At 44.0% G+C, this 64,132-nt stretch overlaps 1 protein-coding gene across 1 annotated transcript; it reads right to left on the reverse strand.

Annotated features, from left to right (window-relative positions):
* Window positions 1-26,968: 26,968 nt before the first annotated feature.
* Window positions 26,969-60,319, reverse strand: LOC106603546 (uncharacterized). Its single transcript, XM_045717106.2, has 19 exons — window positions 59,160-60,319; window positions 47,281-47,544; window positions 46,675-46,905; window positions 45,242-45,331; window positions 44,705-44,983; window positions 44,374-44,504; window positions 43,925-44,129; window positions 43,429-43,674; window positions 43,009-43,143; window positions 42,342-42,583; window positions 40,716-40,854; window positions 38,410-38,494; window positions 36,651-36,880; window positions 34,822-36,434; window positions 34,546-34,609; window positions 34,165-34,412; window positions 33,778-33,948; window positions 33,584-33,626; window positions 26,969-33,237 (listed from the first exon to the last, which is right to left on the reverse strand). The coding sequence occupies exons 1-19, from the start codon at window positions 59,286-59,288 to the stop codon at window positions 32,908-32,910; spliced, it is 4,875 nt and encodes a 1,624-aa protein (XP_045573062.2). The 5' UTR covers window positions 59,289-60,319; the 3' UTR covers window positions 26,969-32,907.
* Window positions 60,320-64,132: the final 3,813 nt, after the last annotated feature.

Genomic DNA, 64,132 nt, shown 5'->3' on the forward strand with positions numbered 1-64,132 from the left:
GCAGCTTCATTAAATAGTCCCGGAAAAAAATCTGTCTCAACGTCAACAGTGAAGAGGTGACTCCGGGATGCTGGCCTTCTAGGCATTCCAGAGTTTTTCTTTATTTTACTATTTTCGACATTGTAGAATAATAGTGAAGACATCAAAACAATTAAATAACACATATAGAATCATGTAGTAACCAAAAAAAGTGTTAAACAAATCAAAATATATGTTATATTTAAGGTTCTTCAAAGTAGCCACCCTTTGCCTTGATGACAGCTTTGCACACTCTTGGCATTCTCTCAACCAGCTTTATGAGGTAGTCACCTGGAATGCATTTTAATTAACAGGTGTGCCTTGTTAAAAGTTCATTTGTGCAATTTCTTTCCTTCTTAATGCATTTGAGCCAATTAGTTGTTTTGTGAAAAGGTAGAGGTGGTATACAGAACATAGCCCTATTTGGTAAAAGACCAAGTCTATATTTTGGCAAGAACAGCTCAAATAAGCAAAGAGAAACGACAGTCCATCATTACTTTAAGGCATGAAGGTCAGTCAATCAGGAAAATGTCAAGAACTTTGAAAGTTTCCTCAAGTGCAGTCTCAAAAACCATCAAGCGCTATGATGAAACTGGCTCTCATGAGGACTGCCACAGGAATTGCTGAGAAGAAACCACTACTAAAGGATACCAATAAGAAGAAGAGACTTGCTTGGGCCAAGAAATACGAGCAATGGACATTAGACCGGTGGAAATCTGTCCTTTGGTCTTGATGAGTCCAAATTTTAGATTTTTGGTTCCAACCGCTGTGTCTTTGTGAGATGCAGAGTTGGTGAATGGATGATCTCCGCATTTGTGGTTCCCACCATGAAGGATGGAGGAGGAGGCAGTGTGATGGTGTGGGGGTGCTTTGCTGGTGACACTGTCTGTGATTTACGTACAATTTGTGGGACTTATTGGGACTATCATTTGTTTTCAACAGGACAACGACCCAACACACTTCCAGGCTGTGTAAGGGCTATTTGACCAAGAAGGAGAGTGATGGAGTGCTGCATCAGATGACCTGGCCTCCACAATCACCCAACTTCAACCCAATTGAGATGGTTTGGGATGAGTTAGACCGCAGAGGGAAGGAAAAGCAGGAAACAAGTGCTTAGCATATTTGGGAACACCTTCAAGACTGTTGGAAAAGCATTCCAGGTGAAGCTGGTTAAGAGAATGCCAAGAGTGTGCAAAGCTGCCATCAAGGTAAAGGGTGGCTACTTTGAAGAATCTCCAATATAAAATATATTTTGATTTGTTTAACACTTGTTTTGTTACTTCATGATTCCATATGTGAAAATAGTAAAAAAAAAAAAGAGAGAGAAACCCTTGAATGAGTAGGTGTTTCCAAATGTTTGACTCCAAATGTTTGACTGTTTCTGTATATTTACCCCCCAAAATATATGGGGTATTGGAAATTATGCAGACAATTAATTTGATGGAAGCCACAGTCTATCTGAAATATTAAAACTGATCCACCCCCAATTTTTTTTAAATAAAAAATAATAAAAAGCCATCTATATATATATGCATACTCATCTCCGTTTCAGCACCAATTGGTAGACTTAAAAAGACAACATCCTGATACTTAAAAATATTTTAATCGTGTATATTACTTAGGTTTAGGAAAATATTTATGAATCATAAAAACTGGTTTGGAGTGCCTTTATGCATGAAAGAAAGAAAGAAAATGGTGGTTTGTGTCACGTCCTGGCCAGTATAAGGTTAATTGTTTTTGTAGTTTGGTCAGGACGTGGCAGAGGGTATTTGTTTTATGTGGTTCGGGGTGGTGTGTTTGTGTAAAGGGTGTTTGATTTAGTATTTCCGGGTTTTTGGTTGATGGTCTATGTGTTTGTATTCTATGGTTAGTCTGGTGTGTGTGCTTCTATGTTTGGTTAATTGGGGTTGGGACTCTCAGTTGAAGGCAGGTGTTGTCTATCTGCCTTTGATTGAGAGTCCCATATATTAGGGTGTGTTTGTGTGTGTGTGATTGGTGGGTGATTGTTCTGTGTTGAGCCTATGCTTTGCAGACTGTCAGTTTATCGTTCGTTTTCTTGTTTGTTGTTTTTGTATTCGTGTTGATTTAATTAAATGTTCAAAATGAACAACTGCACACCTGCTGCGTATTGGTCTACCTTTTCTGATGACGATTTCGCATTATCGTCAGAAGACGAAGATACTTGTGACAGAATCACCCACCACTCAAGGACCAAGCAGCAGAAGAAGGAGCAGAGGGAATTCGAGTTGGACTGGCGGGAGAAGTGGACCTGGGAGGAAGTTCTGGACGGGGCCGGACCTTGGCACCAGGCTGAGGATTATCGCCGCCCGCAGTGGGAAATTGAGGCAGCCAAGGCAGAGAGGCGGAGGTACGAGGCCAAGTACGCGCTGAGGGAGAAGCACGAGAGGCACCCCCAATAATTTTTTTGGGGGGGGCACACGGGTAGTTTGGCTAGGCGTAAGAAGAGCCGGAAGCCAGCTACCCAGCTACCCGTTATATGGAGGAGCGTATGGGGTGGAGAGCGCTATGTTTCGCTGAGGAGCGCACCATTTCACCCATACGCACGCACAGTCCGGTGCGCGTTATTCCAGCCCCTCGCAGGTGCCGTGCTAGAGCGGGCATCCAGCCTGGTAGGAGGATGCCTGCGCAGCGCATCTGGTCGCCGGTACGCCTCCGAGGACCAGGCTACCCAACTCCCGCTCTACGCACGGCTACCATCAGGCCCCTGCACAGCCCAGTCTGCCCTGTACGAGCACCCCGCTCGTACAGGGCTACTAGTTCCATCCAGCCAAGACGGGTTGTGCAGGAGGTAAGATCGAGACCGACTGTGCGCCTCCATAGCCCTGGGTTTCCAGCTCCTGTCTCTCGTGCGGACCCGGAAGTGCGTCAACCCAGTCCGACTCGTCCTGTTCCCGCTCCCCGCACTAGCCTGGAGGTGCGTGTACATAATCTGGTAAGCCCAGTACCAGCACCACGCACCAGGCTACAAGTGCGTCAACCCAGCCACGCCAGTCAACAGTCGTCACCAGAGCTGCCCGCCAGTCAACAGTCGTCACCAGAGCTGCCCGCCAGTCAACGGTCGTCACCAGAGCTGCCCGCCAGTCAACGGTCGTCACCAGAGCTGCCCGCCAGTCAACGGTCGTCACCAGAGCTGCCCGCCAGTCAACGGTCGTCACCAGAGCTGCCCGCCAGTCAACGGTCGTCACCAGAGCTGCCCGCCAGTCAACGGTCGTCACCAGAGCTGCCCGCCAGTCAACGGTCGTCACCAGAGCTGCCCGCCAGTCAACAGTCGTCACCAGAGCTGCCCGCCAGTCAACAGTCGTCACCAGAGCTGCCCGCCAGTCAACAGTCGTCACCAGAGCTGCCCGCCAGTCAACAGTCGTCACCAGAGCTGCCCGCCAGTCAACAGTCGTCACCAGAGCTGCCCACCAGTCAACAGTCGTCACCAGAGCTGCCCGCCAGTCAACAGCCGTCACCAGAGCTGCCCGCCAGTCAACAGCCGTCACCAGAGCTGCCCGCCAGTCAACAGCCGTCACCAGAGCTGCCCGCCAGTCAACAGCCGTCACCAGAGCTGCCCGCCAGTCAACAGCCGTCACCAGAGCTGCCCGCCAGTCAACAGCCGTCACCAGAGCTGCCCGCCAGTCAACAGTCGTCAGAGCTGCCCGCCAGTCAACAGTCGTCAGAGCGGCCAGACTGCGCTGAACTGCCCCGAGTGGCCAGACTGCGCTGAACTGCCCCGAGTGGCCAGACTGCCCAGACTGTCCCGAGTGGCCAGACTGCCCAGACTGTCCCGAGTGGCCAGACTGCCCAGACTGTCCCGAGTGCCCAGACTGCCCAGACTGTCCCGAGTGGCCAGACTGCCCAGACTGTCCCGAGTGGCCAGACTGCCCAGACTGTCCCGAGTGGCCAGACTGCCCAGACTGTCCCGAGTGGCCAGACTGCCCAGACTGTCCCGACTGCCCAGACTGTCCCGACTGCCCAGACTGTCCCGAGTGGCCAGACTGCCCAGACTGTCCCGAGTGGCCAGACTGCCCAGACTGTCCCGAGTGGCCAGACTGCCCAGACTGTCCCGAGTGGCCAGACTGCCCAGACTGTCCCGAGTGGCCAGACTGCCCAGACTGTCCCGAGTGGCCAGACTGCCCAGACTGTCCCGAGTGGCCAGACTGTCCCAAGTGGCCAGACTGTCCCGAGTGGCCAGACTGCCCAGACTGTCCCGAGTGGCCAGACTGCCCAGACTGCCCCGAGTGGCCAGACTGCCCCGAGTGGCCAGACTGCCCCGAGTTGTCAGACTGTCCCGAGCTGCCAGACTGCCCAGACTGTCCCGAGCTGCCAGACTGCCCAGACTGTCCCGAGCTGCCAGACTGCCCAGACTGTCCCGAGCTGCCAGACTGCCCAGACTGTCCCGAGCTGCCAGACTGCCCAGACTGTCCCGAGCTGCCAGACTGCCCCGACAGCCTGGAACGGCCTGAGCCGGAGCCACCTCCAGAAATAGGTGGGTTGGGGAGGGGGGGTGTAGCACAGTGCCGTCGTTGACGGCAGCCACCCTCCCTTCCCTCCCTTTAGAAAAGGGGAATTTTTTTTGGTGTTGCTTGGGGTTATTTTTTGTTAAGGTGCTTCTGGGGTAGCACCTTTAAGGGGGGGGGGTACTGTCACGCCCTGGCCAGTATAAGGTTAATTGTTTTTGTAGTTTGGTCAGGACGTGGCAGAGGGTATTTGTTTTATGTGGTTCGGGGTGGTGTGTTTGTGTAAAGGGTGTTTGATTTAGTATTTCCGGGTTTTTGGTTGATGGTCTATGTGTTTGTATTCTATGGTTAGTCTGGTGTGTGTGCTTCTATGTTTGGTTAATTGGGGTTGGGACTCTCAGTTGAAGGCAGGTGTTGTCTATCTGCCTTTGATTGAGAGTCCCATATATTAGGGTGTGTTTGTGTGTGATTGTTCTGTGTTGAGCCTATGCTTTGCAGACTGTGTTGAGCCTATGCTTTGCAGACTGTCAGTTTATCGTTCGTTTTCTTGTTTGTTGTTTTTGTATTCGTGTTGATTTAATTAAATGTTCAAAATGAACAACTGCACACCTGCTGCGTATTGGTCTACCTTTTCTGATGACGATTTCGCATTATCGTCAGAAGACGAAGATACTTGTGACAGTTTGATTCATTCTGAAAATTGACACATTCAGTTCTTCAACCCATGGTAATGTTGTAAGATTAGTGTACATATAATTATTATAGGAAAAATTGTGTACAATAGTAGGCTATATCCTCGTCTATTGCCTGCACTAACCATGGAACTGTGTGATGGCAAGGCCAAGTATTGCGCCCCGTGTTGGGTTCAAACTGTTACAGCTTGATGTACGCTCTGCTCCACAACAATTTAATTAGCCTACATGTCTTTTAAAAATAGATTAACTGTTACTAATGATCCTCAGCAACAACAACAACCAAATGAAGGTCAAATTAAACAATATAATTAAACGGAAGGATAATGTAGGCTATACCAACTGAAGGGAACTAACAGTAAATTGGGTAGCCTATAATTAAGACATTCGAGAGTGCCCATCCCTGCAAGTTAAAAGGCGGTACAATTTAAATTCTGCATAATGGCACAGCATTTCATAAACTTTACTGTGGGAAAGTTGATGTATTAATATGCTTTAGCTTGCTGCCATAGTTTCACATTTGTCTCCAGCGATTATTAGGTAAAATAGATCTAAAACAAGTGTCCTTTATATTTACAATTCCCTTATCCAAACGGATTACTCATTTACCTAGCTCTTATCAATATCTCTTATCAAGTTGTAAATTACAGTGCATGGAGAAGGGTGTTATTTCTATAAAAAAATATATAGTCGATGCTTTTTCCACTTGGAACCGGTAGGTTCGCTAGACCTTATTCATGGTGCAAAGGTGGTGGTATTATTAGAGAATTAAGTCAAGGTCAGAATATGGTGTATCTGTAGACACACCTCTGCCACATTTGATCTCCACCCCTATTCTCATGTGAAATGGCTAGTTAGTTAGCGGTGGTGCGCGCTAATAGCGTTTCAATCAGTGATGTCACTCGCTCTGAGACTTGAAGTAGGGTTTCCCCTTGCGTTGTAAGGGCCGTGGCTTTCGTGGCGCGATGGGTAACGATGCTTCGTGGGGTGTCAGTTGTTAATGTGTGCAGTGGTCCCTGGTTCAAGCCCAGGTTGGGGCGAAGAGAGGGACGGAACCTACACTGTTACACATGCTTAAATTCAAGTTCCGAATACACATAGAGAGAAAAGTGAATAAAAAGAGAATTATGTTCAATTTACTTAAATCGGGTCGGAATCGGCCCCCATATGAATAGAGGATATTAGCTGAAGACTAACTCCAAAGGCAGCAGTATCATGGTGCATTCCTTGTGAGGACTACTCAGTAATTATGCTGGGTTGTCATTAAGGAGTCCATTTGGAGTGTTAGAACCAGTGGTCAAGGTTAAGTGTCTGTAGGGTAATTCCCAGTTCACACACATCACGGTTTGTGGGGGCTGAGGCTGCCCCTAACCAATAGGTTATAACCAGCGGTCGGAACCAAAATTATTTATGGGTGGTTTAGAATTCCCATTGTTAGAGTCTAACCTGTCCATGATACTGTATACTAGGCAACAAACACATGGCCACATTCATAAAAAGTGTGATCGTTTACATCCTTTACTACTACTACTACTACTACTACTACTACTACTACTACTACTACTACTACTACTACTACTACTACTACTACTACTACTACTACTACTACTACTACTACTACTACTACTACTACTACTACTACTACTACTACTACTACTACTACTACTACTACTACTACTACTACTACTACTACTACTACTACTACTACTACTACTACTACGACGACCATGGTGTTTGCAATGCCAGCATGGTGTGTGCAACGCCAGGGTTGTGGGTTCGATTCCCACAGGGGCCAGTACAAAAAAAATGTATGCATTCACTACTGTAAGTCGCTCTGGATGAGAGCGTCTGTTAAATGACTAAAATGTCATGTATTACTACTACTTTTACAGATCCACTGTCTCATCTGTCCAGCCATGCAACTTAAAAAACTTGATGTCCTCTGTAAAAAGGATCTTGATATTATCTCCAACATTTGCAACAATATTGAAATTCGATCTTCACTGTGTCCTATAATAATGAATGTGTCGGGACGAGACAGACAAGCAGCTTTTCTCAGCCAGTCGAAATCATGAATCAGCCAATTTTTTTGTGGATACATACAAAGAAATGTCAATCGATGTCAACAGGTCAAATTAAACAAAATGCAGCTGGTTTGCTGGCTTTGCAGCTTCAGTCGGAAGTGATTGTGTTAGCTGTGTAGTTGGCTAGCTAGCAAGGGGGGAGAGCCTCCATAGAAACCATTTTTGTTTACCATAGTAACCTGTAAAGTTCTGGAACTATCAACCAGTGCTTGACAACCAGTTTGGGAAAGAACCTTGCTTTTTAATGCAGGTAATCCTTTGTATAAAAGCAATAATACACTCGAGAACATGTGTTATGACATTTTTATAATTTTTATAATTTTATCATTTATCGTACACATTTTTATCATAAAAATGTCATAACACATGGCCTCATGTATTATTTCTTAAATAATTTTGTTCTTATTAGAACCATATATTATTTTGTTCTGTTACACTGTTCCAACCAGCAAAGTTCTGAAATGGTTTGAACCAGAAAAAGTTACGGTTTATATTTTTCCTTTCTGAACTTCTGACCAGAGCTAGCTAGCTAGCTAATAAGCTTGTGTGTGCAGAGCAGCACCAGAATTAAAATAAAAACATAGCTTACCTTTTTGCAGTTAATAAATCCAATGTGAAACGTGATAACTATTGTATCCATTATTAGCATTTTAAAATGTTCATCCAATCTTCTCTAATTAAAATCTGTCTCCCTAATTTCTTAATCATTCTTGTAACGTCAGTAGGCTACAGTTGCATATGTTTCGGGGCGGGGGGGGGGGGGGGGTTAGTAGCCTACACATGCACAAACACTGGCAAAGATTTTCAGCTGACAGGCGGACACTGGAATATGTTTCTGAAGGACAGAGTAAAGGCTTTGCATAGGGACAATAATTACACAGTTGTTAAGTTCATGCAGTGTCACAAGTCTTGTCTATGGAGCAATTTTAGTACCAACAGAAAAAGTATTTGAATTCCATAATTTAGAATTTAGAATAGGATATAGAATTCGAATGTAATATTTTTTTATTTGTAATGCACAAATTGAATCATTGAATTCATACATTTAACTTGTGTTTCATAATTTGAAACTACATTTAATGAATATTGCATTCAGTTCTAAAATAAAAGTGTAATTGAATATTCAAATTCAATATTTACAGTATATATTCAGTTTCAATATGGTAGATATTGCAAAATATCATTTTACAAAATATCATTTCAAGTTTATTAAAGTTTCAAATATTCAACTTCTCAGATGCATTCAGATTCCGTTTAAAATGTCAGTTCTCCAAATTCAGATTCAAAACGAGAGACAGCGTCCTGATACTTTGCCAGCCAGGAAAGGTAGAGGAGAACAGATAGAGTCAAATGTTCTCTGTGGTAAACAGAAGCTTCTGGCGGTCTCTGAAGCCAATGTGGAATTTTCCTATGAAAATTGCAGCATTTGAACTGTTTGGTCTATAAGCTATTATGGTGCCATTCCTAAGATTCTGGAACATGGACGTCCCTTCTATTCCCTTCTTTGACAATCACAGGCCACACAGGACACGTTAGAAGGGAGTGTGATAAAAAAAAAAACATTTGGCCCCCAATAAGAATACTGAATGCAATGTAAGGTGTTGGTCCCATGTTTCATGAGCTGAAATAAAAGATCCTACAAATTTTCCAAACGCACAAAAAGCTTCATTCTATCAAATTTGGTGGACAAATTTGTTTGCATCCCTGTTAGTGAGCATTTCTCCTGACAAGTGTGGCATATCAAGAAGCTGATTAAACAGCATGATCTTACACAGGTGCACCTTCTGCTGGGGACAATAAAAAGCCACTCTAAAATGTGCAATTTTGTCACACAACACAATGCCACAAATGTCTCAAGTTTTGAGGGAGCATGCAACTGCATGCTGATTGCGGCAATGTCCACCATAGCTGTTGCCAGAAAATGTAATGTTAATTTCTCTACCATAAACTGCCTCCAACGTAGTTTTAGAGAATTTGGCAATATGTCCAACTGGCCTCATAATCGCAGACCATGTGCAACCACGCCAGCCCAGGACTTCCACATCTGGCTTCTTCACCTGCGGGATGGTCTGAGACCAGCCACCCAGACAGCTGATGAAACTGTGGGTTTGCACAACCAGATCATTTCTGCATAAACTGTCAGAAACCATCTCAGGGAAGCTCATCTGCATACTCGCCGTCCTCACCAGGGTCTTGACCTGAATGCAATTCGACGTCGTAACTGACTTCAGGGGGCAAATGCTCATCTTCGATGGCCACTGCCATGCTGGAAAAGTGTGCTCTTCATGGATGAATCCCGGTTTCAACTGTACTGTGCAGATGGCAGACAGCCGTGGCTTCGTGTGGGTGAGCGATTTGCTTTTGCCAACGTTGTGAACAGAGTGGCAAATAGTGGCGGTGGGGTTATGGTATGGTTAGGCATAAGCTACGGCCAACGAATACAATTGCATTTTTGAATGCACAGATATACTCTGACGACATCATGAGGCCCATTGCCGTGCCATTAATTCGCCGCTATCACCTCATGTTTCAGAATGATAATGCACGGCCCCATGTTGCAAGGATCTGTACATAATTCCTGTAAGCTGAACATTTCCCAATTTTTCCATGGCCTGCATACTCACCAGACATGTTTGTGATGCTCTGGATCGAAGTGTACGGTAGCGTGTTCCAGTTCCCGCCAAAATCCAGCAATTTCACACAGCCATTGAAGAGTGGGACAACATTCCACAGGCCATAATCAACAGCTTGATCAACTCAATGAAAATAGTCGGGGGGCCATTTTATTAATTGTTCAGCAGTCTTATGGTTTGTGGGTAGAAGCTGTTAAGGAACCATTTGGACCTAGACTTGGCACTCCGGTACCTTGCCGTGTGGTAGCAGTGAGAACAGTCTATGACTTGAGTAACTGGAGTCTTTGACAATTGTTGGGGCCTTCCTCTGACATCGCCTATTGATAGGTCCTGGATGGCTGGAAACTTGACCCCAGTGATGTGCTGGGCCATGCACACGACCCTATGTAGCGCCTTACGGTCGGATGTTGAGCAATTGCCATACCAGGCGGTGATGCAACCGGCCAGGATGCTCTCGATGGTGCAGCTGTAGAACCTTTTGATGATCTGGGGACCCATGCCAAATTTTTTCAGTCTTCTGAGGGGGAAAGGTGTTGTTGTGCCCTCTTCCCGACAGTCTTGGTGTGATTGGACCATGATAGCTTGTTGGTGATGTGGACACCAAGGAACTTGAAACTCTCGACCTGCTTCACTACAGCCCCATCAATGTTAATGGGGGCGTGTTCGGCCCTCCTTTTCCTGTAGTCCACAATCAGCTCCTTTGTCTTGCTCACATTGAGGGAGAGGTTGTTGTCCTGGCACCACACTGTTGTCGTTGTCTGTGATCAGGCCTACCACTGTTGTGTCATCAGCAAACTTAATGATGGTGTTGGAGTCATGCCTGGCCACGCAATCGTGGGTGAACAAGGAGTACAGGAGGGGACTAAGCACACACCCCTGAGGGGCCCCCGGGTTGAGGATCAGCATGGCAGATGTGTTGTTGCCTACCCTTACCACCTGGGGGCAGCCCATTAGGAAGTCAAGGACTCAGTTGCAGAGGGAGGTGTTTAGTCCCAGGGTCCTTAGCTTAGTGATGAGCTTTGTGGGCACTATGGTGTTGAATGCTGAGCTGTAGTCAATGAACAGCATTCTCATATAGGTGTTCCTTTTGTCCAGGTGGGAAAGGGCACTGTGGAGTGTGATTGCGATTGCATCATCTGTGGATCTGTTCGGGCGGTATGCAAAGAGGAGTGGGTCTAGGATTTCCGGGATGATGGAATCGATGTGAGCCATGACCAGCCTTTCAAAGCACTTCATGGCTACAGACGTGAGTGCTACAGGGCGGTAGTAATTTAGGCAGGTTACCTTCGCTTTCTTGGGCACAGGGACTATGGTGGTCTGCTTGAAACATGTAGGTATTACAGACTCGGTCAGGGAGAGGTTGAAAATATCAGTGAAGACACTTGTCAGTTGGTCCACGCATGCTTTGAGTACCCGTCCTTGTAATCCGCAGCCTTGTGAATGTTGACCTGTTTAAAGGTCTTGCTCACATTGGCTATGGAGAGCATGATCACACAGTCATCCGGAACAGCTGATGCTCTCATGCATGCTTCAGTGTTGCTTGCCTCGAAGCGAGCATAAAATGCCATCTGGTAGGCTTGCATCACTGGTCAGCTCGCGGCTGGGTTTCCCTTTGTAGTCCGTAATAGTTTGCAAGCCTTGCCACATCCGACAAACAAAGAGCTGGTGTAGTAGGATTCAATCTTAGTCCTGTACTGACGCTTTGCCTGTTTGATGGTTTGTCTAAGGGCATAGTGGGATTTATTATAAGCGTCCAGATTAGTGTCCTGCTCCTTGAAAGCGGCAGCTCTAGCCTTTAACTCGGTGTGGATGTTGCCTGTAATCTATGGCTTCTGGTTGGGATATGTACGTACGGTCACTGTGGGGACGTCGTCATTGATTCAGTTATTGATGAAGCCGGTTACTGAGGTGGTATACTCCTCAATGCCATTGGATGAATCCCAGAACATATTCCAGTCTGTGCTAGCAAAACAGTTCTGTAGCATAGCATCCGCGTCATCTGACCACTTCCATATTGAGCGAGTCACTGGTACTTCCTGCTTTAGTTTTAGCTTGAAAGCAGGAATCATGAGGATAGAATTATGGTCAGATTTTCCAAATGGAGGGTGAGTGAGAGTTTTGTATGCGTCTCTGTGTGTGGAGCAAAGGTGGTCTAGAGGTTTTTTTCCCTCTGGTTGCACATGTGACATGTAGATTGCCTGAGTTAGATTGTCTGGATTAAAGTCCCCGGCCACTAGGAGCGCCACTTCTGGAGGGGCATTTTCTTATTTTCTTTTGGCCTTATATGGCTCGTTGAGTGCAGTCTTAGTGCCAGCATCGGTTTGTGGTGGTAAATAGACGGCTACGAATAATATAGATGAGAACTCTCTTGGTAGATTGTGTGGTCTACAGCTTATCGTGAGGTAATCTACCTTAGGCGAGCAATACCTCAAGACTTCTTTCATTTTAGACATCGCGCACCAGCTGTTATAGACAAATAGACACACACCCCCACCCCTTGTATTACCAGACATTGCTGCTCTGTCCTGCCAATGCACGGAAAACCCAGCCAGCAAGTATATTATCCGTATCTGTCACGCTCTGACCTAGGAGAGCTGTGTTTTCTCTGTTTAGTTAGGTCAGGGTGTGATAGGTGGGTGGGTATTCTATGTTTTGTGTTCTATGTTTTGGCCGGGTATGGTTTCCAATCAGAGGCAGCTGTCATTCGTTGTCTCTGATTGGAAGCCATACTTAGGCAGCCTGTTTTCCCTGTGTTTTTGTGGGATCTTGTTTTTGTGCAGCTGTGTTTGAGCAGCCCCAGAACGTCACGTTTGTTTCAGTTTCACCTGTTTCTTGTTTTGTTTCGAGTTCACAAATAAAATATGTGGAACTACCGGCACGCTGCGCCTTAGCTGATTTATGACAGGAAATTCGAAGACAGCACCCGTGACAGTATCGTTGTTCAGCCACGACTCGGTGAAACATAAGATATTACAGTTTTTAATGTCCCGTTGGTAGGATAGTCTTGATCGTAGATCATACAGTTTATTTTCCAGTGATTGCACGTTGGCCAATAGTACGGATGGTAGAGGCAGTTTACCCACTCACCGACGAAATCTCACAATGCATCCTAACCTCCGCCCCCTGTATTTCCTTATTTTCTTCTCGTGAATGACGCGATTTGGGCCAGGTCTCGGGGAAGGACTATATCCTTCGCATCGGACTCATCAAAGAAAAAATCTACGGCCAGTTCACGGTGAGTAATCGCTGTTCTGATGTCCAGAAGCTGTTTTTGGTCATAAGAGAGGGTAGCAGCAACATTATGTACAAAACAAGTTACAAACAATGTGAAAAAAATTACAAAATAGCACAGTTGGTTAGGTGCCCGTAAAACATCAGCCATTCCCTCCGGCGCCGTTATATCCAAACAAAAATTCCTGTACTGCAGAACAAGGCAGTTTGACATCAAAATAAAAAAAACTGCTTGCGACAACACTTATACAGTGTCATTTTGATTATACCTGCTCTGCGTGGTACAGTGGTCTGACTACAAAACTGAAGAACAAGATGCAGCTTGTGCAAAACAACCTCATTAGGTATCTGCTTAATGTATGTAGGATTTTAATTTGAGCCAGTTTGATAGAGCAGGAAAATAATTCTGCAGCAAAAGAAAATGTGAATTATTATGTGGATTATAATTAATAGACATTTTTGTAGGGGTTGATCAATTTTTTTGTTAGGGCAAATCAAGTCTGAAATGTCAAAGTGGAAATTACAAACTTTTAAAGCCTTTTTAAAACTCAAATGCAATACAGGTTTGCATTTCCTGCACAAGAAAAGAGTGATCAAATTAAGATCCTATATTTGAACCCAATCAGAACACATGTCGGAGGAAATAAATTTCAAGCAGTGGGTCTGTTGCCTACAGCTCACAATGGAACAGCTGAAGCTTAACTACATGTACAACATCATTAGTGGTACTGCCCCTAACTACTTAGGCTCAAAGATAGCTATGGTTCATACTCAACATGGCCATAATGTGACTCGTGATTTTTTAGTTATACTATTTAGATTTTGAATACAGCACTGTTGGGAAGGGCTTGTAAGTTAAGCACTTCACTGTACTTGTGCATGTGACAAATAAAACTTGAAACTCAACACAAGCCACTGTTTGCAGTGACAAGAATAAATAGTGTGGCGCGGAGCTTGTTCTTCTACACCGGCATTCTTTTGTGGAATAGTCTTCCACTGCCTATTAAACTGTCCCAGTCCAGGGGTGTTTTCAAAGGACAGGTCAGAGCTCATCTTAGGAGAAGGTTCAGTGTCACTTAGCGTCACTGACAGGTATTTATGCCCCTGTTACATCAGAAATGTGAAGGCAGAGGTCTGGCCCAGAAGTCATCTTAGCTGCCATCTAAGTACTATTCATAACGATATAGATTTATTGATGTATAAAGTATTTAGACTCCAGGAGGACAAATTATGATATTAGGAGAGGTTGATGGTATATGTTCTTTTTTATTTATATATTCTATGCTGTGTGATACAGTTTTTACTTTAGCGATTACTGTTGTTTTTGTGTATCTTGTCTGTATTGTGTGTATTCCATCAGGGACCATGTTGGAAACGGGTTATCCTCTGAGTTGTACTCAGTGCATATTTTTTCACAATCAATCATGAATCATAGCCTCTTTCTGACATCTAAACCACAGCTTCTCTCTTCTGACAGCCAACTCTGCATATAGTGCCTTCAGAAAGAGCAGAAACTATATCAAGATCTCCAAGGAACTGTCCGTAGATCACCATTATATACACTGCTCCAAAAAATAAAGGGAACACTTAAACAACACAATGTAACTCCAAGTCAATCACACTTCTGTGAAATCAAACTGTCCACTTAGGAAGCAACACTGATTGACAATAAATTTCACATGCTGTTGTGCAAATGGAATAGACAACAGGTGGAAATTATAGGCAATAAGCAAGACACCCCCAATAAAGGAGTGGTTCTGCAGGTGGAGACCACAGACCACTTCTCAGTTCCTATGCTTCCTGGCTGATGTTTTGGTCACTTTTGAATGCTGGCGGTGCTTTCACTCTAGTGGTAGCATGAGACGGAGTCTACAACCCACACAAGTGGCTCAGGTAGTGCAGCTCATCCAGGATGGCACGTCAATGTGAGCTGTGGCAAGAAGGTTTGCTGTGTCTGTCAGCGTAGTGTCCAGAGCATGGAGGCGCTACCAGGAGACAGGCCAGTACATCAGGAGATGTGGAGGAGGCCGTAGGAGGGCAACAACCCAGCAGCAGGACCGCTACCTCCGCCTTTGTGCAAGGAGGAGCAGGAGGAGCACTGCCAGAGCCCTGAAAAATGACCTCCAGCAGGCCACAAATTTGCATGTGCATGCTCAAATGGTCAGAAACAGACTCCATGAGGGTGGTATGAGGGCCCGATGTCCACAGGTGGGGGTTGTGCTTACAGCCCAACACCATGCAGGACGTTTGGCATTTGCCAGAGAACACCAAGATTGGCAAATTCGCCACTGGTGCCCTGTGCTCTTCACAGATGAAAGCAGGTTCACACTGAGCACATGTGACAGACGTGACAGAGTCTGGAGACGCCGTGGAGAACGTTCTGCTGCCTGCAACATCCTCCAGCATGACCGGTTTGGCGGTGGGTCAGTCATGGTGTGGGGTGGCATTTCTTTGGGGGGCCGCACAGCCCTCCATGTGCTCGCCAGAGGTAGCCTGACTGCCATTAGGTACCGAGATGAGATCCTCAGACCCCTTGTGAGACCATATGCTGGTGCGGTTGGCCCTGGGTTCCTCCTAATGCAAGACAATGCTAGACCTCATGTGGCTGGAGTGTGTCAGCAGTTCCTGCAAGAGGAAGGCATTGATGCTATGGACTGGCCCGCCCGTTCCCCAGACCTGAATCCAATTGAGCACATCTGGGACATCATGTCTCGCTCAATCCACCAACGCCACGTTGCACCACAGACTGTCCAGGAGTTGGCGGATGCTTTAGTCCAGGTCTGGGAGGAGATCCCTCAGGAGACCATCCACCACCTCATCAGGAGCATGCCCAGGTGTTGTAGGGAGGTCATACAGGCACGTGGAGGCCACACACACTACTGAGCCTCATTTTGACTTGTTTTAATGACATTACATCAAAGTTGGATCAGCCTGTAGTGTGGTTTTCCACTTTAATTTTGCGCGTGACTCCAAATCCAGACCTCCATGGGTTGATAAATTGGATTTCCATTGATTATTTTTGTGTGATTTTGTTGTCAGCACATTCATAAAATATTTTTTTATTTGTAATGCACAAATTGAATCATTGAATTCATACATTTAACTTGTGTTTCATAATTTGAAACTACATTTAATGAATATTGCATTCAGTTCTAAAATAAAAGTGTAATTGAATATTCAAATTCAATATTTACAGTATATATTCAGTTTCAATATGGTAGATATTGCAAAATATCATTTTACAAAATATCATTTCAAGTTTATTAAAGTTTCAAATATTCAACTTCTCAGATGCATTCAGATTCCGTTTAAAATGTCAGTTCTCCAAATTCAGATTCAAAACGAGAGACAGCGTCCTGATACTTTGCCAGCCAGGAAAGGTAGAGGAGAACAGATAGAGTCAAATGTTCTCTGTGGTAAACAGAAGCTTCTGGCGGTCTCTGAAGCCAATGTGGAATTTTCCTATGAAAATTGCAGCATTTGAACTGTTTGGTCTATAAGCTATTATGGTGCCATTCCTAAGATTCTGGAACATGGACGTCCCTTCTATTCCCTTCTTTGACAATCACAGGCCACACAGGACACGTTAGAAGGGAGTGTGATAAAAAAAAAAACATTTGGCCCCCAATAAGAATACTGAATGCAATGTAAGGTGTTGGTCCCATGTTTCATGAGCTGAAATAAAAGATCCTACAAATTTTCCAAACGCACAAAAAGCTTCATTCTATCAAATTTGGTGGACAAATTTGTTTGCATCCCTGTTAGTGAGCATTTCTCCTGACAAGTGTGGCATATCAAGAAGCTGATTAAACAGCATGATCTTACACAGGTGCACCTTCTGCTGGGGACAATAAAAAGCCACTCTAAAATGTGCAATTTTGTCACACAACACAATGCCACAAATGTCTCAAGTTTTGAGGGAGCATGCAACTGCATGCTGATTGCGGCAATGTCCACCATAGCTGTTGCCAGAAAATGTAATGTTAATTTCTCTACCATAAACTGCCTCCAACGTAGTTTTAGAGAATTTGGCAATATGTCCAACTGGCCTCATAATCGCAGACCATGTGCAACCACGCCAGCCCAGGACTTCCACATCTGGCTTCTTCACCTGCGGGATGGTCTGAGACCAGCCACCCAGACAGCTGATGAAACTGTGGGTTTGCACAACCAGATCATTTCTGCATAAACTGTCAGAAACCATCTCAGGGAAGCTCATCTGCATACTCGCCGTCCTCACCAGGGTCTTGACCTGAATGCAATTCGACGTCGTAACTGACTTCAGGGGGCAAATGCTCATCTTCGATGGCCACTGCCATGCTGGAAAAGTGTGCTCTTCATGGATGAATCCCGGTTTCAACTGTACTGTGCAGATGGCAGACAGCCGTGGCTTCGTGTGGGTGAGCGATTTGCTTTTGCCAACGTTGTGAACAGAGTGGCAAATAGTGGCGGTGGGGTTATGGTATGGTTAGGCATAAGCTACGGCCAACGAATACAATTGCATTTTTGAATGCACAGATATACTCTGACGACATCATGAGGCCCATTGCCGTGCCATTAATTCGCCGCTATCACCTCATGTTTCAGAATGATAATGCACGGCCCCATGTTGCAAGGATCTGTACATAATTCCTGTAAGCTGAACATTTCCCAATTTTTCCATGGCCTGCATACTCACCAGACATGTTTGTGATGCTCTGGATCGAAGTGTACGGTAGCGTGTTCCAGTTCCCGCCAAAATCCAGCAATTTCACACAGCCATTGAAGAGTGGGACAACATTCCACAGGCCATAATCAACAGCTTGATCAACTCAATGAAAATAGTCGGGGGGCCATTTTATTAATTGTTCAGCAGTCTTATGGTTTGTGGGTAGAAGCTGTTAAGGAACCATTTGGACCTAGACTTGGCACTCCGGTACCTTGCCGTGTGGTAGCAGTGAGAACAGTCTATGACTTGAGTAACTGGAGTCTTTGACAATTGTTGGGGCCTTCCTCTGACATCGCCTATTGATAGGTCCTGGATGGCTGGAAACTTGACCCCAGTGATGTGCTGGGCCATGCACACGACCCTATGTAGCGCCTTACGGTCGGATGTTGAGCAATTGCCATACCAGGCGGTGATGCAACCGGCCAGGATGCTCTCGATGGTGCAGCTGTAGAACCTTTTGATGATCTGGGGACCCATGCCAAATTTTTTCAGTCTTCTGAGGGGGAAAGGTGTTGTTGTGCCCTCTTCCCGACAGTCTTGGTGTGATTGGACCATGATAGCTTGTTGGTGATGTGGACACCAAGGAACTTGAAACTCTCGACCTGCTTCACTACAGCCCCATCAATGTTAATGGGGGCGTGTTCGGCCCTCCTTTTCCTGTAGTCCACAATCAGCTCCTTTGTCTTGCTCACATTGAGGGAGAGGTTGTTGTCCTGGCACCACACTGTTGTCGTTGTCTGTGATCAGGCCTACCACTGTTGTGTCATCAGCAAACTTAATGATGGTGTTGGAGTCATGCCTGGCCACGCAATCGTGGGTGAACAAGGAGTACAGGAGGGGACTAAGCACACACCCCTGAGGGGCCCCCGGGTTGAGGATCAGCATGGCAGATGTGTTGTTGCCTACCCTTACCACCTGGGGGCAGCCCATTAGGAAGTCAAGGACTCAGTTGCAGAGGGAGGTGTTTAGTCCCAGGGTCCTTAGCTTAGTGATGAGCTTTGTGGGCACTATGGTGTTGAATGCTGAGCTGTAGTCAATGAACAGCATTCTCATATAGGTGTTCCTTTTGTCCAGGTGGGAAAGGGCACTGTGGAGTGTGATTGCGATTGCATCATCTGTGGATCTGTTCGGGCGGTATGCAAAGAGGAGTGGGTCTAGGATTTCCGGGATGATGGAATCGATGTGAGCCATGACCAGCCTTTCAAAGCACTTCATGGCTACAGACGTGAGTGCTACAGGGCGGTAGTAATTTAGGCAGGTTACCTTCGCTTTCTTGGGCACAGGGACTATGGTGGTCTGCTTGAAACATGTAGGTATTACAGACTCGGTCAGGGAGAGGTTGAAAATATCAGTGAAGACACTTGTCAGTTGGTCCACGCATGCTTTGAGTACCCGTCCTTGTAATCCGCAGCCTTGTGAATGTTGACCTGTTTAAAGGTCTTGCTCACATTGGCTATGGAGAGCATGATCACACAGTCATCCGGAACAGCTGATGCTCTCATGCATGCTTCAGTGTTGCTTGCCTCGAAGCGAGCATAAAATGCCATCTGGTAGGCTTGCATCACTGGTCAGCTCGCGGCTGGGTTTCCCTTTGTAGTCCGTAATAGTTTGCAAGCCTTGCCACATCCGACAAACAAAGAGCTGGTGTAGTAGGATTCAATCTTAGTCCTGTACTGACGCTTTGCCTGTTTGATGGTTTGTCTAAGGGCATAGTGGGATTTATTATAAGCGTCCAGATTAGTGTCCTGCTCCTTGAAAGCGGCAGCTCTAGCCTTTAACTCGGTGTGGATGTTGCCTGTAATCTATGGCTTCTGGTTGGGATATGTACGTACGGTCACTGTGGGGACGTCGTCATTGATTCAGTTATTGATGAAGCCGGTTACTGAGGTGGTATACTCCTCAATGCCATTGGATGAATCCCAGAACATATTCCAGTCTGTGCTAGCAAAACAGTTCTGTAGCATAGCATCCGCGTCATCTGACCACTTCCATATTGAGCGAGTCACTGGTACTTCCTGCTTTAGTTTTAGCTTGAAAGCAGGAATCATGAGGATAGAATTATGGTCAGATTTTCCAAATGGAGGGTGAGTGAGAGTTTTGTATGCGTCTCTGTGTGTGGAGCAAAGGTGGTCTAGAGGTTTTTTTCCCTCTGGTTGCACATGTGACATGTAGATTGCCTGAGTTAGATTGTCTGGATTAAAGTCCCCGGCCACTAGGAGCGCCACTTCTGGAGGGGCATTTTCTTATTTTCTTTTGGCCTTATATGGCTCGTTGAGTGCAGTCTTAGTGCCAGCATCGGTTTGTGGTGGTAAATAGACGGCTACGAATAATATAGATGAGAACTCTCTTGGTAGATTGTGTGGTCTACAGCTTATCGTGAGGTAATCTACCTTAGGCGAGCAATACCTCAAGACTTCTTTCATTTTAGACATCGCGCACCAGCTGTTATAGACAAATAGACACACACCCCCACCCCTTGTATTACCAGACATTGCTGCTCTGTCCTGCCAATGCACGGAAAACCCAGCCAGCAAGTATATTATCCGTATCTGTCACGCTCTGACCTAGGAGAGCTGTGTTTTCTCTGTTTAGTTAGGTCAGGGTGTGATAGGTGGGTGGGTATTCTATGTTTTGTGTTCTATGTTTTGGCCGGGTATGGTTTCCAATCAGAGGCAGCTGTCATTCGTTGTCTCTGATTGGAAGCCATACTTAGGCAGCCTGTTTTCCCTGTGTTTTTGTGGGATCTTGTTTTTGTGCAGCTGTGTTTGAGCAGCCCCAGAACGTCACGTTTGTTTCAGTTTCACCTGTTTCTTGTTTTGTTTCGAGTTCACAAATAAAATATGTGGAACTACCGGCACGCTGCGCCTTAGCTGATTTATGACAGGAAATTCGAAGACAGCACCCGTGACAGTATCGTTGTTCAGCCACGACTCGGTGAAACATAAGATATTACAGTTTTTAATGTCCCGTTGGTAGGATAGTCTTGATCGTAGATCATACAGTTTATTTTCCAGTGATTGCACGTTGGCCAATAGTACGGATGGTAGAGGCAGTTTACCCACTCACCGACGAAATCTCACAATGCATCCTAACCTCCGCCCCCTGTATTTCCTTATTTTCTTCTCGTGAATGACGCGATTTGGGCCAGGTCTCGGGGAAGGACTATATCCTTCGCATCGGACTCATCAAAGAAAAAATCTACGGCCAGTTCACGGTGAGTAATCGCTGTTCTGATGTCCAGAAGCTGTTTTTGGTCATAAGAGAGGGTAGCAGCAACATTATGTACAAAACAAGTTACAAACAATGTGAAAAAAATTACAAAATAGCACAGTTGGTTAGGTGCCCGTAAAACATCAGCCATTCCCTCCGGCGCCGTTATATCCAAACAAAAATTCCTGTACTGCAGAACAAGGCAGTTTGACATCAAAATAAAAAAAACTGCTTGCGACAACACTTATACAGTGTCATTTTGATTATACCTGCTCTGCGTGGTACAGTGGTCTGACTACAAAACTGAAGAACAAGATGCAGCTTGTGCAAAACAACCTCATTAGGTATCTGCTTAATGTATGTAGGATTTTAATTTGAGCCAGTTTGATAGAGCAGGAAAATAATTCTGCAGCAAAAGAAAATGTGAATTATTATGTGGATTATAATTAATAGACATTTTTGTAGGGGTTGATCAATTTTTTTGTTAGGGCAAATCAAGTCTGAAATGTCAAAGTGGAAATTACAAACTTTTAAAGCCTTTTTAAAACTCAAATGCAATACAGGTTTGCATTTCCTGCACAAGAAAAGAGTGATCAAATTAAGATCCTATATTTGAACCCAATCAGAACACATGTCGGAGGAAATAAATTTCAAGCAGTGGGTCTGTTGCCTACAGCTCACAATGGAACAGCTGAAGCTTAACTACATGTACAACATCATTAGTGGTACTGCCCCTAACTACTTAGGCTCAAAGATAGCTATGGTTCATACTCAACATGGCCATAATGTGACTCGTGATTTTTTAGTTATACTATTTAGATTTTGAATACAGCACTGTTGGGAAGGGCTTGTAAGTTAAGCACTTCACTGTACTTGTGCATGTGACAAATAAAACTTGAAACTCAACACAAGCCACTGTTTGCAGTGACAAGAATAAATAGTGTGGCGCGGAGCTTGTTCTTCTACACCGGCATTCTTTTGTGGAATAGTCTTCCACTGCCTATTAAACTGTCCCAGTCCAGGGGTGTTTTCAAAGGACAGGTCAGAGCTCATCTTAGGAGAAGGTTCAGTGTCACTTAGCGTCACTGACAGGTATTTATGCCCCTGTTACATCAGAAATGTGAAGGCAGAGGTCTGGCCCAGAAGTCATCTTAGCTGCCATCTAAGTACTATTCATAACGATATAGATTTATTGATGTATAAAGTATTTAGACTCCAGGAGGACAAATTATGATATTAGGAGAGGTTGATGGTATATGTTCTTTTTTATTTATATATTCTATGCTGTGTGATACAGTTTTTACTTTAGCGATTACTGTTGTTTTTGTGTATCTTGTCTGTATTGTGTGTATTCCATCAGGGACCATGTTGGAAACGGGTTATCCTCTGAGTTGTACTCAGTGCATATTTTTTCACAATCAATCATGAATCATAGCCTCTTTCTGACATCTAAACCACAGCTTCTCTCTTCTGACAGCCAACTCTGCATATAGTGCCTTCAGAAAGAGCAGAAACTATATCAAGATCTCCAAGGAACTGTCCGTAGATCACCATTATATACACTGCTCCAAAAAATAAAGGGAACACTTAAACAACACAATGTAACTCCAAGTCAATCACACTTCTGTGAAATCAAACTGTCCACTTAGGAAGCAACACTGATTGACAATAAATTTCACATGCTGTTGTGCAAATGGAATAGACAACAGGTGGAAATTATAGGCAATAAGCAAGACACCCCCAATAAAGGAGTGGTTCTGCAGGTGGAGACCACAGACCACTTCTCAGTTCCTATGCTTCCTGGCTGATGTTTTGGTCACTTTTGAATGCTGGCGGTGCTTTCACTCTAGTGGTAGCATGAGACGGAGTCTACAACCCACACAAGTGGCTCAGGTAGTGCAGCTCATCCAGGATGGCACGTCAATGTGAGCTGTGGCAAGAAGGTTTGCTGTGTCTGTCAGCGTAGTGTCCAGAGCATGGAGGCGCTACCAGGAGACAGGCCAGTACATCAGGAGATGTGGAGGAGGCCGTAGGAGGGCAACAACCCAGCAGCAGGACCGCTACCTCCGCCTTTGTGCAAGGAGGAGCAGGAGGAGCACTGCCAGAGCCCTGAAAAATGACCTCCAGCAGGCCACAAATTTGCATGTGCATGCTCAAATGGTCAGAAACAGACTCCATGAGGGTGGTATGAGGGCCCGATGTCCACAGGTGGGGGTTGTGCTTACAGCCCAACACCATGCAGGACGTTTGGCATTTGCCAGAGAACACCAAGATTGGCAAATTCGCCACTGGTGCCCTGTGCTCTTCACAGATGAAAGCAGGTTCACACTGAGCACATGTGACAGACGTGACAGAGTCTGGAGACGCCGTGGAGAACGTTCTGCTGCCTGCAACATCCTCCAGCATGACCGGTTTGGCGGTGGGTCAGTCATGGTGTGGGGTGGCATTTCTTTGGGGGGCCGCACAGCCCTCCATGTGCTCGCCAGAGGTAGCCTGACTGCCATTAGGTACCGAGATGAGATCCTCAGACCCCTTGTGAGACCATATGCTGGTGCGGTTGGCCCTGGGTTCCTCCTAATGCAAGACAATGCTAGACCTCATGTGGCTGGAGTGTGTCAGCAGTTCCTGCAAGAGGAAGGCATTGATGCTATGGACTGGCCCGCCCGTTCCCCAGACCTGAATCCAATTGAGCACATCTGGGACATCATGTCTCGCTCAATCCACCAACGCCACGTTGCACCACAGACTGTCCAGGAGTTGGCGGATGCTTTAGTCCAGGTCTGGGAGGAGATCCCTCAGGAGACCATCCACCACCTCATCAGGAGCATGCCCAGGTGTTGTAGGGAGGTCATACAGGCACGTGGAGGCCACACACACTACTGAGCCTCATTTTGACTTGTTTTAATGACATTACATCAAAGTTGGATCAGCCTGTAGTGTGGTTTTCCACTTTAATTTTGCGCGTGACTCCAAATCCAGACCTCCATGGGTTGATAAATTGGATTTCCATTGATTATTTTTGTGTGATTTTGTTGTCAGCACATTCAACTATGTAAAGAAAAAAGTATTTAATAAGATTATTTCTTTCATTCAGATTTACATTTTTACATTTTAGTCATTTAGCAGACGCTCTTATCCAGAGCGACTTACAGTAGTGAATACATTTCATACATTTTTTTTCCCCCGTACAGATCTAGGATGTGTTGTTTAAGTGTTCCCTTTATTTTTTTGAGCAGTGTATTTTTCTGCCAATTTGCTAGGAGTTTATCAATGGATTCCAAAATAAGAGATACTGGATTGGTCTGACTGACAAAGTTAAGGAATTGGCCACGAAATGGTTGGACGGCACACCTTTCACCATAGGGTAACACAATTATTTTAGTGTTACATTTGCCTACTGAAGAACACGTGCAAAAATCTATGAATGGACATTGACAATCTGAGTGTATTGTGTGTTTATAGGTTCTTGTGAGACTAGTAATGAGGACTACAGAGATGGAAACTGCTTTCTCTGGTGGTCCGTTAAAGAGATGGAATGATGCATCTGAGTAATCTCCTGGATCTGTGAGAAAGTAGATTGCCTGTAAGCCTAACTCAAACACCAAACCCACAAGAAGTCATTAATAAAAAATATAAAAAATCGTTATAAATTAATGATATACAGTGCCTTCGGAAAATATTCAGATCCCTTGACGTTTTCCACGTTTTGCTAGGTTAAAGCCTTATTCTAAAATGTATTAAATCCTTTTTTTCCCTCATCAATCTACACACAATAGAAATATTAGCTAATTTATTAAAAATAAAACACTGAAATATTACATTTACGTAAGTATTCAGACCCTTTACTCAGTTAAGTGCTTAGGGTCGTTGTCTTGTTGGAAAGTGAACCTTGGCCCCAGTCTGTGGTCCTGGGCGCTCTGGAGTAGGATTTTGATCCTGACTAGTCTTCCAGTCCCTGCCTCTGAAAAACATCCCCATGATACTGCCACCACCATGCTTCACCGTAGGGATGGTGCCAGGTTTCCTCCAGATGTGACGATTGGCATTCAGGCCAAATAGTTCAATCTTGGTTTCATCAGACCAGAGAATCTTGTTTCTCATGGTCTGAGAGTCTTTAAGTGCCTTTTGTCAAACTCCAAGCTGGCTGTCATGTGCCTTTTAATGAGGAGTAGCTTCCATCTGGCCACTCTACCATAAAGGCCTGATTGGTGGAGTGCTGCAGAGATGGTTGTCCTTCTGGAAGGTTATCCCATCTCCACAGAGGAACTCTGGAGCTCTGTCAGAGTGACAATCGGTTTCTTGGTCCCCTCCCTGACCAAGGCCCTGATTGCTCAGTTTGGCTGGGCGGCCAGATCTAGGAAGCGTCTTGGTGGTTCCAAACTTCTTACATTTAAGAATGATGGAGGCCACTGTGTTCTTGTAGACCTTCAATGCTGCAGAATGTTTTTGGTACCCTTCCCCAGATCTGTGCCTCGACACAATCCTGTCTACGGACAATTCCTTCGACCTCATGGCTAGGTTTTTGCTCTGACTAGCACTGTCAGCTGTGGGACCTTACATAGACAGGTGTGTGCCTTTCCAAATCATGTCCAATCAATTGAATTTACCACAGGTGGACTCCAATCAAGTTGTAGAAACATCTCAAGGATGATCAGTGGAAACAGGATGCACCTGAGCTCAATGAGCCAAGTAAAACCCCCGCGGCCAAACCTTTCCTTAACCCGGACGACGCTGGACCAATTGTGCGCCGCCCTATGGGACTCCCGGTCACGGCCGGTTGTGACACAGCCTGGGATCGAACCCGCAACACTGCGATGCAATAACTTCGACCACTGCGCCACTCGGCAGGCCTGCAGATTAACCTTGAATTGCTTAATTGCTTTCTTCAGCTCAAAGCAGACTAACCAGTAGCCTGAATGCTACACTCTTAGAAAAAAGGTGCTATCTAGAACCTAAAAGGGTTCTTCGGCTGTCCCCATAGGAGAACCCTTTGAAAAACCCTTTTTGGTTCCAAGTATAACCATTTTGAGTTCCATGTAGAACCCTTTCCATGGAGATGGAACCCCAACAAGTTCTACCTGGAACCAAAAAGGGTTCTCCTATGGAGACAGCCGAAGAACCCTTTTGGAACCCTTTTCCTACGAGTATACTGAATGCTAACACAGCATATTATGGCCTGACACATTTACTAACAGTTTATATGCTAATAATGATATTTCCCACTAACTATCATGTATGCATTTCTTACAAATGCCATTTAATGTTGAATGAGCTATTACTATTATCTCTTACTGACAAATATAACAGCAGATTCACTTTTCTTTCAGTATACTTTCCTGTTGTGCTTTTATCATGAACCATATTTACAGTATATATCGAATTCACTGTCACACCTCATTATCAAGTAGAACGTCTTAACCATTTGTTGTTTCATGGCTTGCAGAAGACTTGAAATAGATAAAGATATCCTTTTCATTTGAGTTCACTAATTGGTAGTCTCCTTCACTACCTGTGTGTCTGAAGCCTGGCATGTGGCGATAACAAACTGGTGGTGCATGGGCATACATTTGGACTCAACCGACTTCTTGAAAGGACAGTTCCATGTCTACCAGTGTCCATGTCTAAAACAGAGATGTAGTGATAGAGATCTGCAGGTTGGTGCAGCACAAAGACCAACATACACCTAAAGTATTATTGCAGAGAACACGTCTCAGTAAATAATTTTACACAGTATCATATCATATAGAAGCTATACAGAATTTATCTGCTTATATTATTGGAAATGGGCCAATGATCAGAGCCAATAATTAGATTTGAGGTTCTTGTGCATTGTGAAATAAATGTACATGAAAATCACATTTACATGTGATTTTCATGTAAATGGGTGCCAGTCAAGTTATATACAGTATTAAAAACGACAGTGCCCAGATTAAGGGATGAACAGAGTTTATGAGACAATACCATATTTCAACAGACAGATATTGGCAGATGTTGCTCCAGTCTATTAATAAACAAATCAGAATTAAAATGTACATTCTTAAAAGACATACATTGAGTTGTGCAGACTTTGTGCAATACCGTATACATGTATATTTCTTATAGACCCTGCGTCGCCACTAGCGTTTTACACTGTGCACATCATCAATTAATGTTTCCACTTGCGTCTCTCTTGAAACCTGCGAGTAGCTCTGATGTGTTTCAGCCTTTCACTGATCTGCTATAAGAGGGCTACAGAATACAGCATAAAAATGTTTTATTGTGTACCAACATACTGTACATAAGCAAAGATTTCAAGCTTACTGATCTGAAGCGTTATTACCTCAAAACAGAAAACACAGTTGTTTTTTAAAAGACCAGCCCTTCATTTGACATCTATGACTGATTTATTCACTTAGGTTGTCAGAGCTATGTGGTTCAGTTACTATCCCCAGGTGACTTTATGACACTGACAGTTTTTCTTCTTCTTACAAAACAATTAACAAATGACTTGGTTAAATACAGGGAATACTTTAGTTGAAGGCGTATACATAACTGTGTCATTATGCCTACATAAGTGTGTCATCATGACACTTGACATTACCAGTCATGACACTCCATGTGTTAAATGCACAAAGGCATTAAGAAGTGGAGATTGGAGCATTAAGTACATAGCTGGTCATATGGATTAAGTCCATGAATTCTAATAAATGTTTGCCAATGCTAATTGGTGATTACGTCATGAGGTGTTATAATGACAGTATGTTTACCCCCTCAAAATGAAGAGAATTGACCTTTGTGTACACCTGTCTCAAGAACAGTACACTCTGGCAAGGTTTACTAATTTGCCAAATTCATTTTTTAAAATGTTTTATTCTACTTCAGAGTGAAATCTCTAACACAGGAATCTGTTAAATTTCTCTACTCAATCAAGCAAATTTACTTTGATTTTTAAACATTGAGTGGCTGCAACATCAGGAATTTCTTATTCTCTCCCACTACTATATAGAATGCATTATGTATCTACTGATCTGTGGAGGATGGTTGATGATTACTTTTTCAAAAACTCTTGGCTTAACATCTCTGTGTCAAGCATACACCAATGTTCACGTAAATTTTGCATCAGCAAGTAAGGAGGTTTACATAGAGAAAAGGTCATAGCAGCAAGGTATAGGTATCATTAAGGTACACTAACACAGTATCTGAGACAAGAAAAACACAAAATTACAAAAACACCAGCCATGAGGTCAAGAGCTTTACGTTACATTGTTTCTGTGTGTTTAGTAGGCATTATAGTATTTCTGTGTTTAGTAGATATTGTAGTATTTATGTGTGTTTAGTAAGTATTATAGTATTAACCTGTTTGTTTCATCAAGTGATGCTGGGATTTCTCTGATAAGAATGTAGATGGCAGAACCATAGAATTAGAATGAATAGAATTAGGAGAGCCTCTCTCTTTCCACAGTGGAAAATAAGAGAAACAGCTACTAGTGTTTAACTAATAAATATGTATTGCAATGAAAGGCTCAATTCCGGAGGAAATAGTTACAATGAAAACATTTCGTAATAAGCCTACTAATAAATTATCATTTTAGGTACCATTTGTTTTTAAAGCCTGTAATTCAGAATGGCATGGTGGTACCTACAATAACCACCTACAATAGACAGTTTGTTGTTATACTGTAATTGACAGTTTCTCAACAGTTTCTAGTCGACATTGTAACAGATGACATAACACATATATCATGATATATTCAAGTCTTACCAATAAGTTAACTGCGTCCAATCAACAAGCTGCAGTTAGACTGTTGCTTGTGTCATAACACTTTAATACCAATGAGTGCCAGTATTTGCATCCTGAGTCAAATGGAACAGTCTGTATTGAGTATATTGTGAAATCAATTCATTTTCTAAATACTGGTTTTGGGGATAAGGCTTGACAAGGTTTATTATTTAAAATGTTTACAGATTTGGTTATGACTAATAACACACACAGACCACTTTAAGCAATGATGTTTGATTTGGAAGGTCCATGGTATGGGGCATTTAGGAATCAGATAAAACATATCTGTAAACATAATTAAAAAGTAGCCCATTTGAAACAGAGTTGACCAAATTTCAATCATACTATGCTGGCTATTGAGGTTTCATATTGTAGGTGTACAATATTAACTAAACCAACATTTTATTTGTGTTCATTAACTTTCTTATCAATATATGTTTATAATTAATCATCCAATATGACTGAAGCAAGCAAAACATTTTGTGGATGTATGGTTGTATTTAGCTTTGAAGTCATAGCTCAAGAGTCACAGCTAAAACGTGTGTAGCCTGGATACCAGTCTGATCAGCTCCAGAGTTGCTAAATAAACTAGCATTCAGGTTAGCAAGTTCTTTGTTATCATCCAAGCCAGTTAACCAGTTCAAGTAAATGTAGCGAAGGCCTATCATTCGCAATAGGACTGTTCTTATAATAATTCACTTGCCTGACAGGATCTAACTACTAATAGAAAAAACTGTCTGTAGCAAACCCGTATGATCAATTAAATTAAATACACATTTATAAATACACAACAAATGTACCTAGGTCCAGCACTCTTTTCCCTTGTAAAATGTTAAGTGTAACTAGATATTGGTGTATATACACTATCCTTTGCTAGTGACTCCTAATTTGCATATTTTTCATTTAAATGAAATAAACAGTAATATCGTAATTGACTGATGTTGTTTCCCCATTTCATTTGTGTAGATTAACGTAAATGTTTTAATCTTAACCCACTTCATTCCATAGAACTCTGTTTATTAGAGCATAGGATTTATTGGTGTACTGTACGTAAAGATATCTAAAATTGAATGACTAGATCATGACAATTGTACATAAATCCTCCTCTGACTGACAATCATTTTCTATTGGTTTAATCTCAGAAAGACAGAAAACAGGGAGGGAGAAATAGTTTATGATTCAGTTGAAGTCGGAAGTTTACATACACCTTTGCCAAATACATTTAAACTCAGTTTTTCACAATTCCTGACATTTAATCCTAGTACAAATTCACTGTCTTAGGTCAGTTAGATCACCACTTTATTTTAAGAATGTGAAATGTCAGAATAATAGTAGAGAGAATGATTTATTTCAGCTTTTATTTCTTTCATCACATTCCCAGTGGGTCAGAAGTTTACATACACTCAATTAGTATTCGGTAGCATTGCCTTTAAATTGTTTAACTTGGGTCAAACGTTTCGGGTAGCCTTCCAAAAGCTTCCAACAATAAGTTGGGTGAATTCTGGCCCATTCCTCCTGACAGAGCTGGTGTAACTGAGTCAGGTTTGTAGGCCTCCTTGCTCGCACACGCTTTTTCAGTTCTGCCCACAAATTTTCTATGGGATTGAGGTCAGGGCTTTCTGATGGCCAGTCCAATACCTTGACTTTGTTGTCCTTAAGCCATTTTGCCACAACTTTGGAAGTCATTGTCCATTTGGAAGACCCATTTGTGACCAAGCTTTAACTTCCTGACTGATGTCTTGAGATGTTGCTTCAATATATCCACATAATTTTTCTTCCTCATGATGCCATCTATTTTGTGAAGTACACCAGTCCCTCCTGCAGCAAAGCACCCCCACAACATGATTCTGCCACCCCCGTGCTTCATGGTTGGGATGGTGTTCTTCGGCTTGCAATCCTCCCCCTTTTTCCTCCAAACATAACAATGGTCATTATGGCCAAACAGTTCTATTTTTGTTTCATCAGACCAGAGGACATTTCTCCAAAAAGTACGATCTTTGTCCCCATGTGCAGTTGCAAACCGTAGTCTGGCTTTTTTATGGCAGTTTGGAGCAGTGGCTTCTTCCTTGCTGAGCGGCCTTTTAGGTTATGTCGATATAGGACCCATTTTACAGTGGATATAGATACTTTTGTACCTGTTTCCTCCAGCATCTTCACAAGGTCTTTTGCTGTTGTTCTGGGATTGATTTGCACTTTTCACACCAAAGTACGTTCATCTCTAGGAGACAGAACGCGTCTCCTTCCTGAGCGGTATGACGGCTGCGTGGTCCCATGGTGTTTATACCTGCGTTCTATTGTTTGTACAGATGAACATGGTACATTCAGGCGTTTGGAAATTGCTCCCAAGGATAAACCAGACTTGTGGAGGTCTACAATTTATTTTCTGAGGTCTTGGCTGATTTCTTTTGATTTTCCCATGATGTCAAGCAAAGAGGCACTGAGTTTGAAGGTAGGCCTTGAAATACATCTACAGGTACAGCTCCAATTGACTCAAATTATGCCAATTAGCCTATCAGAAGCTTCTAAAGCTATAATATCATTTTCTGTTATTTTCCAAGCTGTTTATAGGCACAGTCAACTTAGTGTATGTAAACATCTGACTCACTGGAATTGTGAAATAACCTGTCTGTAAACAATTCTTGTAAAAATTACTTGTGTCATGCACAAAGTAGATGTCCTAACCGACTTGCCAAAACTATAGTTTGTTAACAAGAAATTTGTGGAATGTTTGAAAAACAAGTTTTAAGGACTCCAAACTAAGTCTATGTAAACATCTGACTTCAACTGTATATTCTGGGGTTCACCTAATGTTGATGTCACTACTGTATTTTCACAAGTGAAACCATTACAGTCCCTGTCAAATATATTCTAATAATATAATAAAAATAGCAATGAGGTTCTAATGCTTCTTAATTTGTCTCAGATCAAATAGCAGTCGTAAGAAGCATGAATTATTTCTGGCTTGGGCTTTTCTCTGCTATGTCATTAAAACATATCTTCTTATCACCATACTTTATGTGGGGATAGTTTAAGATGTTGCGCAATGATATTAGCATTTTACACAGACCTTCCCTTCAGGTGGAATTATTGCACTGCCAAATTCATTTAAAAATGGGTGAACTTCTCAAGACCACGAAGAACATGAAGGCATTCAAATAGAAGGTGCACTATACTGTCATGCCATGACACAGGTCTGGCACCACAAGGAGGTCAAGTTGGGCACTGCCTCCTTGAATAGACTCTTGAATGTGATTGAGTTTTAATCAGTTGGCAACACTATTTCACCTTTATTCCTGGCATGGCATGGGCCTGTACATGATTAATCCAAGAGTTCAGAAGAGAATCATGTGTTGATCAATTCAATTATTAACACAAGTAGGTAATACTAGCATTCCATCATGACAACATGACTCAGAGATAGCGATGAGGTGGGTTTGGAATGTCAATATGCTGAGTATACACAGACGTGTTGGAAGTGTTTAAGGTGCTGCTGACCTGCCGGAAACAAGCTGATGATGAATGTGAACAATCATAGAATTAATAAGCAACTGTTTCTTGTCTCCTTTCACTCTCTCTCAAACAAAGAGAAGAAATAAAAAAGTATATTGCTTCAGAAAAAAGCTTTTTCAAAATATTGTGAGACATTTCATTCACCACTGCTTGGGTTGTTTTAGACAGAGCATTACATAGTCAGTCATAGGTATATTATATATATACTGAGAGATGCTGTGAATCCAAGAGATAAATGATCAATGAGTCGTGACTGTGACAAATGCCTGTGACCACACAGTGGCGCTGGTTAATCTCCCCTATCCTCCAACCTACCAGCAAGGGCCACAATGCAATGCAAGTATTGATGTATTTTGCCAGGGGGATAGGGAGGGGCTGAAAGATCAGTCAGTCACAGTTAACATTAGGACCCAAGCCTCAGGATGTCACAGAGAGAGACAGAGAGATATAGAGAGAGAAAAAGAGAGAAGATATGCACAAAAATGTACACATCTCCCTCCGTCTCTCTTGTTCAGCACTGTCTGGTGTCGTAGGGTAAAGTTAGGAGGGGGGGGGCTTTAGATGGTTGGATGCCAGTCCACTCCTCCACTCAGCGGGGATCATTTGCTCTTCCCTGACGTGCTGGAGCCCCCTCCCCCTCCCTCTGCCCTCTCACCCCTCTCCGACGTGTCTGCTTTCTCTGAGCCTTCTCCCGTCTTCTTGGACCCCTCTCCCTTCTCAGACCTCTCTTTCTCTGACCTCTCCTCCTCCTCCACCTCTCCTCCCATCTCAGACCTCTCTGACCTGGCGTCTGCGTCGCCCTCAGACTTCTCCTTCCTCTCCGAGCGGTCGGGATCTGTGGACGAGGTGGTGGGCTTGTCCCACTTGGCGATCTCCTCGTGTTCAGTTATACTGGTGGTGATGTTAGTGACCCAAGCCTTCAGGTCCTCCTGCAAAAGTGCACCCAGAGACATGATATTGTCAGGGTTTCCACAAAACCAAGAAGCAGGACCAGTAATTTATAAATCAAATGTATTTTTTAAAGCCCTTTTTTACATCAGCAGTTGTCACAAAGTGCTTTACGGTTACCTGGCCTAGACCCCAAAGAACAAGCAAAACCAAGCGAAAGCACAGTGGTCAGGAAAAACTCCCTAGAAGGAAGGAACCTACTGTAGGAAGAAACCTAGAGAGGAACTCTGCTCAGAGGGGTGGCCTATCTAGCTCTCTAATGGGAATAAAACATTGATGTTAAGACATTAAATGAAACATGTTCAATTTCATCACAGGCATTCTTACCTCATCCTTTGCATGGAAAATATAGTCATTGCCATCATTTTTCCTGTTGGAGAAGAAAGGAGAGAGACATTGTTACTGGAAGTACCAAGAGTCTATCCTCTGGTCACTCAAACGTTTTAAGGTGAAGAAAATTATTATATGCTAAAATAAGGAATAAGGTGGAGTAAAAAAATATCCTCTTCATCAAGCCATACTTGATAACGAAGACATTTTTCTTCTTCTTGTATCCTATGGTGCTATCACATATACAGACGCTCAGGTCGAGTGGGGTTTCTTCATTGTAAGGTGTGGTGGTGCTCTTGGCGTCCTTGTAGAAAGTGATCCCTCCCTTTGACAACACGCAATACAAATTCACCCAGGACTTACTGCAAAACAAGAACAAGAACAGCTTGTTGGGCAACAGCTTATGCACGTTTCTACTTTCTTCCAAAGTGAACTCATAGTGTGTCAATATGTGTGTCATAGTGTGTCAATAGAGTACTGTATATACACATATTCTTTAGTGATCTAGCTACATTAACTTTTTAACTCTTGTCTGCGTGGTGTGTGGTGTGTGTAACTGTAAGTCGGTGGACGCCCACCTGCTGGGACTCTTCTGGTGGCCCTCAAAGTCGTGTTTGCGGTACAGGAAGCCTTCGTTATGGGCAGTGTGTGAGGGCGGAAGAAGTTGTGCCGGACTCTGGGCCGGAGCCGAGCGAGAGCGTCGCTTCTCCTCAGGCTCTTTGGGGCGGGGTCTCCTGCGGGGTTTGGGGCGGTCTCGGGCGCGCGGGCGCTCGTAGGTCACGGGTGCTGAGAGGCTGCTGGTGGGGCGGTACGTCTCCCCTCGAGCCTGGAACAGACAGGAGAGAGGTGTGTCATTCAGAAATCCAAAAAGCAGGCCTGTGTGGCCTAACAAACGATCTTCATTATACAAAAACAAAATACGAAATACTGTTAAATACTGTACATGTGAAATAACTTACTTGTGCTGCCTCTCTCTCCTGGGCCTGCTCCACAATCTCAGCCATGGTGGTGGCTCTCTTCTCTCTGCAATGACACAGTTTCTGCCATGAGTCACCCAAACAGGGAATATAATCAATACTCTACCTTCCAAATCAATGGTTTTGGATCACGGTGGACAGTGCTGACCAGACAAATTGTAATAACGTTTTTTGTAATGAGCTTGTTAAATGAGTTTCCACAAACAAACAGGACAGTGAAGCACTGCTAAGGTTATGACCAGGCAGTCCTGGACTCACGTTGAGCGTTTGTCGGAGCCTTCCTTGGCTGACTCCATGTCACTGGAGTCATCCTGCCTCGGTGTCCTCGCCTTCCCACTGCCCTCCTGCTCGCTGGACGACTGCCTCTCCAGGCGTCGCCTATAGCGCTCCTGGCGCACAATCATTGGCAGCTCATTGAGCCGCGCCTGAATCTCCTGTTCACTGGAGGTCTGCCGACCCAGCTTGTACTCCCTCTCCCGCCGCAGGTGGTCCATCTGGGGGTCGGAGCGGCTGCCGCGGGGGTCCCTCTGGAGCCTGCCGTGGAGGAGATCCAGGCCAGACTCTGGCCCGATCATGTCCACCATGGGGATGTCCCCAAACTGTTCCCTCTGCGCCCTGCTGGCCTCCAGGAGGGGGTTGACAGCTTTGTGCATGTGGTTCATACTGGGCTGCATGCAGTCAGCTTTCAGATGCTGCCAAGCATATGCCATTTTGGGGTCCATGACCCCACCACTTTGAGGCAGATAGCTAGAACTACCCATACCCCCACCACTTTGCGCAAGGTAGCCTGAACTACCCATACTCCCACTACCTTGGTGTTGTGCAAGGTAGCCAGTACTTCCCATACCCCCACTACTTTGATTTTTCCCGAGGTAGCCTGAGCTACCCATACCAACACTGTTTTGATTTTGTGCAAGGTAGCCTGAGCTACCCATACCACCACTACTTTGATTTTGTGGCAGGTAGCCTGAACTACCCATACCCCCACTACTTTGATTTTGCGGCAGGTAGCCTGAACTACACATACCCCCACTACTTTGATTTTGCGGAAGGTAGCCTGGACTACCCATACCCCCACTACTTTGATTTTGAGGCAGGTAGCCTGGACTACCCATACCCCCACTACTTTGATTTTGCGGCAGGTAGCCTGGACTACCCATACCCCCACTACTTAGATTTTTTGGCAGGTAGCCTGGACTACCCATACCCCCACTACTTTGATTTTGCGGCAGGTAGCCTGGACTACCCATACCCCCACTACTTTGATTTTGCGGCAGGTAGCCTGGACTACCCATACTCCCACTACTTAGATTTTGCGGCAAGTAGCCTGGACTACCCATACTCCCACTGCTTTGATTTTGAGGTAGGTAGCCTGGACCACACACACCCCCACTACTTTGGTTTTGAGGTAGGTAGCCTGGACTAACCATACCCCCACTGCTTTGATGGTTCAGTCCAAGGTAGCCAGAACTATCCACTGGCGGGGGGCCAGTCTGATGGTTCCCTCCAAGGTAACTAGAGCTGCTGTCCACTCCTCCACCGCCCGGATGGTTCAGTCCAGAGTAGTTGGAACTCTCCAATCCCCCGCTGCTGCTCTGATGGTCCAGTCCATGGTAACCAGAGCCATTTATGACAGGAGCGTAGCTGGCTATGGTAGAACCCAACCTTTGGGCTGCAGAGGAGGCAGAGGCAGACATCTCCAGACTGGTCTGCTTGGGCCTGGGCTCAATATGCACCTGGACCGTCTGTCTCAGCAGAGTTGAGGTAGCAAGAGGAACGGTCGGAGTGAGACAGGATGATGGGAACATCCTCCGACTGGAGAGTGGCATTGGGGAAGGCTTGCTGCTCTGTTCTTCTCTCAGCTTCTCTGCCTGAGAGGAGAGATTGAAGTGAACTGTAACCTCAAATGTAACAGTAAAACAACTAGCAAGTTTACTACACATGTACTGCAAAGACTCGTCTTATAAATTATTGAATCAAATATCTAGTTAAACCCTTGTTTAACAAAATCCTAATAGATATGTTAGACAACAGACATAAGTAAATACTTAAGTAGACTGTCTGTATCTATCTAAAGAAAGGCTTACATTGGAGAGCTGTCTCAGTGAGCTGAAGCGCTCCTTCCAGGTGGCTGCAGCATTGCGGAAGGCCTCGTGGCGGAGGATGAGTTGCTCCACCTCATCAGTCTGGGCCTGGCCATCTCCTCCAGCCCCCCCAGCCTCCCTAGAGGTGGAGCTGGAGCTAATCAGGGGCTCCTTGGCCTTCAGCCAGGCCTCCGCCTTCACCGTCTCCTGGGCATACTGGAACTGATCCTTCTCTGAAGGAAAGAAGAAGAGAATAGGCATGCTTAACTCGATATTCCTTATTATAACAAAGTCTTTGAACATTCACGAACCTCATATACTGTACACATTTATGCTGCATGGGCATGAATGGGTCTTCCATTGACATAAATTAATGATTTACATGAAAGTCTGAGTTTGACGTGGTTATCTCAACTCTGAAGGTTTTGTGTTGATGTTGTATCAGATGTATTTGATGGCTGTACTGTTTTGTAAAGTGTAATCTACACACTTAGAAAATATGTTTCTTCAGGTGCCTTGTGGGACAGTTGAGCTAACGTAGGCTAATGCGATTAGCATGAGAATGTAAGTAACAAGAACATTTCCCAGGACATAGACATTTCTGATATAACTCCACTGTCAAATTTACAGTAGCTATTATAGTGAAATAATACCATGCTATTGTTTGAGGAGAGTTATTAATAAACAAATTAGGCACATTTGGGCAGTCTTGATACAACATTTTGAACAGAAATGCAATGGTTCATTGAATCAGTCTAAAACTTTGCACATACACTGCTAAATTGCACCTGGGCTGGAATAATACATTATGGCCTTTCGCTTGCATTTCAAAGATGATGGTACAAAAAAAATACAAAAAAAATGTTTTTTTTCTTCTTTGTGTTATCTTTTACAAGATCTAATGTGTTATATTCTCCTACATTCCTTTCACATTTCCACAAACTTCAAAGTGTTTCCTTTCAAATGGTACTAAGAAACTGCATATCCTTGCTTCAGGGCCTGAGCTACAGGCAGTTAGATTTGGGTTTGTGATTTTAGGCAAAAAAAAAGAGGTGATGGTTATATTTTGAACCATAATGACGCGTCTTTTAGGGATAATTAAAATGTAGGGGCGGTGGCTCATTTGAATATTTTGGGGCGTTGTTTGCGCTAAGCTCTTTCTGTGCAACCGTGAGTGAGAATGTCATTCCAGTTTATCTAATATGTTGTGTTATGTCATGTCTTACGTCAATACTTGTTAAATATGACTATTGCCAGTTACGGTGTCTTGTGACTAAATCAGTGGTTCCCAATTCTTTCCTTAGGGTCCCCCAGCTGTTCTATATAACACTTATGGAATGGCACTGCTCCAGTTAGCTCCAGGTAAATGCACTGGTTATTAGTAGAACCTTAGGAAATGACCTTATGAGCATGGTTCTTTATAGAAACTTCAAAAAATGGTTCTATATAGCACCAAAAAGGGTCCACTATGGTAACAAGCCAAATAACCCTTATTTGGTACTATATATAACTATTTATTTTAGTGTGTAGTCTAGTCACGTTGAAACTATTGTTGAAGCCCACACACAAACATAAATATTCATAGTGAAAGCCATGTTGTTCACAAAAACTGTGCAGTGTGAAGCCTGCTCTGAGGCACAATCTAAAACCAGTACTCTCGAGCACAAGCCCTTCCATCCTTCCATATAAAGAATTCTGCAGTGCTGCTTGAAAGCTGTTTGTGCTCCCTCCACGGTGCCTGCCAGTGTAGTGAGTCACTCACTGCGCTGTAGCTTCTCCTGCTGTTTGTCCCATCTCTCAGAGAGATCCTTCTGCTTAGCCAGGAGCGCATCCAACTTCTCCTTTATCTGTGTCAAGAGGGGGAGAGAGACGGTTGGGGAGCGTTCAAGATCACAACAAATGGAATGCAACGACAATATATTAAAACATTTGAAGTCAGTCTTGACAGGGAATTATATTCATCATCATGTGAGGTTTAAGTGATACACCTCCATTGAAGACAAACCTACACAATATTCATTGCTCTTTTTAGTTATTCATTTTTTTCAGTTTTGCAGCAGGTTTTAACTAACACAGCATGAGTGAATTGTGGTTTTGCTGCATACAGTGTGATGTGAAGTGTGGTTTTGCTGCCTAACCAGCTAGCACATTTGGTTCCTTGGAAGTTGTGGGAACGTATGTTTTTAGTTTCACATTAGTTGTGGGAACGAAGCCATAAGTTTCCAGACCGGTAAAACAGAATGCTTTTTAAACATTCTGAGAACAGAAGTGAACGTTTTGCCTGTTCTGGAAACATTTATGTTTCGGTTGCAGGGAGGTTCTGAAAATGTTTTTCTTTGGTTCCTTGAAAGTTTTCCTGGGAGATTTTATTAACGCTTTGAGAACGTTATTCGGAGGGTTTTTAATAACTTCCTTAAAACTTTCACTGAATGTTTTAATAAGACTTTTAATAACACTGCTAGCTTATTTTGGGTTAACATTTTTGAACTCCAAGCACAGATAAGACACATGGAAATTCATTTACTTATCCTTTAATCATGCGAACACATTTATTTTTTATTGTTCCACGGCATCAGTGAGATTCAAACCAATAATCTTCTGTTCTCTATCCATGGAATTAGTCCATTCCGCCACCAGGATGGAGCTAGCATAACATGTTTTTTTTGTTGTTGTTGTGTTTTACACCCTTTTTCTCCCAACTTTCATGATATCCATTTGCGATCCAATTACTCCCCTAACCCGGACAACGCTGGGCCAAGTGTGCGCCGCCCTATGGGACTCCCGGTCATGGCCGGTTGTGACACAGCCTGGGATCGAACCCGGGTCTGTAGTGACGCCTAAAGCACAGCGATGTAGTGCCTTAGGCTGCTGCGCCACTTGGAAGGCTGTGCAATGTTTTTTTACATCTACTCAAACAGGGTGCAGCCAACACACCTGAACACACTTAATAAAGATGCACTATGGAGAAATCGTTCCAACATTTCCTGGTTCCAAAAATTCTAATAGTTCACCTAATTTCAGTTTATGTCACAAAACAAGCAAGTGTAGTGTAGAGAATAATTGTACCATCTAAACCGCTGTGAAATATTTTTTACATAACCAAAAATATTGTCTTTTCAGCTGTTTGAAGCTGGAGTACAAAACCGAAAGTAAAAGACGCAACAACGAAACTTAAGAACAGGAAGCATAGAAAGAGAGCACATAGAACAGATCTACCACTTCTTAGACTTGCTTTCAATGAGATTGACAGATCTATAACTCACTTTTCTATGTGAATTTGGTCAGATCACCCAAAAAGTTACATATTACAGCTTTAACATGATAGAGTTTTGTTGATGCTTAGAACAGAATGTATATGTTTTTAAATAACATTCTTAGAACTTCATCTGAGCATTACTAACATTTTCTTGTGGTTTTTATGTAAAGTTTTCTTAACGTTCTTGGAACAATTTGAGAATATGACTTTAATTAGAATCATGAGGAAACCGGTAGGAAACGTTATGCTGAAGTACTGAAATTCCCACAAAAGAAAGTTGTTCTCTAAACTATTTGAGAACATTCCCAATGTCAAACCAGTTGGAGAACGTTCCATTACCAAACTGTAAATTAAATGTAACCATGTTTGAACTTTTAGAAAATATTCTGTTAAAATAATGAAATACCAAGAAAATATTTTTTTTTTGTCAAGTTCCTTAAATGTGCTGAGAATGTTCCAAAGCCAAGCAACTATCCTGCACCATTCCCTGAAAGTCGTGGGATGGTTGTATGCAACAACAACAAAAACATAGAGCTTGGTGACAGTGTGGTTGTCCTAAGAAACATATGGTTCTCAGAACATTTTGTGCTAGGTGAGTACAGTGTGTAATGAGGTTTTGATGCATAAAGTGTGATGTGAAGTGTGGTTTTGCTGCATAAAGTGTGATGTGAAGTGTGGTTTTGCTGCATACAGTGTGATGTGAAGTGTGGTTTGGATCCATACAGTGTTATGTGTGGTTTTGCTGCATACAGATTCAGTGTAATCTGGTTTTGCTGTAGACTTATGTAGGTGAGGTTATATGTGATGCTGACCTCCTCGGAGGCTGGGTTGCCTGCGGCCAGCAGGATCTTTCCCAGTTCCACACATTGCTGTATTGTCTTCCTACGGCCATCCATCTTGGCTTTCAGCTCACCATGCTGTTTCATCATCACCTCTGCAGAAGACGAGTCCCTGGCGGAAGCCACCCCATAGGACAGCGTCAGACAGGAGGGAAGCACAAAATGCAAATGTCAGAAAAGAAGAGTGAAGACAGGGACCTATTACCATTTTCCCTATATTGTACTTTCCAGTATGGTTCTAGCAACTGTATTGTAGATACATACTGTAACCAGGCCTGCGAAGTACAGGTCGGCTCAGCTCAGCTAGTGTGAAAAGAGTATGTGTGAAATGTTAGCCAGGTGCTTGATTAGTGGGTTCTGAGAAACCAGCTAAAGAAAGTAGAGTTAAGTATGTGATGTATCCTTAAATATAAATGAGGACTACTTAAATACTGTAAACAAAAACAACATATATTCCCCTCATTTTTCACAACCAAATTAAACTGAATAGCAGATATTAAAAGAAATGAGGTCAAGGTGTCAAAGCATTTTATTCTTAAACTAAGTACAGCTTTATTGCATAACATGAATGGGTCTATCTACAGTATGTGCCAATCAAGAAGGTATTAGCTCTACTAGGGGTGCCTGAAATGGTTACTAAAATAGAAGATAACATATATATACTGAACAAAAATATAAACGCAACATGTAAAGTGTTGGTCCCATGTTTCATGAGCTGAAATAAAAGATCCCAGAAATGTTCCATATGCACAAAAAGCTTATTTTTGTGCACAAATGTGTTTACATCCCTGTTAGTGAGCATTTCTCCTCTGCCAAGATAATCCATCCACCTGACAGTTGTGGCATATGAAGAAGCTGATTAAACAGCATGATCATTACAGAAGTGCACCTTGTGCTGGGGACAATAAAAGGCCACTCTAAAATGTGCAGTTTTATCACACAACACAATGCCAGAGATGTCCCAAGTTTTGAGGGAGCGTGCAATTGGCATGCTGACTGCAGGAATGTCCACCAGAGCTGTTGCCAGATCATTTCACATTCATTTCTCTACTATAAGCCGCCTCCAATGTAATTTTTTTGAATTTGGCAGTACGTCCAACTGGCCTCCCAAAGACAGTCCATGTGTAACCACACCAGCCCAGGACCTCCACATCCGGCTTCCTCACCTGCGGGATGGTCTGAGACCAGCCACCTGGACAGCTGAGGAGTATATCTGTCTGTAATAAAGCCCTTTGTGGGGAAAAACTAATTCTGATTGGCTGTGCCTGGCTCCCCAGTAGTTGGGCCTGGCTCCCAAGTGGGTGGGCCTATGCCCTCCTAGGCCCACCCATGGCTGTGCCCAAGCCTAGTTATGTGAAATCCATAGATTAGTGCCTAATTTATTTAAATTGACTGATTTCCTTATATGAACTGTAACTCGCTGAAATTGTTGCATGTTGCTTTTATATTTTTGTTCAGTATATACATTACAGATGCATTTCCTTTTTATCCTTAAACTAAGAAGAGCCTATTTATCAAGTCAAGTATCAGAGTTATGAGATTATCAAAATGGCTGACAATTAGCATTTAGTTCAGGTAAGGAGACCTTCCATTACTTACCTGGGGTCGTCCCCTCCAATCTGTCCCATGATGCCCTCCATCCACATGAGCTGCTCGCGCACCACCGAGAAGAACTGCACCTTGTCTGTCACTGAGGTGACCTGCACACGACTGGCCTCACAGGAAACCAGTAGCTCCTTCCATGCTGACATCACTTCCTGCTCTTTGCTCATGATGGCCTCAGCCTTCTCTCCGGCATAGATGGTCCTCAGCTGGGCCGCATTTTCCTGCAGCTGCCTTACCTGGAATACAACATAGGACATGCCTCTGTCATTTCAAATCATCAACTAACCATGGTTGGTCTTCAGTTTAGAATACAACCAGGTTAATCAGGTGTGCTAGCTAGGGTTGAGGCAAAAGTATGACTCCAGTCATATGGTACATATGGTACACAATATCTTTCATCTTTGCTACTGTGTCCATATTGGTATTCTATTTACTGCACTGTGTATCTTGGGGTTAACATCTGTAACGTCCTCATGCCCTCCAGGAGCATTACTTATTTGAGTGAATGGTGTTAGAGGAGAGCCAAAGTGCATTGACGGTCCTCTAAGGTCAGAGGGGGACATTTCACCAAATCACCTCGTCTACACTCACCTGTGGACCCCAGGAAGAGTAGCTGCTGCTATCACAACAGCTAATGGGGATCCTAATCAAATACCAATACCTGTGAGACGAGCAGCTGGAGGGCGTGCTCGAAGGAGAGCATGAGCCTCTGCAGGGTGGCAGGGTTGGCGATGCTGGCTTGGCACGCCCTCACCTCTGGCAACTGCCTCATCTTCCCCGCAGTCTGAGCCAAGACCTACAGCACAGCACAACACAGGACAGACAGCATCATCATCACAAGACCCTCACAAATACAACCTCACACCAGGGATATTCACAAAGTGTCTACACTGTCTACCAGCACCTCCAAGCACTATGATGTTTGATGTAATTTAATATAAATCCAGCCGAAAGGTACTAGTGTTTCTCCCACCATTGTACAGGCAGGTCAGGTCTCCCTGCCTAGCTATGTTTCCCTCTGCTTATTGAAAATAATCTTGGGGAACCTAGAAAATAATCTTAGAGAAACACTGAGCTGTACCTCTTTGCAGTCGGTGAAGAACTTGTGCAGCTGGTGTGATGCTGCCAGCATCTGTCTTCGGGTCTCCATGAGCTCCAGTAGGTCGGCCCATGACTCGTTCAGTCCGTCCTTCCACTCAGCTATGGTGGCCGCGTCCGTATGGCCACAGTCTATCATCTCATTCACCATCTTATTCACCTGCTCCATCCTCTGCTGGCCTATGCTGTTGGTCTCTGAGCAGAACTTGGTGAATTTTTCCTGTAGCATCTGTGAGAGAGAGAGAGACCAGAATAAGCTTGGGACCAGAGTTATAGAGGTCAGGTATCGTATTTCATTTGTCATTTATATTGCACTTTATTTTGTGTCATTCAGTTGTGTTTTTAACACTCAAATACTCACAAAAATTATGTTTATTGAATAAACACATGACAATGTAATTCGCCAGGGACTGATTGTGACCATCCATTGTCAATTGATTGATTGATTCATTGCCTGATTGATTGATTGATAGACTGACCGTGACATGCTCCAGGTCTTGACCCAGCTCAGTGGAGCTGGCAACGGCCTCCCTCTCAGTGATCCACTTCTCTAACTCCTCCACCTCTCTGTTGAGCTGGTACATCCAGTACTGCTGCTCCAGCTTGGTCTTCCTGTGCTCCACCATGTCCTTCAGAGATACATACAGACGGTCTATGTGGGACTGCTGCTTGGTGATCCCCTCACTGTCAAAGAAAGAGAGGGGGGATATTGAGAGGGAAACTGACACAGTAGACAGTAAAATAACGGATCGTTCACTGAAATTTAGTAGCCTATACAAACTGAGCCCGTTTTATTTTCTGTATGGTCTATGGTAAAATTTCACCAGTGAATTAGCTGTTGTTTGTGGGTATGAGTTGGAGTATCATTGAAGCATGTGTTTAGATGTAGTTTGAGCCTGGGTGTGACTGTCAGTGTGTCTGCCCGTGCCTGTCTGGGTGCCCCAGCTCCAGCTGTCGCTGACACTGCTGGGAGAGCATGCCCACTGTCTCAGCGTAGTTCTCCACCGTCGCCTCCAAGGCCAGGTGCTCCTTCAGCAGCTGCAGGGTGCTCTCCTCGTCCTACACAACAGTGACCTCATATTAGGGACAAAATCCAAACCATCAACCAGACATACATTTTTTGTAAAAAAAAACTAACAGGCACATTAGGCAAATCATGGTAAAGGTCCTCCAGGAGCACTGTGGACTACTAACCAATGGGCCAGTCTCATACCCACCCTGCCAATTCAATCTCATGATACCATGCTACCCATGCGTACCGTGCCCTTCTCCTCATTGATGAGGTGCAGTTTCTGGCCTGCCAGCCAGGACTCCACCTTGGCTGCCTCGCTGTAGTACTGCTGGGCTTGCAGCACCACATCCAGCATCACAGACCTCCTCTCCGCCTCCAGCCTCAGCACCTCCCACACCTGACGCACATGCCCCGCCCCCTCACGCACAAAGTCAACCTCGGGGGTCCGCAGAGAGGCGATGATCCCCGCCCGATCCAACACCTCCTCCACCCGCGCTTGGCGCCCCTGCAGATCCCTCTGCAGTGTCTGACGGGCCAATAAGAACCAGGGGTCATGTTTAGCTGGGTAAAAACGCCTCGAAACAGAGTGAAATTGGGAGGCATTATCTGAATTTGTCCAATAAGAGCTCACATTTTCGCTTTCCTTTATAAAAATGTGTGGCGATGTGTCCTGTTGTGTGGGGACTATAGTTAGGTCTGAGGTGAGCAGCGATAGTCATTGAGTTTATGCTGTGCTGTGAAGAGATAGTGTTGTGTGCTCATATAGAGGTCATCCGTCTCTCACCTGGTTGATCTTGACATGCTGCTGAACACTCTGCAGGTTGTTGCCGTAATCCTTAGAGGAGGCCAGAGGAAGCCGCTCCTGGATCCACAGCTATAACAAATCAGCAAATTGTGGTCAGTGACAGTCTGTACAAACCTATCTCATTGAGAGGAGACCCTGATGATTTAATTGATAAAGGATGGGAGACATCGTCAACCTTTGACCACAGAACATAAGAACTATTTAGAAAATCATATTAGACACCTTAAGAGGCTATAGGATAGAAAATAACAGAATAGATGGAGAGATAAAGGTGGAGAGAGGGAGAGAAGGAAAGATGCCACGGAGAGAGGGAAGTATGTTTTGCATGTGGAGGCGTCACCAGCTGGAGCGCACTTATGTACAGTACCAGTCAAACGTTTAGACACACCTACTCATTCAAGGGTTTTTCTTAATTTTTTTCTATTTTTTACATTGTAGAATAATAGTGAAGACATCAAAACTATGAAATAACACATATGGAATCATGTAGTAACCAAAAAAATGTTAAACAAATTCTTGAGATTCTTCAAAATAACCACCCTTTGCCTTGATGACAGATTTGCACACTCTTGGCATTCTCTCAACCAGCTTCACCTGGAATGCTTTTCCAACAGTCTTGAAACCCCACCTCTTTAAGGAATACCTGGGATAGGATAAAGTAATCCTTCTAACCCCCCCTTAAAAGATTTAGATGCACTATTGTAAAGTGGTTGTTCCACTGGATATTATAAGGTGAATGCACCAATTTGTAAGTCGCTCTGGATAAGAGCGTCTGCTAAATGACTTAAATGTAAATGTAAGGAGTTCCCATATATGCTGAGCACTTGTTGTCTGCTTTTCCTTCACTCTGCGGTCAAACTCATCCCAAACCATCTCAATTGGGTTGAGATGAGCTGTTCTTGCCATAATATGGACTTGGTATTTTACCACATAGGGCTATCTTCTGTATACCACCCCTACCTTGTCGCAACACAACTGATTGGCTCAAACACATTAAGAAGGAAAGAAATTCCACAAATGAACTTTTAACAAGACACACCTGTTATTTGAAATCTATTCCAGGTGACTACCTCATGAAGCTGGTTGAGAGAATGCCAAGACTATGCAAAGCTGTCATCAAGGCAAAGGGTGGCAACTTTGAAGAATCTCAAATATAAAATATATTTTGATTTGTTTAACACTTTTTTTGCTTACTACATGATTCCATATGTGTTATTTCATCATTTTGATGTCTTCACTATTATTCTACAAAGTAGAAAATAGTAAAAAATAAAGAAAAACCCTTGAATGAGTAGGTGTGTCCAAACTTTTGACTTTTGCATTTAAAAAATAGTCAAATAAATTAAATCAATCAACATAGGGAAAGAAAGGCTAGAGGCACCAGGGAGTAATGAAGTGTGTCAGTCACTCACTATCTCTTCCTCTAGGTCCTGAGCGACCTGGTGCATCTCTTTGGAAGCCAGCAGGATGCGACGTCTCTCCTTCAGGGGCTCAATGAGGCGCACGATGCGGGTCTCCACTACGGCTGGCTGCTCGCCCCCTTCTCCCTCCCCACCCTTCACCAGGCTGCCTCGCTGGGGGAGGCACACCCCCTGGAGGGACCCTAGTTCCCCTACGTCCTTGTACAAGTTCCCCATCTGAGACTGAGGGAGGCCAGCCAGGGGGAAGGAGGAGGTCAAGTTAGGAATAGATGATGAGAGACTGATGCCCAAACACACAGCACATGGGCTTGAACAGCACTTTGAGCTATTTTCTTGTGTGTGTTGTGTTTCAATGTTATGCAATGTAATGGGTTAGCTGGCTTTAAGAACAAACTATACGGTCGACAACCAGCCTAGTGTCTGATGGCAGGGAACTTGGTATGTAAAAGTCAACAACAATGGCTTCTATAGCATTAACAGACATTTGGATTGGAAATATTACATAAATTAACATAAAATGAGTTGAAATGTGTTGTCACAAAATAACTGCCATAGCAATAAAAATCATGAAAAGCAACCTATAACAGTAATAGACACCTGAAATTTATGCAGCTGCTCGTTGAAGGTGGGTAGGTGATGAGCCTGCTCCAGCTGAGGGGGCTGTTTCTCCAGGCCAGAGAGCTGGTGGTCCAGGTCTGAATAGCTCTTCACCACCGGCTCTGGCTTGTTGTTCTCAAACAGAGCCCGGGCCTTGGCCTTGGTGGTGCTCTCCAGGTCAGTCCAGCACTCCCTGATCTCCTCCAGCTTCTGCTGCACCACTGAACGCAGCTCCGGCTTCTCATCGATCAGCTCCTGGCCCTCCTGAAGGCACATAGAGGGGAAGAGGAGAGAGTACAGTGGTTACATACACTGCATGCACAATTATTAGGCAAATTGTATTCCTCGGGATTCATTTTATTGTTGAACAAACACAATGCTCTCAGTCAATCCAAAATGTTATTGAACCTCAAACCTGAATGTTTAACAAAGGAAAAGTGAGTTTTGTCTTTCTCAGGGAAATATATAAGTGTGCACAATTATTAGGCAACTATTAGTGTGCAGAATTATTAGGCAACTAAATTACAAAAATAATTTATCTCAACTCACTTGTTTATTCTCAATTTTTAGAGTAAGTGTAACAGATAAGTAACACAAAATGACAATTATACTATATAACATTTTTGGCCTTTCAAAAATATTCAGTGACCAATATAGCCACCCTTATTTTCAATAACTGCCATGAGCCTTCCATCCATGGAGTCTGTCAGTTTCTTGATCTGTTCACAATCAATTTTCACTGAAGCAGCAACCACAGCCTCCCAAATGCTGTTCAAAAAGGTGTATTGTCTTCCATCACTGTAAATCTCACGTTTGAGAAGGGCCCACAAGTTCTCAATAGGATTTAAGTCAGGTGAGGAAGGGGGCCAGGTCATTATTCAGGCATCTTTGAGGCCCTTGCTGGCTAGCCAAGCAGTGGAGTACTTGGATGCATGTGATGGAGCATTGTCCTGCATAAAGATCATGCCCTTCTAGAATGCTGAGGACTTCTTCCTGTACCACTGTTTGATGAAAGAATCTTCCAGAAACTGGCAGTAGGTTTGGGAGTTGAGTTTCAGTCCATCTTCAACCCGAAAAGGTCCAACTACCTCATCCTCAATGATAGCAGCCCATACCAGTACCCCTCCTTCACCTTGCTGGCACCTGACTCAAAGTGGTGCCCTGTGTCCATTACTGATCCAGCCACGGGCCCATCCATTTGGTCCATCAAGAGTCACTTTCATTTCATCTGTCCATAAAACCTTTGAAAAATCTGTCTTCGGTATTTCTTTGCCCAATCTTGACACTTCAACTTGTGAATCTTATTCAGTTGTGGTCTTGTTTCAGTCTTCTTGACCTTGGCCATGTCTCTGAGCACTTGACACCTTGTACTTCTGAACACTCCAGGTAGGTTGCAGTTCTGGAATACGGTGGCACTGGAGGATAATGGGTTCCTGGTAGTTTGACGTTTAATTCTTCTCAAGTCTTTTGCAGTTAATTTGCGCCTTTTCTTCCCCATGCGTTTTATGCGCCCCAGTTGACTATTCGCAACAAAACGTTTGAATGTCTGGTGGTCACACTTCAATAGTTTAGCTATTTAAAGAGTGTCGCATCCGTCTGAAAGGCATTTTACATTTTTGGCTTTTCAGTGTCAGTTAAATTTCTTTTTTGGCCCATTTTACCTGAGGTAATGAGGCTGCCTAATAATTATGCACACCTTGATATAAGGTGTTATTCACTTTCGCCACACCCTCCCTCATTACACAAATACATATCACCTGAAAATGAGTAAATCCAATAAGCATTCAAGTTTATATGGTTTGGAGTTCGAAAATGTGAATAAAAACAATAAGATCAGAATACTCACTTGCCTAATAATTGTGCACGCAGTGTATATACCCTACCAAAGTTATTTTCTTAGTTTAGCTTATCCTAAGTATAGCCACTTACATGGCCAACAATTAATTTAATGTTTGTATAGTTAAATATAAGCTGAGGAAGTTCAGGTGACATGCTGTATTATCATATACCATTGTCGTAACTGTAAAGCTGCTCTGCTGCTGATACAGTGATAAACTCAAACTCATATGTTAAATCAAGCAATGAACAGTTATATTTCTCAACTGAGAGATGTAATGTTTCCCTCCAACATGTACACTAGTATAATGTCAGCTTTCCCTTGGAGGGAGTGTACTCACTAGCTGTGCTGATTGTTTCCTCATTTAGTACAGTATGCTGAAAATCTCTCAAATACAGGCTACACAATCTCCATACAATATTACTATTTTCTGTATAATGCTAGAAAATATCAAATGATTAAACCCAAGCCAAATAAGATCAGTTCTTACTAACAAAGCATAGTGTGAAATGTGCAAGATGACTGCAGCAGATTGAAGCATAGACAATGTTTCATGTCTCTCTGCCTATGCATAAGTGACTTGACCGCCCATCATATCAAACTAATGTTTATCATGGCCATACATTTTTTTTTTTTTACTTAACCTTAACTTAACTAGGCTTGTCAGTTAAGAACAAATTCTTATTTTACAATGACGGCCTACCTCGGCCAAACCCTCCCCTAACCCGGACGACACTGGGCCAATTGTGCACTGCCCTATGGGACTCCCGATCATGGCCGGTTGTGATACAGCCTGGGATTGAACCAGGGTTTGTAGTGACACCTTTAGCACTGAGATGCAGTGCCTTAGACCGCTGCGCCACTCGGGAACAGTGGTCGTACAAAGCTAGGGCAATTTTTGCAATCAGGCTGATATCAGGTTGCTTTCAAATGAATTCCATGGAAATCATCTGTGTCTACACACAAGTCTACAGTGCCTCAAAAAAGGCTAGGGGTCCCAGAGATCCAAAGCATCATCTTTTGAAGTCACCACAGAAAACCATAGCACTGTCTCTGTTTAAAGGTCATGACTCCTAACTAAAAGGTTGTTTCGGGAAAGGGAAGACAAACACCCTTTGATTGACCACCAATGTTGTGTCTGGTCAAAAACACCTGTTAAGACAACCCCAAATGTCCCATAATCTTTTGTTCAAACTCTGGGCTATAACAAGTGTGTGGTTCATTTCTGATCTTTGTCCCAGAATCCATGTTAACTCATGAGCAAAGCCACAATAGCCCTCGCAATGCCAAAAGGCTGGTGCCTTGAATGGCTTTAACTCGCACAGAGGCAGGTGTATAACAAAACCTAGCCCCGGGCTGACCTAAAAAAAAGAATGCATGGAAAGCCCTAATACACCCCTGGTCTGTCTGTCTAAGCACAACAGTTCCCTGTATTCACTCAAGGGTTTCTTCTTCTAAATCTTGGGCTTTGTGCATGATGTGAGCTGTACGAGGAGATAGATGTGGAGAGAGAGATCAAAGCTTTTCCTTCTCTGTCTGTCTCTATGTGTGTGTGTGTGTGTGTGTGTGTTATATATATATATATATATATGAGGCTCTCTCTGTGGCTCCACTCCAGGTCTCCTGAAATAGATTCTGCAATGCCCGTCTCCTCCCATGCTCTGACTGAGAGGAACAGGAGGTGTTTCCTATGACAAGCGTTCATATCAGACGTTTCCTCATCATCTCTAGTATCAAGGACCACTGAATGTCAGTCAGCCGTATGGAGCCAGAGGAAATTGTGCAGTTAAAATGACATACTGTCCTGTACTGTATACACACGTAGTAGACCTTCATAGCCATAAGTGTAGTAGAGACCTGCTTAGCGCAATGTTAGTTTTCAAGAAGAGAAGCCTGAATAGAATTGTTCCTTTACTCTAAATACTCTGCTAAATGAAAATAACTGGTGTTGCTATAAACTATTCCTTGCAGGGACATACATAATAACCCAGAATATAACATATTTCATCCTGTAAATATTGCTGTATGTTTCTCTCCTATATCTTTCTCAGAGATAGCTGGACCTATCCTTTGGCTTTCATAATGCAGTGCTGCATTCCTCCTCTTGGCACAGTCTCTATGCTTAACTGCTGCCAGCGCTCTATCCCTCTCTCTCTCTCCCTCCCTCCCTCTCTCTCCCTCTCTCTCTTTTTTTCTCTGCCTCTCTCTCCTCCTCGCATAATGCAGAGCCAGCAGAAAGCAGGATAGATCTCTCTCCTCTCCCTTGGCTTCACTGACACACAGGGAGAGAGAAGGAAGAAGAGAAATCAGTGTGGGGGGAGGAGAGGAAATGGAGAGGAGAAAGGAGGACAGAGAGAAAGAAGAAAAGAGGAGAGGGAGGTATGAGTGAGAGGAGAAAGAGGAAGAGAAAAGGAAAGGGGGATGTGCAGGGCACACACACCTATGTAAATACATTGTATACTGAGAAGCACACTAACAAACACATATGCACACATATTCATAAAATACACAGACATAGAAATACTGTATAAACACTCATGTGCTATACAGTGCATTCGGAAAGTATTCAGACCACTGGACTTTTTCCACATTTTGTTACGTAACAGCCGTATTCTAAAATTGATTAAATAGTTTCTTTCCCCTCATCAATCTACACACAATACCCAACAAAGACAAAGCAAAAACAGGTTTTTAGAAATTTTTGCAAATGTACACAAACCCCCCCTGAAAAATGTCATTTACATAAGTATTCAGACCCTTTACTCAATACTTTGTTGAAGCACCTTTGGCAGCGATTACAGCCTTGAGTCTTCTTGGTTATGATGCTACAAGCTTGGCACACCTGTATTTGGGGAATTTCTCCCATTCTTCTCTGCAGATCCTCTCAAGCTCTGTCAGGTTGGATGGGGAGCGTCGCTGCACAGCTATTTTCAGGTCTCTTCAGAGATGTTCGATCGGGTTCAAGTCCGGGCACTGGCTTGGCCACTCAAGGACATTCAGAGACTTGTCCCGAAGCCATTTCTGTGTTGTCTTGGCTGTGTGCTTAGGGTCGTTGTCCTGTTGGAAGGTGAACCTTTGCCCCAGTCTGAGGTTCTGAGCACTCTGGAGCAGGCTTTCATCAAGGATCTTTCTGTACTTAACTCTGTTCATCTTTCCCTCGATCCCGACTAGTATTCCAGTCTCTGCCGCTGAAAAACATCCCCACAGCATAATGCTGCCACCACCATGCTTCACCGTAGGAATGGTGTCAGGTTTCATCCAGAAGTGACGCTTGGCATTCAAGCCAGAGTTCAATTTTGGTTTCATCAGACCAGTGAATCTTGCTTCTCGTAGTCTGAGAGTCCTTTAGGTGCCTTTTAGCAAAGTCCAAGTGGGCTGTCATGTGCCATTTACTGAGGAGTAGCTTCCGTCTGGCCACTCTACCATAAAGGCCTGATTGGTGGAGTGCTGCAGAGATGGTTGTCCTTCTGGAAGGTTCTCCGATCTCCACAGAGGAACTCTGGAGCTCTGTCAGAGTGGCCATCGGGTTTTTGGTCACGCTCCTGACCAAGGCCCTTCTACCCCGATTGCTCTGTTTAGCCGGGCGGCCACCTCAAGAAAAAGTCTTGGCAGTTCCAAACTACTTCCATTTAAGAATGATGGAGGCCACTATGTTCTTGGGGACCTTAAATGCTGCAGAAATGTTTTGGTACCCTTCCCCTGATCTGTGCATCGGCACAATCCTGTCTCGGAGGTCTACGGACAATTCCTTCAACCTCATGGCTTGCTTTTTGCTCTGACATGCACTGTCAACTGTGGGACCTTATATAGACAGGTGTGTGCCTTTCCAAATAATGTCCAATCAATTGAATCTACCACAGGTGGACTCCAACCAAGTTGTAGAAACAGCTCAAGGATGATCAATGGAAACAGGATTCACCTGAGCTCAATTTCGAGTCTCATAGCAAAAGGTCTGAATACTTGTGTAAATAAGGTATTTCTGTTTGTGGTTTTATGAATTTGAAACGATTTCTAAAAACATATTTTCACTATGTCATTTTGGGGTATTGTGTGTAGACTGCTGAGGACATTTTGTTATTTCATCAATTTTAGAGTAAGGCTGTAACGTAACAAAATGTGGAAAAAGTCAAGGGGTCTGAATACTTTCCGAATGCACCGTATGTGTAGCCTATGAAAATCAATAGGCACTCACACTCTCACAAACATGGCATTCACATGGATATGCACACACACGCGTGTGTGCGCACACATACAGACGCACACCCAAAATGACATTAGAGGCCTGGTTTGAATAATTTGCTGTTAATTACCCTATTGGCAGGTATATTGTGATGCTAAACTAATCCATGACATCACCATAACGATACTTTACATACAGCTAGCTAGATGCAGCTACATGGTTTCTCGAGTGGGTGTGCAGATAGATTGTAGCTACTACTCTGGGCAACCAAAACAACGTGTGACTGACGCAGTTGTAGATTCTGACTAAAAGGCTAGTGCATGGTTAATTTTTCGCAGCAAAACCAACACCTTAAAAACAGCAACAACAGACCTCAACTATTATATGTTCACCAGACCGAATCCAAGGACATCAACTGGGTGTGATGTGATCCTGTCGTATGCTTTTGTTTGACAGTATCAAGTGTTCCAGAGGGATAGGTGTTTTTGTGTTTACACAGTGTTTTTCTATGTTTACACAGCATTTGACATTGGCAAAGCATTGCCACAAGGTCAGCCTTAAGTAAACCCCAGAGTCCTCTCTTTGTTACAGACAAGCATCCCCACGGGACTGAAGAGGCCTCTACTGAGACAGCCCCAATTCAGAGCTCCGAGCTCAGGCCCAGTCCCAGCTCAGAGCTCCAAGCTGGGACTCAGGCCCATCTGCTGAGTAAGTACTGAGGGAGAGCAGAGGAATTGGCCCGGGGCAGGAACCCTTCCAAAAGGACAGAGAGTTCTCAAATCGCAGCAGAACGCAGCATAATATTTTCTCCCCGGTCTCTCAGGTAACGAGAGAGGGAGAGGAGGAAGGATAGGTGGGGGCTGATTAAGTGATGTTCTCGAGAGTAGCAAGACACGAGGGTCTCTGAAACACATCTTGCGTTGGGCTAGCAGAGACATAGAGCCCTTGAGAAACCCCGCTAGTCAGCCTTGTGGATACAGTCACCACAGACAGAGCAGACATCTTCTGTGTCCATTCTTTCAATGTACTTTTGTACTGTATCTATCTGGTATCTGGCATGAAAGGTTATACAAATACGCTGATGACTCTGAAGCAGAGCAGGTATCCTTTTTCATTCCGTTTTCACTTTGAGCTAGCTGTCATTCTAGCTCGAGCGAGGGCCTCTCTGTGACACCAGTAGACATTTCAAAGCCATTTGTAGATGTACTGTATGTACATAATGAACAATGCATACTTAATTGTAAGATGCTTTCATCCAAGATACTATATCTATCACAGGTATTAAATGTATGTCACTAACATCCAATACTGATTATGACTGAGCTATTTTATGCATGTACATATTATACTGTATCTACTCTACCAACAGACACAACAGCACCATGTACATCCTCTCTCCTAAAAATCAACCATTTGAGAACCAGCTCCAATCCTTACTCTACAAGGCAAAGAGGTTTGTCTGTTCTCCAAATATATGTATTTCTAAACGTTCCATGACCTTGTGTCCTACTGAACATGGCCCTGGTCTTTCCAAAGATTTATTAGTGTTGGAGAGATCGCGATTTACCAATGTTTGGTACTGCTGCTCTCTGACTACTTGTATTATTAGTTGGATTGATCAGTTATTCCATGCACTTATTATAATATAATCCGATTTCATTTTACAGCCACATCAAGAATAAACAAAGACATATGCTTATAAAAAGGCATGTTCTTGCAAGAAAGCACAGGACATTGCAAAAGTCTTAGAAATTAAAAAAGGTAAGAGTGCTCGGAAATGCATGAAAATATCATACATTTTGATACAATTTTAATTCAACAGACATTTAAGGCTTTCAAAATGGTGTTATCCACAATACTTAGTTAGCTAGGTCCTACATACAGTACTATATTGTTTTCACATCCAATCTATTTTTATTTAGTTTTTTTTCTTTTACCTTTATTTTAGCAAGGAGTCACCATTGAGACCAGTGTCTCTTTTTGAAGGGAGCCCTGAATATACAATTTCATGGAACAAAAAAATGGAATATAAAACAAGTAAAATACAGCACGACACAAATTGCACTGACAAACATAGGAGTCTCCAGAGTTAACCAACCCTGTGAACGGGTTTGATAACTTGTAATTTTAAATCTTAATGGTGAAGTTAGGTAAGTCGGAAGCTTGTGGAGCAAGGCTTTGTAAACAAAAAGAGCGTAATGATGTGATCTACGTGACTTCAAAGAGGTCCAACCAACCTTTTGGTAAAGAATACAGTGATGAGTAATAAAACTGTCTTCTGTGATAAAATAAAGGGCACTATGAGAAACGGCCTCCAGGGGTTTAAGAGTAGAGGCAGTTGCACTTTGATAAATAGTATTACCCTCATCAAGAACAGGTAGATAGGTTCACTGCACAATCTGCTTCCTGCTGACTAGAGAGAGAGAGAGAAGATCTGTTTTGTAAAAAAAAGCCCACATTAAATCTTAGTTTCTTAACAAGCTCATCCGAATGTTTTTTTAAACAATAAGTCATTGTCAATCCAAATGCCAAGGTATTTGTATGCAGTGACTTGTTCGATTACATTTATCTCTTGATAGGCCTCAATAAACAATAGTGGTCAAGATAGCATTCAAAAGGGCATGTGGGCTAGATAAGCTAATTCTCACAGTATAGCCTGGCCCTAAATTGAATTACTTTGGGTGAAGACTTTTACAAACTAAGAGTTTCTACATACAGTAGACCTTTTCCTGGAATGGGTAGACTTATTCTAAATCGACCCCTAGTCCCTGTAGATCTGAAAGGATTGTGTATGGCAGTAATATGTCAATTGCCTCACCTGGCCTTCTGATTGGCTGAGTGCCTTAGGTGTATGGGCTAGGGGTTGATTTGGGATTCCGAGTTAAATCAACTAATTCAAACGTGGAGCATCCACATGAGCCTCCCACCAGGCTTCTCTGCAGCAGTGTGGTTGAAGAACACTTGGATCAGGGTCAGTAGGGCACACAGTAACACCAAGGCTTGTTCTTATTGGACAAGTTCAAGTAGTACCTCCCAGTTTCGAAAATATTCTCTCTATTGAACCCAACCCAGGTATGGGTTGTCTTCACTGATAAAACAGCACCAGAGAACTGGGATATCAGCATTTACTGTAGGCCTCTCTAGTTACCATACAAACAATTGCATGTTGTACAGTACTATGCTATTAATACAGGCTTGTTGGTATATTCTTAAAATAAGGCCATGAATGGATTGTCTGTAGACAGTAGCACACAGGTTTGATAGATTGTCCACTAACTGTCATGATGTTCACGTTTCATCCAATTATTGATAATAAATGTTTTGAGGAATAAACACACTGGTAAAATATAATCCAATGTTAGTATGCAGCTATAGCATGGGCAAATGAAAAGGCAATGGGAAAAATACATTGCCCAGGGTTTACTGCTTCAGTTATGCAGAAAGCATAACAACAATGCTTTCACATGTATAACCTTGAACTTGAAATTCAGGATGTCCTTAAGAGAAGCATATAACAATATTTGTTTACAGTTTACTCATGACTGAGTAATCAAAACGGAGTAATGACAACCCCCCAAATATGCCTAATGTGTCTTGCCGCCGTGACTATCCCTTTTACACACACACACACACACACACACACACACACACACACACACACACACACACACACACACACACACACACACACACACACACACACACACACACACACACACACACACACACACACACACACACACACACTATCCTCCCCAAGCACAAGCCCTCTCTCAATCATGTGCTCACACTACCATCACCCTGCACCTTCCACTCACCTGATCTGTCTGACCTTCCCCTACCACCCTCTCCATTCACCTGCTCTCTCTGACCTCTCCCTACCACCCTCTCCATTCACCTGCTCTCTCTGACCTCCCCCTACCACCCTCTCCATTCACCTGCTCTCTCTGACCTCCCCCTACCACCCTCTCCATTCACCTGCTCTCTCTGACCTCCCCCTACCACCCTCTCCACTCACCTGCTCTCTCTGACCTCCCCCTACCACCCTCTCCACTCACCTGCTCTCTCTGACCTCCCCCTACCACCCTCTCCATTCACCTGCTCTCTCTGACCTCCCCCTACCACCCTCTCCACTCACCTACTCTCTCTGACCTCCCCCTACCACCCTCTCCACTCACCTGCTCTCTCTGACCTCCCCCTACCACCCTCTCCACTCACCTGCTCTCTCTGACCTCCCCCTACCACCCTCTCCACTCACCTGCTCTCTCTGACCTCCCCCTACCACCCTCTCCACTCACCTGCTCTCTCTGACCTCCCCCTACCACCCTCTCCACTCACCTGCTCTCTCTGACCTCCCCATACCACCCTCTCCACTCACCTACTCTCTCTGACCTCCCCCTACCACCCTCTCCACTCACCTGCTCTCTTTGACCTCCCCCTACCACCCTCTCCATTCACCTGCTCCCTCTGACCTCCACCTACCACCCTCTCCATGCACCTGCTCTCTCTGACCTCCACCTACCACCCTCTCCATTCACCTGCTCTCTCTGACCTCCACCTACCACCCTCTCCATTCACCTGCTCTCTCTGTCCTCCCCCCACCACCCTCTCCCCTCCCCTCTCCACTCACCTGCTCTCTCTGACCTCCACCTACCACCCTCTCCATTCACCTGCTCTCTCTGACCTCCCCCTACCACCCTCTCCACTCACCTGCTCTCTCTGACCTCCCCCTACCACACTCTCCATTCACCTGCTCTCTCTGACCTCCCCCTACCACCCTCTCCACTCACCTGCTCTCTCTGACCCCCCCCACCACCCTCTCCTCTCCCCTCTCCATTCACCTGCTCTCTCTGACCTCCCCCTACCACCCTCTCCACTCACCTGCTCTCTCTGACCTCCCCCCACCACCCTCTCCCCTCCCCTCCCCTCTCCACTCACTGCTCTCTCTGACCTCCACCTACCACCCTCTCCATTCAACTGCTCTCTCTGACCTCCCCCTACCACCCTCTCCACTCACCTGCTCTCTCTGACCTCCCGCTACCACCCTCTCCACTCACCTGCTCTCTCTGACCTCCCCCTACCACCCTCTCCATTCACCTGCTCTCTCTGACCTCCCCCTACCACCCTCTCCATTCACCTGCTCTCTCTGACCTCCCCCTACCACCCTCTCCATTCACCTGCTCTCTCTGACCTCCCCCTACCACCCTCTCCACTCACCTGCTCTCTCTGACCTCCCCCTACCACCCTCTCCACTCACCTGCTCTCTCTGACCTCCCCCCACCACCCTCTCCCCTCCCCTCCCCTCTCCACTCACCTGCTCTCTCTGACCTCCACCTACCACCCTCTCCATTCAACTGCTCTCTCTGACCTCCCCCTACCACCCTCTCCACTCACCTGCTCTCTCTGACCTCCCGCTACCACCCTCTCCACTCACCTGCTCTCTCTGACCTCCCCCTACCACCCTCTCCATTCACCTGCTCTCTCTGACCTCCCCCTACCACCCTCTCCATTCACCTGCTCTCTCTGACCTCCCCCTACCACCCTCTCCACTCACCTGCTCTCTCTGACCTCCCCCTACCACCCTCTCCATTCACCTGCTCTCTCTGACCTCCCCCTACCACCCTCTCCATTCACCTGCTCTCTCTGACCTCCCCCTACCACACTCTCCATTCACCTGCTCTCTCTGACCTCCCCCTACCACCCTCTCCACTCACCTATTCTCTGACCTCCCCCATCACCCTCTCCCCTCCCCATTCACCTGCTCTCTCTGACCTCCCCCCACCACCCTCTCCCCTGCCCTCTCCATTCACCTGCTCTCTCTGACCTCCCCCCACCACCCTCTCCCCTCCCCTTTCCACTTACCTGCTCTATCTTGGCCAGCCATTCTTTGTTGCGGGCCAGCTCGGCCATGAAGGCCTGGTGCTTCAGCCACTTCCTGTGAAGCTTCTGGGCCTCATCCCGCGCCGTGTCTCGTCCTGCACCCATAAGCATCTTTTCCTTTACCCGCTGTCCCTAATCACTCAGCTAGGGGAGAAAAAAATAGCCACCATCAGGGGCCTGAGCCTGAGCCAGCCCCTCTTCCTCTCTTCTCTCCTCCTTTCCCACAGGACGTCCTGCCTATCTGTGTGGCTCCTCTACGCCAGAGACACCCACTCCACTCTGCAGGGTCCCGGGTACCTTCACTGTCACAACCCACCCCAACCCAACCCCCACCAGACGCCCTTTCTGGAGAAAAAAAATTAAGATAAGCACCTCAGCAGCAGCAGTGGCAGTAATGGTAGCTCAAGCCCTTCCAATTCACTCGCCCCTGGGTCCTCATGCCATACTACTTCACGGCTCCTGCAGTCCTTCCTGGTGCTGCAGTGCCTGCTAGCCGATCTCAGAGAAGGCAAAAACAACCAAGCAAATACAGGAAAAGAGCCAATGACCCAACAGCGCCGACAAAGAGCGTTCACAAACATCCAACACTCCTTTTTCGTTTTTGGGGGATGGTTTTTCTCTCCTTGTCTCCTGAGCTCGATTAGAATCCAGTCATTAATGAAGGTGATGATGATCTAGCATAACCAGCACGACTCCATCAGACAGGACAAACATGAGGGTCCAGCGATCAGCGTTGGCGATCTCGTACGGTCCGTGGTCCTGCCTAATGTTGCCGTAGTCGGGAGGAGGAAGAGGAGGATGAAGAGGTGGAATAGGAGGAGCAGAGTGAATGGAGATGGATGCAGAGGCAGTGCAGTCAGAGGGGGGCAGATAACATAAGCTGTCCGCTCTTGAAATGCACCGTTGCCACTGCTGCAGAGTAGAGATGTAGCTACTGTACACACAGGGGTTGGGTTGTGTAAGACACTGCTACATTATATCCTCTTCCCAGTTCTCCTTCCTCAAGTCTCCACACAGATCAGACGCGGCTGGTGCATACTGCTGCAGTCCCTGCCTCTCAGCTTCGCTCCGCTGTGTGAGAACGTGTGTGTGTGTGGTGTGTGTGTGTGCACGTATGTGTGCAATCACAACCAGCACTGCAGTGCCGGGGAAGAGGTAGGGGGAGGGAGGGAGGGAGGGAGGGAGGGAGGGAGGGAGGGAGGGAGGGAGGGAGGGAGGGAGGGTGAGGAGAGAAAGCAAGGAGAAATGGAGAGGGAGAGAGATATAGCGGGAGAGGGAGAGATAGAACAAAGCGAGATATATAGAGCTATTGGAAAAGAGAAAGAGAGAGAGGAGAAGGAAAGAGAGAAAACGAGAGAGAGCCTGCGTCATCCTTTAGTGTCACCAGGGACATTTTTCTGCACTAGAAATGACTGCACTCAGAGCAGAGCAGAGCGGGAGCAGGAGGTTTAAGAGGGAGGGGGAGGGGGAGGTGTTGTCATTTGGAAACAGCTGAATGAGAGGGGAGCAGGAACACATGGCCCACAGTGCAGCTGGCTGCTTTGGATCACCGTTCATTCTCACCCATTTAAAGGGACCAGCATGCATTTGGTTCACCAGCAGAAAATAGGGCTACCTCATTGGGTAGCTACAGTAACACCATTTCAGGGGTTAGAAGTGGAGGACTTTACAGCACAGACGTAACCTGTAAGCAATTCTAGACCTCTGAAATAAATGTTTTAATCCATGAATATTTGTTCCACATGAATCAGAAACAGTGATATTGACAATGAACGTTCAATGACAGTTTATGTCATGTATATGGATTAGGTATTAGTAAATATACTTGAATAACAATTGAACATGCTGCTGAATGTACAGTAAGATAAAGACTATACACAAGGAATTGTCAAATGTTACTCTTGTAGAGAGTACATAAGAAACAGATAAGCAATTCAGGATAACACTTTCCCCCGGGTATTTTAGGGTAGAATTGTTTCATATTGCCATATAAACATATTTATAGCACCTATGAATTAAGATGCAGTCTATAGAACATTATGGTGCTGTATAGTAAAGTAACAAGGCACAAGATGCTATGATATATTATGAATAAATCACAGATCACCTTACTGCTTTATTATAAAGTTCCCTAATGCTGACAGCATCTACAGTATCAGATGCTATGAATCTATGTTAACGATTTTGTCACGGTTGTCGTTGGTAATGGAGGACCAAAACGCAGCAGGTATGTGTACGCTCATCTTGACATTTATTAACTCAGAATGAACACACCAAAACAACAAAACGAAACGAACTTACGAACAACGAAACATTCTTGAAAGGCTCACTCGGCAAAACAAGAAACAATCTCCCACAAATACACAGACAAACACACCCAACTAATATAGGACTTCCAATCAAAGGCAACACCAAACAGCTGCCTTCAATTGGAAGTCCACCCCAATTAACTCAACATAGAAACAGATTACCTAGACTAAACAGAATTACATAAACAAGGAACAGTGCCCAAAAACCCCGGAATACATAAATCAAATGCCCTTTTTAGAAAAACCACCACCCCGAACCACATAAACCAAATACCCTCTGCCACGTCCTGACCAAACTACAATAACAATTAATCCTTATACTGGCCAGGACGTGACAGATTTACATTGAATGTGTACCATTAAGCATACATTACACATCTATACACACATCATAAACATTGCATTATAGCTACATAGAGCGTTATGAAAATGTAATTCATATTTTTATAGTAGTAGCGTGTATGTCGTGTTCCAAAAACACTTTGAATGTTCTGATTGGAGAGTGAGCAGAGTGGAGGAGTTAGCTGGGCTTGATAAGGTGATGCCATAATATAAACAAAGACATTTTAAATTAACAAGGCCAGTTAGCTCCAATATATACATACGTTAGTCTTTAATAACGGTCTATGTAGCTATGATGCCATGTTTTTTATGTTTATAGATATGCAATGTAACCTAGTGCCTTCAGAAAGTATTCAGACCCCTTGACTTTTTCCACATTTTGTTACATTACAGCCTTATTCAAAAATGTATTAAAAAATATATTTTCCCTCAACAATCTACACACAATACCCCATAATGACAAAGCAAAAACAGAAGGTTTTAATTTTTATTTCACCTTTACTTAACCAGGTAAGCTAGTTGAGAACAAGTTCACATTTATAACTGCGACCTTGCCAAGATAAAGCAAAGCAGCGCGACAGAAACAACAACACAGAGTTGCACATAGAATAAACAAGCGTACAGTCAATAACACAATAGAAAAAAAGGAAGTCTATATACAGTGTGTGCAAATGGCATGAGGTGGTAAGGCAATAAATAGGCCATAGTAGCAAAGTAATTACAATTTAGCAGATTAACACTGGAGTGATAGATGAGCAGATGATGATGATCAGATGATGGTGTGTAAGTAGTGATACTGGTGTGCAAAAAAGCAGCAAAGTGAATAAAAACAATATGGGGGATGAGGTAGGTAGATTGGATGGTTGTCCTTCTGGAAGGTTCTCCCATCTCCACAGATGAACTCTAGAGCTCTGTCAGAGTGGCCATCGGGTTCTTGGTCACCTCCCTGACCAAGGCCCTTCTCACCCGATTGGTCAGTTTGGCTGGGCAGCCAGCTATAGGCAGAGTCTTGGTGGTTCCAAACTTCTTCCATTTAAGAATGATGGAGGCCATTGTGTTCTTAGGAACCTTCAATGCTGCAGAAATGTTTTGGTACGCTTCCCCAGATCTGTGCCTCAACACAATCCTGTCTCGGATGTCTACGGACAATTCCTTCGACCTCATGGCTTGGTTTTTGCTCTGACATGCACCGTCAACTGTGGGACCTTATATAGACAGGTGTGTGCCTTTCCAAATCATGTCCAATCAATTGAATTTACCATAGGTGGACTCCAATCAAGTTGTAGAAACATCTCAAGGATGATCGATGGAAAGAGGATGCACCTGAGCTCAATTTCGAGTCTCATAGCAAAGGGTCTGAATAGTGTAAATAAGGTATTACAGTTATTTATTTTTAATACATTTGAAACAATTTCAAAAAACCTGTTTTCATTTTGTCATTATGGAGTATTGTGTGTAGATTGCTGCGGATTTTTTGTTATTTATTCCATTTTAGAATAAGGCTCTAACGTAACAAAATGTGGAAAAAGTCAAGGGGTCAATACTTTCTGAAGGCACTGTATGATTTGTAATATAGCCTAGAATGAATGTACATATTTTTTATTCAAGGCATACAATACAGTAAGTTTTATATTATTCAATTCTCAGAAACAGGCCTTTAGCACCATAGCATTTTGCAATCCTGGTGCATTCTTTCTACGAGTTTCAGTAATGTTTTCAAATGACTAGTAAACAATACTTATTATGTTATCATTTGTAATAACAATATGTCCATTGTCAATTTCTTTAGGTTAAATAAAAAGTTGAAGGTGAACTCTAAACAAAGACTCAAGCTGAATAGATCATTAGGTTCACTAAATCATATAACCTTGGCTTCTACTTACTGAACTGAAAAGTATTTACCACTGGGCCAAAGCCATGTTTAGTCTTGTTTTTTCCTTATAACTGAAAAACAGAAATAAAGAGTCACTTTCTTATCTCAAAATCGTAATAGTTTTCGCTGGAATGAGAACTTCAACAATTCTAAGTCATGTTTCCCTGACAGTAACAGCCAAAGGCAACAAAAGGTCATGACCTCCACAGGAGTGACCTGGAACGTAAAGCTGCAATTATCAATAACTGTCAATAATGGCCTTGGTTAGTCAGCTAAATACTTGATTTGTTTTGCTAAAGATATACAAACATGTTCCTAATCCTTCTTCTGTTGAGTGTGACAAGTATTGAGCGAATTCAGTGCCAACAGAAATGTTTTGGAATTCCATAATTTTGAATTTGTATTAGGATATTGAATTAGAATTTTATATT

This window comes from Salmo salar, chromosome 04 (assembly GCF_965601325.2).
Source record: "Salmo salar chromosome 04, fSalSal1, whole genome shotgun sequence".
NCBI classification, from domain to species: Eukaryota; Metazoa; Chordata; class Actinopteri; order Salmoniformes; family Salmonidae; genus Salmo; species Salmo salar.

Bases quoted from the DNA above. Each gene is read 5' to 3' on its own strand.
- LOC106603546 (XM_045717106.2), bottom strand. From the start codon at position 59,288: ATGCTTATGGGTGCAGGACGAGACACGGCGCGGGATGAGGCCCAGAAG. The intron at 44,505-44,704 runs GTACGCATGGGT...ACTGTTGTGTAG, and splicing joins TCAATGAGGAGAAGGGCACG to GACGAGGAGAGCACCCTGCA. The intron at 34,413-34,545 runs GTAAGTTATTTC...TGTCTGTTCCAG, and splicing joins AGGAGAGAGAGGCAGCACAA to GCTCGAGGGGAGACGTACCG.